We start from the raw sequence: 66,796 nt of genomic DNA, 5'->3' as shown, positions 1-66,796 counted from the left end.
TCTGTGCTATTATGGGGGAATCACATGTTCTTTTCATATTATGAAGGTCATCAAATTACTTCATTACGCTCTATGTGTGATTAACTTTCTTGTAAGAATAGTATATACAATTGCATGCATATGATTACACATTCAGACACAGCATATATACTCCTTTTTCTTTTCCTCTTTTTGTTCATCGAGTTGCTGATCTTTTCACAGGGGCCGGAAGCGGAACCCACTTCGTCAGAGGTTGGACAGCTTTGATTACACTGTCAAACAACATATTATTGGATCCCTTCTATTTACACCCCTCTTACTTCTGTTACCAACCACTTCTGTTTTCTATATATTTTTTAGTATAGTGGGGACAATGATCAACCTCGTCTGTATATCAATTGAAGTCACCATATCAGTAATTCATGCTACACCTTATATCAAGTTTTTTCTTCGGTTGGTGCGTCCAGGAAGATTCCCTTCTGGAATATGGTTTGAAATTTTAGGTTGTCAAAGTACTGGTAATAATTCTCCAAAGGTTGATTTTGCTGATGAACTGACTTCTTCCAAGGAAGAATTGCTGCTAAAGGATTTTAGTGGGCAAAAATCTAGCATTCTGGTTTCAGTTCTCCGAAGTAACTACATGAGCACAGGTAAGGCTTGGAGCTTTAACTCGTGGACTTAGATTGATTCTTCTGTGGGATTTAATTTTTTTTTTTCATGCTGCTAGGTGATGTACCTTCAGTATTAATTAGTATCAAAGCAAACATCTGAGAATGTGTGCCCAATATGCAGACTTTTTGTGCTTGCTTTCAGTTGACTGGGGCCTTTTACGTAGAGACCCTGGAAAGATATTATTATTGCGTAATATATGCGACATTGTTTTTGGAGGCAAAACTGGTAACCATGATTTGCTTAATCATTGCGTGTAGTTGTGGTAATTTTCTAATTAAAAGTGGGTCCCTGCCTTTTTGCGTGACAAGGTGAACCTTACTGAATATGTCTAGATATGCATTTTCTAAACATTGCATGAACACGAAATTTGAAAGCGCTGACTGAAATACAATTTGTAGTATGATTTTTTTAGTCCTTTTCACGGTTATGATAATGACCTTAATTTGCTAACAGTTAGCATTTTGTCTGTTCTTTTCTTTTTGGGCAAACATTGTGTATATGCACTCTAACGGGATGCTTGTTCAGGAAAAGTTATCTGTCCTCACTACAAAAATATTTTTTCGGGGTCTTCTGCGTCATCCATTTCCTTAATAGCACATGGAATCCTCATTGGTCGAAGGTGAGATGTTATTTTGTTGAGTTCTTTGCATTTAGTTACTCTTTACTATTCACATGAATCCTTTATTTTGAATTCCATCCTTGGCAGAGTACCATACAGACGGGGAACTCTTCTTCCTTCACCAATGCCTTGGATGTCCCTGCCCTACAAAGAGTATTGGCGCCTTTGTCATGATTCACTTATTGCATGCTTCAGAGTATAATGGTCTCATCTCGACGTCTGGTTCCACTTAACCAAAACTTGTTTTCTTCATATTAAGAGTGATATTCCCTGCGGCTTCTCATGAAGGATTATTGAGCATTCTTTAAATTGGTTCCTCCCTGATTGGACCAGGGAGGCATTTCAACGCTCAGGCGTGCAGCGGTGGTATATGTGTTCACTATTCAGCAATTGTTTACTTTTCCTGTTACTAAGAAAATGAATTTGCTTTTCAGGCTAAAATGGAATGAATTTTCCTTTCCTACTACTCTACTTTGTGCCCTTGAACTATTGATTTCCTTGCGCCTTTAGTTGAAATTTAGGTTGTCAATTCAATCTATCTTGATGGGATTTTTCCTTCTGTTGAGTGATACAGAGGGGATTTCTGTAGTAGGTAGCGACAAGTTGGCTGCATCAATAGCTGAAGGTTGGGCTTGATTCGATCCTCCAACAATAAATTCTTTTGCTTGAACATATGATGTGAGGTTCTTTTTTCAAGTTTTTATAATTGATTGATTTTATTATGGGGGGGAATTTCTTACTTAAACCGGCAAATTTTCGCATCCATAAACTCCATTCCGTGATGTCAAGATGGGAGATCCCATTTTTTGTCGTAACCCTAAGATTGTATGGGATCTTTTCTTTTCTTTCTTTCTCCCCCCCCCCCAAAAAAAAACACTGACTAATAAAATAATACTATATCACTGTATGCGTGATTCGCGCCGTGCTTTCTGACACTTTACAGGAAGGGTTATTTCTCGTACGGGTCTAATACCCCCTTTTTTTTTTTTAAGAGGGTGTGATACTTCGGTCGTAAATAGGACATTTTTTCTATAGATCAAGAAAAATAACAATATACATTGTAATGAATAAAAGATAAAATAATATATTTATGTTAAAAATTTAATGATATGATTTATGAATAGGATTAAAAAAACCTTCTATTTCTACCCTATATATAATATAAGTACATACTTTTTCAGATTGTTCGTGACTATACTTTTCTAACTAAAGATACATTAATGCCAGATCGTTTGAAGCAATGTTTCTCATAAATGATAATACTAATCTTCACATAAGTAATCCGTATGTATTTGTTGAACTTCAAAAATTTAATGATGAGATATTTTTACTTTGAATTAAAAAAATAATTATTAATTTGAAAAAGGTTATACTATCTCCGGTCCTAATACTGGAGGTAGTATTGTTAAGTGAGTTCAAATGATTCAAATACACTGAAAATAATTTACATTCATATTAAATATAAAGTAAATTATTCAAATGGATTGAATGGTTTACCACGCCAAGTACTTGAGAATTCAAATCATGAATGTATAAAAAATAAAAAAGATTTACAATATACTATTTTTTGTCCTATTTATAAAATCTCATTTGTATCGAGGTCCTATAATCAGAACCGGTAGTATATATACATATATAATAACATTACACCATTTACCCACACATGGCCATGCAGAGTAAAGGAAGCGCTAACATCCAACGTGCCCAATACGGACAAATACTAACTCACGAGAGAACCAACAGAACAAACTGATTGCCTAACCTCCCTCCCTCCCTCCCTCACATGTTGCTAGCGACGACTCACTCCTGTCCAAATTTCATGTCCTTGTCCAAAAATAAATAAATAATTAAATAAAAGACACATACACACATTGATGGAGGTTAAAAAAAAACACACACACACATGTATATGACATTGATGGAAGTTTAAAAAAAAAACACACACACACATATATGTATGACATTGTTGGAACTTGGAAGTTAAGAACAGTGACTCTGGAATCAGTTCACGAGAATGCTATTGACTCAACAGATGAGAGCCTGGGTTGTGTACAAGGACAGGGGGGAGAGAGAGAGAGAGAGAGGCTGAAAAGAGTGTGTGCGGTGTTTGTTCCTTCTTCTATCGCCCTCTTTGCCCTGTTCACTCATGTGAATCCCCATGTGATGAGTTCACCTCTCCTTTTCATGCTACTCTACTCCTTCACTTCACTTCACTTCACATGCCCCCCAATCCCAACATCTTTCCCTTAATTTTAGCCTTCCATGTTTCTTAGGACCATCTTGACCTCCTCATCAACCAATGCCTTCACCTTAAACTTTCCACTTCGCTTCTAATTTTCCTTAGTTTTCGCTTCCTAACGCTTCAGCTCCTGCAGAAACTCATTTTCCCAGTTAATGTAAGCATATTGTTTTGAATCAGGAAACCAAAATCGTCACTCCTACTCCTACACATGGCAGACTTTGTAGTAATATCCAACGAGGGTCGGATTGGTCATTTCAATAGGGGAAGAAGAAAATTATGTGCAGAATGTGACTGCATTATTGGAAAAGACAAAGGCCGGATTTTTGTTATCTGAAACTATAGGCTATACAGTGCCACCTTGCATACCCCTAAAAAAGATAATGCCAGAAATATTATCCCACTTCCTATAAATGCTAGCATTACTACGTATAACCGCAAGCTCTTGAAGACCACACTCGAGCTAATAATAATTTCCTCTGTTTCTGTGTGCGAGCGACACCGTGAGCAATGGCCAGAAAACTAAGCATCGTTATGCTCTTCCTCGTTGCAATGTCGCTCCTTTTCGTGGAGAACCATGTAAGCATACTCGACTTTTATAGCTGCCTCTATGTCTTGGTAACTTCAGGCTCTCCATTATTTGAGCCTCTAGTTGTTCTGCATTGCTCTGTTTTCAATTCACAGTTGGCCTGTTAATAATTTATTTACTACAAATTATGATGAAACGATCAGTTCTGCCAAACAAATTTTAGCCATAGTTCTGCATTTGTCCAGCCGTCTCCGTTTCCCTTAACGTTGGCTCCTTGTTACTTTGTGTTTACTTTTAATTATATATCTACTTTTCATGACTGATAATTATGCTCATGTGGCATACCAAAATGGTGGATTTAGGCTGAGATTGTTGTCGCTGCCACTGAGGCTCCAGCACCTCAGCCCAACAATAGCACAACCAATTTTCCCAAGGTGAGATTTTTCGGCTCAGATTGTTTCTGCATTGCTTTGATTTTCCGAACTTCTTACACACATCATCTGTTCAATGTCTAAGCTCATCTGATATTTGTTTCTTATGAGTTTCAGCACGGCATAACTGAAGGCAGTCTGCAGCCACAGGGTGAGTATTAGAGAATCAGACATCACATATTTTGTCAAAAAATTAGAATTACTTCTCAAAAAGTGAGAGAGAGGGTTTCATATTGAAATTGAGAGGGAATTAATTAGTTGGGTGGATGAATATGCAGAATGTGGACCACGTTGCACAGAGAGATGCTCAAAGACGCAATACAAGAAGCCATGCATGTTCTTCTGTCAAAAGTGCTGTGCAAAATGCTTGTGCGTGCCTCCCGGTACTTATGGCAACAAGCAGGTCTGCCCTTGCTATAATAACTGGAAGACCAAAAGAGGAGGACCCAAGTGCCCCTGAACATCAAGCCCTCTTCTTTCAACCGTCGCTCTCAAGTTTCAGTGCTTTGTTACCATCTACTCTTGCAACGTGTACGCTGTGCTGTCCAAAAGGGAATTGACCCTTGATAGTTTATATGATTATTTTATTTGTCTTCCTCTAGTTTTTGCATCGACAGTAAAAAGTGTCAATTCTGTTGTGTGATGTTCTTAAATAAAAAATGAAATAAAATTGGCATAGAATTTGCAGTCCAATTCATAAAAGAACAAACACGGCACAAGGAAGCCCCACAAGGCCAGTCTTGTTGCAACTCGCTCATATGAGTGCATACACACAATAAGTAATGTTAGCAGCCTACGTAAATGACGTCCTTTCACCTGATGGAGAAAACAATGTTTCTGAAGAGAAAAGGTAAGAGTACTCCTGGCTATCCATTTTTGTGCTTCTAGTTTTAATCTCTATACCTTGTACTCTGCCCTTCACTCACAATTTTCGTTTACATTCTTTGGGTTGATTTCCTGGTGGGCAAGGTACTTTTATCATGCCTTCTCTGTTCCTAACAAGAAATTGGTCTGTGTGTGTGTCTGAGCACACAGCATATATAGACTAATTAAAACGTCCAAGGTCCAATTCACATGTGAGAAAGTAGCTTGAAGATGGACTTCAGTTCTCCCACCACATTCATGAATCCACGAAGGAAGCAAAGTAACCATTTTAGCTTTAGAATGCACCGCACTAATAATGGTCAAGACTTTTATGTCATCTTATTTTCTTTCTCGTATTCCGAACCCACTGTCATTCATATCTTATCTTTCACGAAACATAATTCACAACCATATAGAACATAATTTAACATGCTGTTTTGAATGCGTAGTGTATCAACTAGACACGCCTACCAAAATCACGTTTCGTTGGAAAGGTAGGTTCGCACGATATGCATATATATATATATATATATATATTTTGGAGTTAGTTTTGGTTGGTCGCATTGTGATGCCATCAACGCGCAAGGGTTAATCACCTAATCAATGGAGATTTTATTTTATTTTATTTTCATATATATATATATATATATATATATATATTCCCTTCCTACGCTGCTCTATTATGTGTCAGCCAGGAAGGATCCATCATTAATCAATAGAAGCACGGCCACGGGTCATCATTTCTATTAGGACCCGAAGTCAGAAATCAGGCAAAATAAATAAATTGACCGAAGAAAATTTTCTAGAAAGTCAAAGCTTCCTCTGTTTGGAAAAAAACAAAGAAAAAGAAAAGTTATTTGTATCTGATTCGATTATTTACTCTGTTATGAATGACAAACTTTTGCTAAATTCAAACCCATAGAACAACAATTCGGTCAATAAAACAACAAAAGAACCTTCTAATTTGACGCTTGTGAAGCATGCGCCATTCCACCGAGTAAGCTCTGTTTCTTGAACAGATAATTGGAATTATTCAAGTCCTTCAAGTTCCTGAGAAATCAGGACAAACTTGGGGAAAAAAGTTAAAGAAACAAAGGCGTATCCCTGGAATCTTCGATTCCCTGTCTCGGATGGTATGTTCCCAATCCCAATACTCGTTTTCCCCACTCTTTGGCCGTGCTTCTATTCGATTCTTAAACTTGCTTCAATACATATATAGGCAAATTGATCAAACTGATTTTGCCATAGAGGTTTCTTCATTGAACGCCTGCGTGTTCGCCCACCGCTTCACCGTTTTCACTTGAGCCTTTCAAGTAGTACCATATATATTTCCTTGAGCACTGTGAATTGGTACTGAAACTCTTGTAATCCAATTACATGATCAACCGACAAAGTTATCTTGGTTCGACATTAATGAACATAGGAACTCGTGTAATGGACTAAAGTTTGCTAGAAAGATCTGTGCTTCATCAATAAAGGTGTGAAGACAGGACCCGTGAGCTTCAGTATACCATATTTTGTTCTGATCATTACATCGCGTCGTACGATCCTTAGCCATGGAATATAATAAAAATTTCTTGTCTCGTTAATGGGGAGGGAGAATGATAACAGAGGAAACAGAGGAGAGGAAATATTGAAGAAAGCACGAGAAAGGCACAACAGCATAAGGTTCAGTTCGGAATGAAATCAATGATCAATCATATTTGACCTTTCATGTCATGTAAACTCTTCAACACTGAAATATACATAAAACTCAATCTGCATGAAAAGAAGGAGGATTCTAAAGGCAACAAAAACGCGAAGGGGAAAAGGAAGAAGAACGGGCTTAGTCACTTGACTAATTTACAGAGTCCTGGAAACATGAAAAGATCAATCCTTTGGAAAATCATTAAGAAGCGTCGGAAGCCTCCTCCTCGGCAGCCCTAAAGAGAAAAGAAAGCGGGTCTGTGGAGAGTTTGGATCGCTTTTTATCGGCATGAAACGGAGATTGTGCCTTGTGGGAGCTGACCAAAGCAGAAGAAGCGGAAGGTGGAACATTGACGAAGCTTGTGGGCTGATTCTGAAGATGAAGATCAGAACTAGTTTCTTGTTGTGGGGGCTGCAAGGGAATCACGGCGGGAGCGACGGAAGGCGGACGGCGAGGGTACAAGAGGTCGGTGGGGAAGAAGTTGTACTGTTGAAGGCCAGCCATTAATGGAGGAGGCTCCGTTGAAACAGAGAGAGGAAGACTGGGAAGTCAGAAGAGAAGATCTAACTTTGTGGGCAGATGGGTGGCAGTTACGTTGCATTTGAGGTGTTTGTCATTTATAGGGGGAGAGAGACAGAGGAGCCATCAGACGAAAAAAAGGAGTCACGTGCTTGAGAATCAGGGGAGGCTTTTACTCGATGTTTCCGGTGTACGTTGGTTGGTTTTCTAATTTTCACCGATTCTATTGGCTTCTCGTTGGGGCTGGAATTGGATCCCCAAATTTTATATGTTGAGATCCAAGATTTCAGTTAAAGTGTTGAGTAATGGTTAATTAGTTACCATGGTTTAAGTATTTACTGATCAATAAAAGGAAACGGACTGTTGTAAAACCTGGATTGTTAAATAAAAAGTGATAAAAGAGACCAAAATAAAGCTTATTCAAATCATTATATATACTATAATTATGTACCAACGATACTAACACCTCCGTAACTCCATTAAATCATAATTTCTTAAACAGTTAAGCATAAAAGGTAATAAATGTATGAATTATGAGGGGGAAAAAAAAAGCTATGGTTTAAATTTCAATTATTTATTTATTTTTTAGTAGAAACATGATAAGCGGCAGATGCAACGGCTGCAGTTCCAAAATCATACGATCATACAACTGAGGATGTAATTTTTTTTAAAATAAATGTCGTGCGATATTTAGAAAAATTGATAACAAAAATCTCACAATTTAAAGTAAATTATTCTCACTAAGGAAAGACGAATTAAGGTTTAGAGTGCATCAGCAATGTCCAACGCTGGGAGATAATCACTGAAAAAGGTCTACCTACTTCGAGGAACAGGATCATTGCCAGATTAGTTTTCTATTATCTATTATGAGATGTCTCTAGTGCACACCAAAACAAGAACAAAGTCATGTGTATCCCAACTCCATTATATATTCTTCACTTGAATCAATTCGAATTCAGTTAATGTAAATTAATTTCACTCAACAGTATGTATTATCCGCCTGAAGAACGAATTCTAGTCCAAACACTCGTCCGTAATTGACAAGAAAGAAAGAAAAAAAATCCCTAGTTATATATAATAACTCATTCTTCGTATTCCAGGGCTTCTGAGCCCCGGCTAGTAAGCTCTCTGCCTCTTTTTATCTCCCCCCCCCCCCCGGTATTTTTAAGCGAGCTGACTTTATGAGTTCTGCACTTCTGTGTTCTGCCTAAATTCCCTGCTCTACACAAAAGAAAGTCATGGGAATGGAAATCTTGTTTATTCATTATTGCCACGGAGGTTTTAAACTGATGCGCAGATCTTTGAAAGATCATTCTTTCCTTGTTTTTTTGGGGGGGGGGGGGGGAACTCCTTTTGACTTGATAGGTTGGTGACTATCCATGAATTGGTGGCATAGAGAATTGGAGAGTCACATGGGGTAGGCGGAGGAGGCTGCTGGGACCATGGTTGTTTGCCTCCCCACGTAACTTTTGGATTTGCATTGGGTGCTCATCAGGTGATGAGCACCCAATGCTCATCACCTATCTGGACAGTCTAGATTTATTTTTATTTTTATTTTTATTTTTTAAAAATAATTATTTTAATAGGTATAAGATAAAATATAAAGATAATCTCATAACTATCATTTTTTAAAAATATAATTTTTTTTATTTTAAAATAATTATTTAATAATATTACATCTGGACCGTTCAAATTAAATCTGGACGGTCCAGATTGCTCATCAGGTGATGAACACCCAATGCTCATCACCTGATGAGCACCAAATGGGAACCCTTTTAGCGATTCCAATTGTTTGCTTATATAAACAAGTCTCGTTGACCTATTCTTTTATACTGATAAGTGATCGCTAAATACGCCTCAGCCGACGTAGAATATGAGTGGAACATAACAATGGCGTAAAAACTAACAAGAAATCATGAATGCAGACGACAAATGAGGTCAGGTGGCATGCTTCTCCACGTTCAGCAAGTTGACTAATTGAACAAGTGATCAACTCTGGTCTAAAGCAGTTTTCTTCTAAATAGCGTTATTGATTGAGTCTGCAACAGCGTAACCTGAGTGAGAAAAAAGATGGTTGGCATTAGAAATTTCATTTCGCTACGAGCTTGAGTTTATTATAATTTTGCCTTCCCAGCGGTAAAAAAAATTCATCAAAAAATTTATTGAAAATTTTCCATAAATTTTATTTTACAGTTTCCAGGTCCTCGAAGAAAGATCAAATCAAAGCATCAAATACAGTGCCACAAAATTCTCAAAGTTAACAGTTGATGCACAAAAACAAAAAGGAAAGCTCATTCGTTGTACTTATTTGCCCAATGCTGAAGTCTTTGCTTGTGCTTCTTCAACGTTAATGAAGATAGGAACTTGTGTCGTCGTTTGCTAGAAGAATCTTACTTTCATCAACAAAGGTGAGAAAACCGGGACTCGTAAGCTTCAGTATACTATGTCTTGTTACGAACTTCATTACATCAAGATCTATTGCGTCGTACGATCCGTAACCCCACGAAATAATAAAATTTCTTCTCGTCTTATACTGGAAAGGGAGAAGAATAAAAGGGGAAACAGAGAAGAGGGTACTTTGAAGAAAGTACGAGAAATGCACAATACCATAAGGTTCAGTTCGGTTTAAAATCAGTCATTTATGACCTTTCATGTCATGTAAACTCTTCAACATTCAAATATACATAAAACTCAATCTGCAGTAAAAGATGAAAGAAGGGGGATTCTAAGGCAGGAAAAGTAACAAAGACACAATGGGGGTTAAAAGAAGAAAGAAGAAAACGATCGGTCCCCTGAACAATTTACAGAGTCCTAGAAACATGAAAAGGTCAGTCCCTGGGAAATCACAAAGTGTCGGAACCCTCCTCTTCGGCAACCCAAAAGAGCAAAGAAAGCGGATCTGTGGAGAGTTGCGATAGCTTCTTATCGACTTCAAAGGAAGATTGTGCCTTCTGGGACGCGACCAAAGCAGAAGTGGAAGGTGGAACATTGACGAAGCTCCTGGTCTGATTCTGAAGATGAAGATCAGAACAGGTTTCTTGTTTCGGGGGCTGCAAGGGAAGCACGGCGGGAGCCACAGACGGTGGCGGGCGAGGGTACAAGAGGTCGGTGGGGAAGAAGTTGTACTGTTGAAGGCCAGCCATTGGTAATGGAAGATGTTTTGTTGGAACAGAGAGGGAAGACTGAGAAGTCAGAAGAGAGAATCTAACTTTGATGGTAGTTATGTTGCGTTGTGGTGGTTTGGCTGCATTTATAAGGAGGGAGGGGGAGAGAGACAGAGGAGCAATCAACCAAAAGAAGAGTTTGTGAAAAGGGAAGGGCTTGGGAATCAAGAAAGGCTTTTCTTGGAGAAGGGGTTGGTTACTATGTGCTCTTACTCATTACTCGATGTTTCCTGTGTACGTTGTTGGTTTTCCAAGTTTCACTCATTCTATTGGCTTCGTTGGGTTTGGCTCCTCAATTTTTCTACGTCGAGTTCCCTCATTTCAGTTAATTCCATCATTTTAGTTAAAAGTTTTGATGATTTGAAGTATTTACAAAAATGAATAAAAGAAAAGTGAATAAAAGGAGCCTAGTTCAAAGCTTATTGTTTGTTTTATTAATCGGAGAATTTTTTAATATTATTATTTTAAGAATATAAAGTAAGGAATCATGTGTGAAAGTAATGAATTGCGCATAAAAAATAAAAATAAAAAATTCTCCTTTTTGACTTGTAAGGTTGGCGATTATCTAAGAATTTATGGAGTAGATAATTGGAGAGTCACATGGGGTTGGCGGGAAGGCTGCTGGAGCCATGGTTGTTTGTCTTGTATCCTCTCACAATTTTCCTCATTTCTTGTATATTTTTCCAATTTCCATTACACGGCGTTGTTTATCATTTTCTGCTTAAATAATTTTGGTAATTCCAGTTGTTTGCTTATAACTAACTGTGATCAGCCTATTTCTTATAACTGATAACCTAAACGGCCTCACCCAACGGAGAAAATGACGGAAACATCATAATTGTTCAACAAATTAAAAAAAAAAAAAAGTGATTAAAATAGGGAAGATAAGTTTCTCTAAGACAGCTTTCTTCAAAGGCCTATCTTATAAAATATAAAATAAATATGTAAAAAAAGTTTTGTTTCGATCTATATAACATGTGTATACAAGTAATTTCAAATGTGCTGAGAAATCAATAGCGCCACTGTTTGAGTCTGAAACAGCAAAACCTGAGTGAGGAAGAGATAGTTGGCATCGTAAATTTTATGAATACAATTTGCCTTTCTAGTGGCGGACAAATTTCCATAAGAAAACTACTGAATAATCTCGGGACATGTGGATGTAAGTAGAGCGTAAAACAGACAAGTTTCAAGTTTTCAATCATTTATACTGCGCATGGAAATTTTCCATGATTTGTATTTTACAGTTTAAAGGTCCTGGAAGAACGATCAAAGCATCAAATGCAGTGACACAAAATTCTCAGAGATAACAGTTGATGTACAAGAACAAAAGGTCATTCATTACAGAAGCATATCAACATAGTATAATAATATATACATCACCAACATAGTGTTTTATAATTGAGCCCTGGTTCAATAAGCAGTGGCTAGTTACTTTCTATATACTAGCCGTGTAATGAAATCAAGAAACAGCAGGAATGTGACAATCAAATCCTTCTACTCTAACTGCAGCTGGGTTAAGTCCAGGCTCCATTCTAACACATCCTCCTTTGCGTGGAGACAAAAAATCGGATGATGATGAAGATGAAGACGATAAAAATGCAGAAGCGTTCCTTTCATATACAAACTGGGAATCTCGGATCAAAGGGTTACCAGATCGAACTGGAGGTGAGCCAACTAAATGAGATGATAAGGCTACTTGATTTGTCTGTTCTTCTCCATAACTCTCCTCGAAGATTATGTCTCGAACATCTACTTTATCTTTTGAATCATATGCTTCAACTTGTTGACTCAAATGATATCTAACAAATATCTGAGACAAGATCCTGGCTCGCCGGGGCTTGGGGCAAATGACATGCTCCTTCTCATTAGACATGGTTTCATAGCCTTTCATCTTTTCAAGAGGCGCAAATACGTTCTGCTCAGCTTCATAATACTTCATCTTTGAAGCTAATTAGATTCAGAAGGAGAATGCCCTTGGAGAACATAAAATCCCTCTCTCGTGGTCAGGCAAAATGTAAGAAAAAATACTGCAAGACGAAACCTTGTTCCATTTCATCCACGTAAGTCTTCTGTTCAAATTTTGTGATAGCAACCAATCAAGGAACTAAAAAATTCGAAGTGAAATTTTAAATGCATCGTGTTACATGTAACAGAGTACAGCAAGTGAATGTTCGGAGAGATTGACGGCTGAAAATGTCACTTTAACCACAGAAAACACAATTAGAGTAAAACTAATCACAGAACAAACTACAGCAAACATTTTTAGACGTTTTATCTAGGAGACATAGCTACTAAATTAAATCTCGAACCAACTTGGTTAACTAATAATAGAAGATGACTAGTGGCTATAATCAAAAGGTCCAGATCTTAAAGAAGGATTCAAAGTTTGTTTCTTACATGTCTTTTTTCTCTTTGGAAGAAAATGTTTCGCATTTTCTGCCTAAATTCCATAAACCAAAATTAGCCTAAAATTTCCGATAAGCTAAGCTAAACCGATACCATATAGATAGCACATGCCAGCTAGAATGCAATTAGTTATGCATCCAAAAAATAACACTACGAGACTTAGGATTTCGATCGATATTGACGCTTTTTTTACATTTAATAGCTATAACAAAGTTATCAAAAGGAACCGACTGATCTAGAAGGAAAGCCATCAATATTGTATAAAATGAAACATGAGATGAACCGATTAAGAGTAGTTATAAACCTAACATTTATATAACTAAACAAGTATCGCTAAAAGAACTTGTGGAGCAAAATAAATCAAACATTCAACCGTCAGCATTAAAAGAACGTCATTTCATTTGGTTGTTATTAATACATGTGCTAAGCATACAAGTAAAACCATAGCTTGAACTAATTTCCAGTGTGAAATTCCGTTATCATTTCTCTCAAGTTCCATTAAAGGAGGGGCACAATCACTGCTATCATAACACAAATACTATACCATCATACTGTAGCAAGAGAGGGAATGCTTCAAACAGAGGGGTAAAGGGAAAGCGGCGGTCGAGGAATCATTCTAGTTCCTTAAAATCTTAATCCCCATTGTGTCAGGGGAGCCAATTATGGACATGGAAATAGATTCAAGATACATGTATTGGCAATAAGGATCGGACTCTTTAATCTTGGCGACCTCGTAGATGTGCTTCGGAGAGAGCGTAGAAGCCACCACGTGGCCGGGGCGGTTGCTGCCGGATTTCTGCTTTCTTGAGATACTGATAAATCCTGATTTTAACATATTATTTGATATCCTTTTTGAAGATATTTATCAATTAAAGTGAGATAAATTGTATTAATTGTGAGTATTCTGAATCAATATTGATTGCATGAAATTAGAGATTTAATAAGAGATCTTATCATATTTTTATCTCTTTTTAAATAATTGATTTTGGGTTTTATGATAGTATCTCAATTATCTTTTGCAGGCCTTAAAAATAAGGAAATAAATATCATAGAAAGCTGAAAGGAAGAAGAAGAAAAAAAAGGAAATTGGAGACGCAAACAACTTGGATATCAAAGCATCAGATTATGATATTATTATGGATTCAAAAAGAGGCCGCCCAATCATCCTTGCTCCTTCATATTTGATTCGGATATATCTCCCCTCCTACACGCAAGACCACGCCGCCACCTCCCCCCATTCCTTTCATATATATATACCACCGCAACGCACAATCAAGGGACCCCTCACTCACACCCCTTCACGTCCTTCACACCTGGCACTCACACAACTCTCATACGCCACTTTCATAACCTTTTCATATCCATATACACACGACGCATACACCACCACCGCAACACTTCAATTTCAATCTTCCAAATTCATCTTTCTTCTCCTCCATCTATCCTCTATGGCTACTGAATATTTGGCACGAGTTGTAGCTTGGTTCAAGGCTATGAGAGGCTGAGTTCGCTGTGCTCTTCGGGATTGAATTCAATGACTTGAGTTTGGGAGCTACAAAGGAGAGTTTAATTCTAGTCCTTAGTTTAGACTATTTTGTTGATAATTTCTGGTTTGAAGTTTGTCATATTTGGTTTAAAGCTAAGAGTTGCTAGTTGTAATTCTTGGTTTGGATTGGAATTGCTGAGATTTGGATTGGTATTTATAAGTTTGAGTACTTGGTTTATACATATATTTATGTTTATGCCTTTGTTAAGTCATTGTTAGTGTGATTTTTATGCGAGTTGTATAGAAATTATACTTGAAGTGAATTTAACAAGTAATTAATGTTCTAGTTGAGTATTAATTTAAAAGGAATAACTTATATAAACCAGTCTTAACCACTTGAGTTACTCCCATATCATTAAACAAGCTAGGATAGTCATTGATTCATTCCTCAAGAGCATTCTTGTTATTGATTTCTTACAATTCAAATTTGCATTTTTCATTCTTTCTTAAAAATACCAAAAAAAAGTAGTTTAGATTTATTTCTTACTCTCTTAATTAGTTTTATTAATTGAAAAATCCTTTTTCAACCCATCCTTTCAATTCTTTGTCACTTAGTTAACTAAGGGATTAATAAAAAGCTCCTCAAGAGACTCGACCCGAGTTATGCTTTACTGCATAATTTGGTTTTATTTTTGATTTAACCCAAGACGACTAAAAAGGTTCAAATCACCAAGTCAGGGAGGGAGATTTGACGGTGTATTTGAAGGTGTCATCCTTGAATGCCGTGATTGTCACCGCCACAGGCGTGTCTGGCTTGTATTTCTGCGTTCGCGTGTTGAAGTCCTTGCAAAAGGACATTAGGTTTAAGCCTGTACTGACCCACCGCCGGACCCACAGGTGGGGCAGGTCCTTGCCCTCTGGCCGGCACCATCAGCCTGATGGTGGCCGCCACAGGTCCATCTCCTTCAAGGTCGACATGGGTTTGTTTGGCGCTCTCGTCGAGGCGGGAAGGAGCGGCTGATGGTGAGGTTCAAAGTAGGGGCTTTTGTTCATGGGCCCAGTTCGTTTTACCTTAAACCCATTTCTCAAACAGCCATTGTCTTAGGCCCATTTATGTATATTTCAAAAGACCTAAAATAGTCCCTTCAATTACAATGGTCAAAGGGGACGGGTACTCACGGATCATTTGGGCTTGCGCCATGTGGTCCCCTTTTATGATTTCTTCAGCCTTTTTTTTATGGAACTCTTTCCTCAATCCTTAATATAAAATCATTTATCCAACATATTATCTTTTTTAAAAAAATTGTATTTGATTTGATATTTTCTAATAAAATAAGTAAATTCTCAACTATTAAATAATATCCACTAATTAAAACTTTCATTGAGGATATTTTAATATTTTAAAACATGAATTTTAATTGAATTCCATGGATTTATGTAAATTTAATAATGATTAAGTTTCCATAATAAGAATTAGTGAAAATAATATATATATTGTTTCTCGTAAGAAAAATTCATATTTATTATTATCATAAACAAGCATGAGTTTGATGACCGAGAAAGTCGATGGTGGGGGGGATGACGGGAGAATTAATACTCCTCCGGTCCTTATTATAAGACCCAATTTGACTTTTTATTTGGTCCTAATTATAAGACCCAATCCATTTTGTTTCTTATATTTATGCATTTTTTTCCAAGATAATCCTTCTAATAATGATAGTTTAAGCCAATATACTTAATTAGTAAGGATATTTTAAGAATGACAACACTTATTTATTATAAATAACCAACTTAACTTACTTCCTTAATCTCCTCAAATAAGTCAATTGGGTCTTATAATTAGGACCGGAGGAGTATGATAACAAAGGATTAATTATTGCTATTAGCAGTGGATATCTGGGCTCAACAAAAGAATACACCACTTTCTCAATGCCATCAAATTTTGAACTCTGCAAACCATTCTTTCAAACTAATTTTAAGTATACATTTATCATCATCAGTGCAGCGTACTTAAATATTCTATTCTTGATTATTTAATTTGTTGAAGAATTGAATTAATTTTGTCAAAGAACCATTTAATTGAGAAGCGAACTATGTGATATGTACAACATAAATGACTAGTGGCTTATTGGTGACAATTGAGCTTTTGAGTAATTAAAGGCCCACATTTTCGCCCCTTAAATAAAGTTCATGCGGTGGAAACTAGGGTGGAATGTGAATGGTAACTAAGATTTAAACTTTCTTGTCTCACAAATTCACGATGCCATGGATAATGAATCTGTAGATTAACAAAACCTTATAAAAAAAAAAAAAAAGAGTCATCAAGGAGTAGCTGATTGTGCCGTCTCACATTCATAGGAAAGTAACACAACATTATTATAGCAAAATAATAAAAGAGGGCCTGGGGGTGGGGGGACCGTTCAGAGGACCACACACCAGTGCCTGTATATGCTACTCCTGATTAAATAAATTGATCAAGTCCGAGTATGTATAACTTCTACGAAAATAAAACATCCTAACGTGTAAGCCCACCCTGGTACGTCCTCAGATTTAAATTTTAATTTCACACACACACACACACACACGATATACGTACGTATCAATTAAAAAAAAAACATACAATATGCTGTGGTCCTATATATAGAAGATGCACGAGCTGCTAACAAACAAAATATACAAGGCATGCAACAAATCCGATCCAAGTTCCATTTGAATGATTACAATTTATAATAATTTTTTTTAGGGAAAAAAAAAGAGGGACCAACAATGGACCAGATCATGGTGGTTCAGCAATCTTTTTCAGGCACAATCTGAAGACCGATTGGAGTAATGGTGCATAAAATATCTGAAAAAACGATGGCATCATCCAATGTCAGTATGAGCGAGGAACCTAAAACGAACTTTCCTTCTCTCTATCTATACGCATGATATATAGCTAGCGAAGAACGTGTATGAAGAGCATCAGCTAATCATCCATAACCTGTAATTAGATCAACGATGGAGTCCCAAACAGCTTCTCAGCCTGAGTTTCCTCTGTTCGATTTCTCCAACCCAAAGTTGAAGCCTGGGTCGGACGAGTGGGCTTCAACTTGCAAAGCTCTGCGAGTCGCCCTGGAAGGTCATGGGGCATTCCTCGTGCTCTATAACAAGGTCGATGACTCCATTTATGCCTCATCCCGGCAACTATTTGATCTCTCAACAGAAGCCAAGATGCAACAAACCAGTGACAAGCCTGCTCATGGCTACGTGAACGGAATGTGCAGCTCACCTCTGTTTGAATCTCATGCCGTCGACAATCCCGTGAGCTTACAAGATTGCCAAAAGTTCGCACGCATCTTGTGGCCATCATCAGGAAACGACTTTTTCTGGTATTTTTAATTCCATAATATATAATTTATATACTGCAGAATCGAACTGTAACTGATATATAATTGCTCATGCTATGTATGTATATGAACATATGTGCAGTGAATCTGTGCATGCGTATGCAAAGCAGGTGGTGGAATTAGACCAAATGCTGAAGAGGATGGTGTGCGAGAGCTATGGAATCAACACTCAGAAATGTGAAAGTTTCCTGGAAACTGTCAAATATGTGCTGAGATTTTACAAGTACTTGCCAACCCGAAGAGATGAAGGCGAAAATGGAGTGCTTCCTCACCCGGACACAACCTTGTTCACCATATTGCATCAAGACTGTGAAGGTTTGGAAGTCCAAAACAAGCATGACCAGTGGGTTAGGGTTGACGCCTCGCCCTCCTTGTTTTGCGTTGTTGCCGGCGATGCCTTTTCGGTGACTTTCCCTTAGCTTATTCTTCTTGAAGCTCTAGAAATACATGTTCTCTCGATTCTTGACGTGCCTTAATTTAACTAATTAGTAATTAGTATTGAAGTGCTTTAAAAACAATTAACGTGTTTTTTGCATTTTCATATTGATTGATGGCTTGGGTTAGGTATGGACCAATGACAGGATATGCCCCCGTTACCACCAAGTGATGATAAAGACGAAGACACGTCCCAGGTACAGCATGGGACTTCTCTCATATGCTGGTCAACCTATGAGTCCACCAGAGGAGCTAGTCGATGACCAACATCCACTACGTTACAAATCATTCAATCACTATCAATATCTGTCTGCCATTGCCACAAAAGAAGGCCTGAGATCTGATTATCAGCGTCGACTCAAAGAATTTTGTGGTGTTTGACCCACTAATATATATACGCATGCACGAATAAATAAATGTGTGTCGTCTGTTTCTGTTATATGCATGTGAATAAAATGGTCTTAGTATTGCCCAAAGAATATTAGCTCACGCAGCATATTTTCTTTGGACATAAGAATGAGGGATCCGAGATTTGTGTGTTGAATGTTGGTTTTAATTTGTTTGTGTTGGTTGCTTCCCTTCTATGGCGCAACTCAAGTTATGTATATCTTGTATCCTTTTCGCGAATAAATGTACGTTGGGTGTGTTTGTTGGTGTTTGTGTGACTGATAATAATCTTGGAATACGCACAGAATGCCGAATGGCGAATGCGATACAAATAAGTTTCCGGGGGCATTCAAAACCATAAATTTAGCATTAGCTATTTTATGTTAGTAATTTCTATTTAATATTTTTTATATTGTTTTTTTTTTTACAAATAATAGATATAAAAAATTTCAGTTAAAATAACATAATCGATCGTTTATTATATTATAACAGAGGATTAATACATCCTGTATTTTAAAGAAAGGAATACGAATTGTCAACGAAAGAAAAGTCCATATGATTCAAACCTAAAGTACAGATATAACTCAGTTGTGAGTTTATTTTGTTATAAATTTATACTTATAATTTTTTCAAAAACTTGTATATATTTTTAAATTAGTGTTTTTAATATCTCTTATTCATTTCAAAATAATCAACAATCAACTAACAATTTCTTATAGCAATAAAATTCATTTTTGATAATTTATAAATATTTCTTGAGTCTGGCATGCCCTACACATATTGAGCCATACACATGAGCTCACCTAAACTTTTTATTATTAGCAAATGACCTAATATGAACATATGAAAGCTACCCTACATATTGAAGGTTAATTAGCGGTTCGGAACTTCTCTTTTCTTCTGACCATCTTCTCTTCTCTTCATTTTTTTTAACTATTAGATTAATATTTTAGCAGCTCAGATTTAAATCTTTTTAAAACTATTATTAAATATTAAATTATAAAAATAAATAAATAATAAATTACAAACTATATTAAAATTTAATTCTAATAGTTTGCAAGTGTACTAAATGTTTTTAAAAAAAATTTTGTAAATAGTTTATAAAAAATTAAAATCTAAACCATTAAAATATATTGATCTAACGGTTAAAAAAGAAAAGAGGAAAGACAATGAAAAGAAAAGAGGAGAAGTTCCGAACCAGGTTAATTATAGGTTGAATTTCATTTGTAATCTCATGCAACTGATACTGTGGTTATAATTTTTTTTTTTTAGGAAAAAGAACCTTTTATCATTAAGGAAAAAAGATTGTGTTGATCGAGCATGGCAACCGCAAGTCAAGCAATAATCCGATCCAAGTTTCATTTGAATGATTACACTTTATAAATTGAAAAAAAAAGATACAGAGGCCAAAAATAATGGACCAGATCGCGGTTCAGAAATCTTTTTCAGGCACATGACGAAGACGGATTGGACCAATGATGCATAAAGTATCTGCAAAAATAATGACATCATCCCATGTCGGTAGGAAAATAGCGTGATGGCTTAGCAGATGAACCTAAAACGAATGCTCGTTCTCCCTATATATACGTATGATCGAAAATTAAACTAGCAAAGAAAGAGCATCATTTAATCATCTAATCTGTAATTAGATGAATATGATGGATTCCAGAACAGTTTCTCAGCCTGAGCTCCCTTTGTTCGATTTCTCCAACCCAAAGTTAAAGCCTGGATCAGACGAATGGGCTTCCACTTGCAAAGCTCTGCGAATCGCCCTTGAAGATCACGGGGCATTCCTCGTGCTCTACAACAAGGTTGATGACTCCATTTACGCTTCATCGCGGCAGCTATTTGATCTCTCAACAGAAGCCAAGATGCAACAAACCAGTGACAAGCCTGCTCATGGCTACGTTGGCCGATTACCAAGAGCCCGTCTCTTTGAATCTCACGCCGTAGACAATCCATTGAGCTTACAAGATTGCCAAAAGTTTGCACGCATCTTGTGGCCATCATCAGGAAACGACTTTTTCTGGTATATTTAATTCCGCAATATATATACACTTTAGAATCGGTCTGTAATTGATATATAACTGCTGATGCTATTTATGTATGAACATATGCAGCGAAGCTGTGAATGCGTATGCAAAGGGGCTGGTGGAATTAGACCAAATGCTGAAGAGGATGGTGTGTGAGAGCTATGGAATCAGTACTCAGAAATGTGAGAGTTTCCTGGAATGTATCAACTATGTGCTGAGGTTTTACAAGTACGAGCCAGCCCAAGCAGATGAAGGCGAAAATGGAGTGTTTCCGCACCCAGACACAACCTTGTTCACCATATTGCATCAAGAAACGGAAGGCTTGGAAGTCCAAAACAAGCACGATCAGTGGGTTAGGGTTAACGTCTCACCCTCCTTGTTTTGCGTCGTTGCCGGCGATGCTTTTTCGGTGACTTTCCTAAAACCTACTCTTCTTGATGCTCTAGACATACATTTAAGACAATTAACATAAGAATTTCACATTTTCATATTGATTGATGGGTTGGGTTAGGTATGGAGCAATGACAGGATACGCCCTCGTTACCACCAAGTGATGATAAAGACGAAGACACGTCTCAGGTACAGCATAGGACTTCTCTCATATGCTGGTCAACCCATGAGTCCACCAGAGGAGTTAGTTGATGAACAACATCCACTGCGTTACAAACCATTCGATCACTATCAATATCTGTCGGCCATTGCCACAAAAGAAGGCCTGAGATCTGATTATCAGGGTCGACTCAAAGAATTTTGTGGTGTTTGAGCCACTGATATGTGTGTGTGTGCGCGCGCGCGCCTGAACAAATATGTTTGGCATTTGTTTCTATTATGTGAATAAAGTGGTCTTGTAAGTATTGCCCAAAGAATTTTATTGGCTCAAGTAGCATATTTTCTTTGGACGCAAGAACGAGGGGATCTGAGGTTTGTATGTTGAATGTTGATTTTGCTTGTGTCGGTTGCTTCCCTCTTCGGGGCAATTCAAGTTACGTACATCTTCTGTCCTTTTTCGCGAATAAATGTTGATTTGGGTGTTGAATAGTTAATTACTTCGAAATCTTCACTTAGACTCCAGATATCACCTTTTTTTTTTTTTTCCTTTCTGGACTGAACCAGAATCACTTCTTCCTCAATCCTCATGACTGCCTCTCAATTAAGTGACAAATTAATTCCTAATCTCTCTGGCTTTACTTAGCCTTTGTTAATTAAAAAATTTGTGGAAAAAAATTAGTCGTTCGTCCTAAATATTTTCATTTGATTAATAAACCGTACATTTATCAAGATTATGGTTTTCTCTTAGTTTCGGGTACAATCTGAATTGTACATACGCAAACATCCCAAATTAATAAACCCGCGGCCAGTTCTCAAATTCTAAGTTTAATTCGAACCGGGAAAAAAAAAAAAAACAGTGGCTCGCATCAAATCACAACTAAAATCGTTAAAGAGCATACTAAACTATAACAAGTCAGACAGTAAAAAGTCTTCACACTCTATGAGAGGGTCGTAAACTGTGTTGATCGGTTTGGTGAGAAACGGAGAAAGCCTCGCATCAAATTAAATCATTTCCTGTCCTCGAATTATTCAATCTCGAAACTTAATGTTTCGACGCAATAAAAAAATAAGTGGATTTTTATGGCCAATAAATAAAGTTTGATGAACTGATCAATCAGTACAGGAAAACCAAATAAGGCTACGCATATTTATTCAAAAAACATGATGAAAAATTGAGGAAAAAATTTAAAATCAAATTAAAATTAATAATTTAAACTTAACATTAATCGGAAACTTTAAAGCATTGGATTCAATTTAATGCCACTTGAGCACCAAAAGAGTACGGGCACCTTACTACCTCGGCCGCGCGATGCATTCTCTTCTTCTTCTGTCTAAACGATTCGTACTTAAAAGCTTTTTCCATTCCCCAAAAAAAATATTTAAAAGCTTTTTGAATTTTTAAAATAACTCTGAACATTAAAGCTTTTTTATTCTGTTCTCTTGACTTTAAAAAAATATTATTTTAGCTTTTTTACTTTTAAAATTATTAAAAAAATGATAACATTGAAATATTAAATATTGATAAAATATTATCAAATGTTAACCTATTAAGTTTAATTTTGAAAACAATAATGACTGTTCCAAAAATTTATCATTTAAATCTGATAATCTTAGAATTAAAGGACTAAAAATATATCTTTTAAAATTAAAATACTAAATAGAAATGTTGTATAAGATTAAAGAACTAAATATATACTTTAACAAAAAAAAATTGATGACCCGCCACCCATAATATCATGAATTCAATCTTGTTGATGTGATGAATTTGTTGATAGGCAATTTTTGAATTTGAAAGTATATGCCTTAGTCTTAACAAGTTCTTAAAATTTAACCCACCTAAAGTTTTTTGTTATTAAAAGAAAATAAAAAAATTACACACACACGAACTTGTAAAAGCCCTAAAATAGTCTCCCATCAATAATTGGCACGTACATAATTTTAAATGCGTAGTTGTGATTCGGGTCAAAACAAAAAAAGCGTAGTTGTGGTCCTTACAGATGAAATGTGCTTGCGTCCCTTGTGGTCCGGTTTTATAAGATTTGTTTTTTAAAAAAAATATAACAAACCAATATATGTTGTACGTGGATACTGGATAATGTTAATTAGGATTCGGAATACGTAATCATAGGAGCCATAGTTTAAGCTAGGATTATATCATTGTACTATATTTCACTTTTAATAACGTTGGAGGATAATTGCAGAACATTACAACATCACAAGAGACGAGGCCTCGGGCCGGACCACTCAGAGGACCACACGTATCATCCTGTTTTGGAAGTTTTGCATTAATCAATGTACGTATTTTGTATTAAGAAAATAACCCCTGCGTCCTCGAAGATATATTAATATTTTTCAAATATGCTTGCCACATCATCAAATTAAAATATTAAACGTGACTCCAAAAAATATGAAGACTTGTTTAATTGAAAACGTAGTAACTGTATTTTTTTTTTTTTTGGAATAATCATAAAGATGTTTTAATATCATGGGTATTAAACTCAATGCTTTTGTCGCATTGCCAAATCAGGACCTGCCAGCTTCCATGTGGAGCCCATTAGGACGGGAGGAGTATTAAGAGGTGAGGACCATTATTGATTTCCCCAGGTATATATAACACAGAACACTAGCAGAGCTAATTGTATCAGTTCTAACTTTCATCTGGAGTAATAAGACATCAAAGCAAAGCAAAAACGCATTAATTCATCATCATGGGATCCGACCAAACACGGTGTCAACTCGCAGTCGTAGACTTGACCGATGAAAGCATGAAGTCTAGCTCAGAGGCTTGGGTTTCAGCTTGTGCTGTCGTGCGCCGCGCCCTCGAAGAAGATGGTTGTTTCATTGCACTCTATGACAAAATAAGCCCAGGGCTCTGTGATTCTGTTTTGTCTGCATTGGATGAACTATTTGGTCTCCCTTTGGAAACCAAAAAACAAGTCACCAGCGACAAGCCTTTCCATAGCTACTTTGGAGTCTCATGGCTTCCTCTGTACGAGTCCGTCGCCATCGACAATATTTTGTCCGACGATGGTTGTCAAAAGTTCGCTCGCCTTATGTGGCCGCAGGGAAATGATCGTTTCTGGTATATGCAACGCCCACCCTTATTTTTAACCCCATTATTAGTTTCTGAAACATTATGACTTTCTCGGGTTTGTATAATACATATTTTAAAATTTTTAAACAGTGAAATAATGAAAGAGTATGGAAAGTTGATGGCGGAACTGGACCGTTTGGCGAAGAGAATGGCGTTTGATAGCTACGGGGTGGACAAGAATCGATGCGATTCATTCCTAGAGTCAAACGATTATCTGCTTCGATTTCTCAAGTACAGAAAACCAGAGAAGGATGAGGGTAATTTGGGATTGCATGCTCATTCCGACTTGACTCTCCTATCCTTGTTGCATCAACTCAATTTTGGGGGCTTGGAAATCAAACCCAAGGGTAAGGACTACTGGATTGAGGTTGGTGCCTCCCTCTCCTCCGTCGTCATCATGGCCGGAGACGCATTAAAGGTGAGACGATATAAATATATATATATATATATATAAATCCATATCATCAGTTGCCGTATCTACGAAAATGCATGCTTCAAATTGAAATTCAGCAAGTAATAATTGATGAATGTTGCGTACATGCATGCATGAATTGATGGTTGGTACGTACTTATAGATGTGGAGTAATGGGAGGGTGCACTCGTGTGAACACCGAGTGGTGGTGAAGAATGCAGAGAGAACAAGGTATTCGATGGGATTTTTTTCCTTCAACGGGAAGACGATGGAGGTGCCGGAGGAGCTGGTGGACGAGCAAAATCCCTTGCGTTATAAACCATTTGATAACTATGATTACCTTCGCTTCTGCGACACTTCCAAAATCAAAGATCCTGCTGAGGTGCGACTCGAGACTTATTGCGGTGTTTCCAAGGCAACTTAAACTTCATATGAATCTATCAGTTTCTCTTTTCAGCAAATGGGATGTGTGTGTGTTGGGGGATTTTGCTGATTCAAGCAATGGTCTAGCTTCTGTTTATTTAAATAACGGAGTTTGTAAACCTGGGGAAGAAAGAAACAAAAATAAACTAGGACTCGAGTCAAGATAGCGTCCGTACGTGGACCTGCATGTGAATACACGTCTTCATGTTCTTGAGAGTTTTCTTCTTACTGCTGGAATCTTATCTGTTTGCTTCTGTTTCTATCTCAAGTACTTAAAAAGTTAGAGTGACCCGTGTATTAGCATAGGCAAAATTATTTGTCTTTTCTAATTTTCATTAGACGATTTATAGTCTTCAGAAATCAAAATGGATCCGCAGGCATGATCTAGAGACTTTTGAGATGTCGAGGGGTGAATGTATTATTAGAGTTTTGCACTTTGCAGAGAATATTGCAGATGAATTAATGATTGAATGGGGCGATGGAATTTGATTAGTTCGAAATAATGAAATAATCTATATTGACTCGTGCCACAACGATGACAGTTCGATTAAATGAACGGTTGGATTTCACTAATTGCATTTCGTAAAGTCATGTTCTTGACCTTAGAGGATATCCATATCCGGGATCCCGGGTCCTCCCTTAAGCCTGAGAATGTATGTATTATGGGCCCGTCAGCACAGAGTCTCCCAAAATATATAATAAAGAAAGCTGTTACGAAGTCGCTTTTAAACCAAATGCAAATGCCCAAATGCTGTTAAAAATCATACAACACAACAGCGAGCAAATCATATCAAATCTGAAGAAGGGGCACAAAAAACTTTTGACTCGAAACTTAGCGAAGCCATATCATGGGATCCGAAACAAAGTGTGAGCTTGGCGTGGCAGATTTCAGCGATGAGAACATGAAACCTGGTTCAAAGGAATGGGTTTCTACGTGTCGGGTCGTGCGTCGTGGACCGGAACAGCATGGCTGTTTCATTGTACGCTACGACAAAGTGGGTCAAGAGCTCAGCAACTCAATGATATCTACGATGGATCAGCTGTTTCATCTCCCTTCAGAAACCAAGATGCAAGAGACCAGCCCCAAGATTTTCCATGGCTATTATGGCCAATATTCGTTGCTTCCTCTCTATGAATCTCTGGGCATCGACCATCCTCTTACTATGGAAGGAATCCAAAACTTCGCTCACATCATGTGGCCTCAGGGAAACGATCGTTTCTGGTATTTTTAAACACTCTTTTGTAATATCACTTGTTCTTGTCGCGACTTCATTTATTACGCACTCATCTGAAGTAACGGTTTCGACAGTGAAATAGTGAAAGAGTATGCAAAGGTGGCGGGAGAAGTAGACCGTTTGGTGTACAGAATGGTGTTTGAGAGCTACGGTCTGGACCAGGATCGATGCGATTCTTTCGTGGAATCAAACAACCATCTGCTTCGATGCTTCAAGTACAGAAAACGAGAGATCCATGAGGCAGATTTGGGAATTCATGCTCACACCGACATGAGTCTGTTAACTATTCTGCATCAGCTTAATTTCGATGGCTAGGAAGTGAAACCCAAGGATGCGAAGAACTGGATTAAAATTGAAGCTTCACCTTCCACCTTCGTCGTCCTGGCCGGCGACGCTCTCAAGGTCAGAATTATGAATTATAATTATGCAAATACAAAATTCAATTATATACACGGACTATGTGAATGTAATATTTGACGATGATGAGGCACGTGCGCAGGTGTGGAGTAATGGGAGGGTTCAGGCGTGTGAACACAGAGCGATAATGAAGGCAGAGAAGACGAGGTACTCGATGGGACTGTTTTCATTTGCGGGTAAGACGATGAAGGTGCCGGAGGAGGTGGTGGATGAGCAGTTTCCCTTACGCTATAATAAACCTTTTGACCACTACCAATTTCTTCACTTCTGTAAGACCCACAGAATTGAAGAATCCGACAAAAGAATCACTTCCTATTTCGGGCTGTAATTGGAATCGCATGTACTTCGTTTCTGGATTTACGATTGCGAGTCGTGTATGTAATGGCACCGCAGCTTATTTATGTATTGTTTCACGTATATTTTGTCAACACTATGATGCCATATAATCATTGATCCATAGTTGCATGATATATGAATGATTAATTCACAATACTCGCATCCTACATGCTACTCACATGCATCTACATCTTCATATTGGTTTGTTGATGTTTTAGCTAGCTAGACATAAATCTGGAACTCCCCCCCCCCCCGGCCCAGACGAACCACGGATACTTCCAATTATTTTGTGTCAATTGTGTACATATATTTAAAAGTATTGAAATGTTCTTCCAAGAAAAATGTTTCTTTTTCTATGCATAACTGATACTCTTAGAACCTTTAATACATTATACTTCAAGGCATCTTTTTTTAAAAAAAAAATTGAATTTTTTCAAGATTGCAATGTTAAAGCTCTCATTGTTAGAATGTTTTACTCCTCTTCATATTCTGGATAGTTGCAGACTTATCTTTTGATAGACGCAGCTACGCAACTTAGAAGCTATCCTTTAATTTGTAGTTTGTCTGAATGATAATAGCCAAGGAAAAAAGAGATCAATACTATTCTTAGTAGCAAGCCCTAGGTATATATTGATGGTAATTATAATAAAAGTTTAGTCGTGTATTTAGCAGATCATAAGCATCGTTTTTCAGTAACAGAAGATTTGGGGTAAAAATTGAAGTCAAAGCTTTGCATGCGGGAACAAAATTTGGTAATATTATTGAAGTCATAAGTATACGTAATGACATAGCGATTGGCTCTTGGAAAACTTGATATATCAATGTCAATATGATTCATCTTTGACTCATTCCAATAAATTAAAAGAGTTGATAAATATTAAATAACGTAATTTAACCAAAACCAAGTAGCAGAGAAAGAAAATAAAAATGAAGGCCGTACTTAATCGTCTGGGGACCAATTAGAGAGATCAATCATTGACGTCATTTGACGCAGAAAAGGACACATGCAGAGATTAGGATTTCGATCATGCTGATAACAAGCCAAGGATTGGAAATCAATTGAAACATTTAATAAAACCATCCAGGTCCTATTGCATGGGAATATATATAAATGTACGATTAGGAGTGGTCCTATAAATTAAGGCCCCCAATAGCGCGGGGACCAAATTTGAAGATGCTTAAAATAATGTCGCACAACTGGGACCAGAAAAATGAAAGAAAGTGGCTCTCAATCTTATTCATTTTTATCAATTAATCAATATAATGAAACCAAGTAATCTAATTTTCGCGGGTGTATAATATACTACATATTCGATTTGTAAATACGTTTAAGTACAATTTTGCTTCCTAAGTTTTCAGTGAGTTGCAATTGACATTCTTTAAGTGTTTTAAGGCACAAAGTTCGTTTGAAGTTTTTTGAAATGGCGTAATATATGTCACCCAAATCTAATTGAAAGGGGGAACCTCTAGGAGAATAGAAGGAAAAAGATTCCGCCATCGCTTAATCAAGCGCTACTGCTTCCTTTAATTTTCATTTTTCCGGCTGAGGCATCTTTCTCCCGCCCGTCTTCTATCATCAGCCTCGTGATAAAATAGATAGTCCAGCATAAGCCTAGAGATCAGGGATGATATAACAGCTTTAATGCCTATAAAACTAGAAAGGTCGGCTTGATCCTGTGGTGTGGGGGTTTAGTGGTGTGCCGTCGGATTTATTAGGTGACTTTGCATCATTTTCAAGAACATTGGGAAGATTATTGTGCCTTAAAATATTTAAAAATACTAGTTTCAGCTCGCTAAAATTTTTGATGATAGAATCACACTTTAACTCATGTATATTCTCTGGCTTCTTAGTATCATCTACATTTGATTGGAAACATTTTCTTAATTTCAAATATATGAGTCACTTGAGCTGTACTAATTATTTCTTTCATTTATGCCCTTAGTTTACAAGCAATGTAATTAATATGATGTTCATGAGTGATAGATAATATTACCTCCAATCTTAAATACAAGAGTTAGTTGACGTTTTTAATTATAAAGCCCCAATCCACTTTGTCTTCCAAATTTATAATGTGTTCTCAAAAATATCCGTATTGATTGTAAGATATTTTCACCCAAGTATAGTTTTAATGTATATGATTGAATAAGAATAATTTAAGAAAATCAACACACATTTGTTACAAATAATTAACTTAACTATTTTTTTTAATCTTCACAAATTAATTATTCAGCTCTTATATTAAGGATCGGAGATAATATAATCATTTATCGGAAAGAAAAAATATAACTCATTTATCAAATATCTTTAAGTACATGAGGATGAGGTATAAACTAGCTAACGAGAAATTTACAAGTAAATAAAAAAAATCATAATAAAACTGGACTTCCAATAATTGAAGACTTTTCCATCTTATACAGGGCAATCAAAAGAGATCCGATACGATCGGGATGGAAAAGGAGATTTTGCATGGTGTCGAATGATAAAGACACCGACTCATTACTTGATTATTCCAATGGATGGTGGGAAAAAGAAAATTATGTACAAACAGTGAACATGATAATTTGAAAGTAGTCTACTTCCTGATCTCAATACAAGATGCGAATGACACGACGTGCTCTTTTTTTTTTTTTTAACACGTTGAACTTGCAGCATTGCCATGTTGCCTATATGACAAACGAATAGGTCTTTATCGATGAATTACGGCTTACATTCTCAAATACTCAACAATATACAAGATAGCAGTTTATTGAGATGCATATGACTCTCTTACGGTAAACTGCTTTGAAGAACAAAGAAGCTTACACTAAATAACCACATGAAGGTCATGCCATTACAGCCTATCCATAACTCCCCGTTTCCCAGCATAACAAATTCCATCTAACGCAAACGTAACAGTTAAAATACACGCCAATACAGCATCACTAAGCACCACAAAGAGTCATAGGTCTACAACTACGAACCCTCCTTAGGTTGTCGCGGTTTTCGGCTTCGCCCCAATTTTTCTCCAGGAAACACTGGGCATGATTTGCTTAGTGTCAACACGATCTTTGTACTTAATAGTAAAGTTTAGCAGCGAATCCAGGAGAGAATCTGAAAGAAAGTGTGGCTTCAACCCCAGCTCTATCAGTCTAGTGTGTTTGGCATTGTAGTAATGCTCCTCTGCCTCCACTCTAGGGTTTGGCACGGATACAGCTTGCACATCCAGCTCCAGCTTCTCGCCTGCTTTTGTAACAAGGGCAGCAAGGTCGTTTACTGAAAACTGTTCAACAAATTGGTTGAAGACCCGGAATTCCCCAGGATTTGCAGGGTTTGCAATGGCAAGCTCAACACATTGAACTGTATCTCTTATATCAAGGTAGCCCCTAGTCTGAATTATGTCAAATGCAAAATATCAGCAACAATGCATACATATAATCAAGTTCTCTCATATAAAGATATCAATTATTCAACTTATTCAAGAGAACTCAGTGAATAAAGACATGATAGCAAAGTACATGGCGACATGGCAATGCGTTCCAAAACCAGATAGGTGTCTTCATCATTCAAGCACCCTCGTTATTTGACAAAGAAATCGAACATGACATCAAGGAAGCAAGAGCAAACTCTCTGAAATCTCAATTGAGCTCCAGTTGCCTATGTATTTATTTATTTGGAAAAATATGAGCAGTTGCCTATTTCATATGATCTAAACACATCCTGAAACTGTTGCATCATTTAGTCAACAGTTAATATCTTTTTCTTTGACCAAAAGACTCATACTTATCTAAAATATCATCAGTGGATACACAGTTAAGTTACCTGGCCTCCTTTACCGTATACAGTAAGTGGATGACCAACAGCAGCCTGAACGCAGAACCGATTCAGTGCAGTTCCAAAGACTCCATCGTAATCAAACCTGTTACACAGCTCTTCATGCATTGCAGTTTCATCTGTCCTTACTCCATATACCACTCCCTGATTCAGATCAGTTGCTCGAATCCCCCAGGCTTTGCAGGTGAAGGCAATGTTGTGTGAATCATGAACCTTGCTAAGATGATAAAATGAACTGGCTTGCTTGGGATAGGGCAAAGTGTCCGTCCTGCCATTATGAGTAATTGTGATATAGCCTTCCTCAATATCAATATTTGGAGTCCCATATTCACCCATCGTTCCCAGTTTAACCAGATGGCACTGCTCTCTGAACTCTTTTATAGCAAAGAGCACGTTCAGCGTCCCAATTACATTGTTTTGCTGTGTATACACAGCTCTTGACCGGTCTATCATAGAGTAAGGAGCAGATCGCTGTTCACCAAAATGAACAACAGCATCGGGTTCAAAAGACTTGAAGGCTTCAGATAAGAAGTCAAACTCACAAATGTCGCCAATGTAGAGCTCAATACTTTTTCCAGTGAGAGATTTCCAACAACGAAGGCGATCATGGATTGAGGAGATTGGAGTCAGAGAACCTAGCCCAAGCTGGTGATCAAATAGGCGTCGAACAAGACTATCAACAATAGCAACCTCGTAACCCTTGTTAGATAGGTGGAGAGCAGTTGCCCAACCGCAGTAACCATCACCACCAATGACCATAACACGCTGTGACTTGGATGGGACACCAGAGCTCTGAGGGGAGCCAGAACTAGATTGAGTTGGGGCTTCCTGGTTAGTTGAAATTGCAGTGGCACGTACAACTCTACTTTTTGACTTCTCCTCTCGCAAGAAAAGCCCTTTAAAAGGAGAGCTGGAAGTTTTGAATGGAACAGAGATCGAAAATGCAGCTGAACATTGGTCAAGTGGTTTCAAGTAAGATTTGTTACTAGATGACGTAGTCAAGGAGCCAGAGCATGACAGCAATTGAGCCATCTCATATAATGTTCCTCGGGGTTCTAACTAATGCGGAGATGTACCTGGAAAAGAAAAGCTGAGTTCATCATTTAAGCAATGACTCATAACTTCATTGACCTTTTCCTTTCTTTCTTGTCACAAAAAACCATGCAGTCAATAGGAAAAATAGACGATAAATATTTTACAAGGGTAAGCAAACATACTTATACCCATGGCCGGAAACAAGGACCAACAGGGCACAGGCAACAGGATGCGAGTGAGATACTCCCAGATTTATTAGCGTGCAGGAGGTTCAAAGCACGGTATAGCTATTAAACAAACCAAGACTAAAAATACGAGTAAACATAACCAATTATAAACTCTAGAAGGTCCAAAGTTGCAAATTTCGTCTCTCGTCCTCTTAAAATTTTGGATTCAAAAGTGACCCGTACATAAATTTTAATAAACATAACCGTCCTAAAACATATCAATTCCTCAAGAACAATTTCACCACAATAATTATCGAGGGTTTTGTGCTAGATAAGGCCAGCACAGGCACGCAGACCGAACACGAGGGTTTCTCTAAGTGAAGAATATCAATATGGACATCTAAGTTGCACAGCAAAACTGCTGGAGTATGACATCACTTCGAATATCTTTAAAGTTCCCTGTTCACGTCTCAGAAAATTTAAAGAGACAGTGTCTTCCCACATAAAATCTTCTACACAGGAAGGTTAGAATGATGGAATACAAGAAGTAAACGAAGTTACCTTGAGCCGGAAGTGACTTTTTTCTGACTTCGATTGGCCTCCCGAAAGACACAACCCCGGTTTCAAGTTCGGACGCTTCAGGGATGAAGGAGGAATATTCGTTCCCCCCCCCCCCGGGGCGGGGTGCTAAGCTACCGGGCCTGTGAACTGATTGCGAGTCCAAAGTGAAGCCCATCAAAACAGAAGCCCGGCCTAGTAAAAAGAATTTTACTCATTGATTAAAAAAATTAACAAAAAATACATTACTTCCTATTCTAATTATAAGACTTCGTTTGTAGACCGGAGGTAATATATAGTAGGCATGTGTATGGGAGTTCTGATTTTTTATTTTTTTTACAGATGAACTTGAATTACGTGCGTACATAATCCGTATATACACATATGCCGAAGAGAGATATAAATTGTTAATAATATAATGAGGTCCAAACGGAACAACGAAATCAAACTGACAGACCATGCAAGCTTAATACAAGACAAACGGACAAAAACGGGCCAAACAAAGCCTTAAATGTGAAGTATATGAAGTATTGTGATTTTTTTAAATAATATTATAGGAAATTATTATCTTTATATGATATTAAATTTTATGAGCACATAAAAAATATTTTATTATTTATTAAATTTCCATTTCACGCCATTACAGCAGCCATCGGCTTTCTTTTCAACTTTGGCAAGCCAGAAACTGGGTCTAATCATGTCATGTATGTAGTTATTCATGATGACTCGTTCATGGCGGGCAGATGTTAATAGAAAATACAAGTAAATGGTTTTGTTTGTGTATCGCTAGTAAAATTACGTCTCTGGAAATAGTTATGCTTTTGGGACTTATTAACCAGATCTGACTGACAGTAGCTGATGTTATGTTAAAGAAACTGTGCAGAATTTGGATTCTCAAGGGAAAATTACCAAAGCCAAAGGCAATGCTTCTGCTCGGATTTACTGATACGATGTTTCTGAAATTAAAATACAACACAGCACAAACCCCTAGTACAGAACAACTAACATAGACGCCACAACCCACGTCCAAAACACTACTCGGACGTTGTTCCCAGAATATGCCCCGGAACACAGCACGTTTTTTTAATCCTCCACAAGAAGCCACTCACAAACCACAGAAGTCCTTAATATTGGCACTGTAACTGAACTTGAGTAATTCCAGATGATCAAAAGGCTTGTACTTGGCTGGGTGTTCTTCATCGATCAGCGACGCGGCCACATGCACTATCCCTCTGATGAAGGTAAACAGGCCCAGTGAGTACCTTCTTTCATTCCCCTTCATCACTATCTTATGCCTCGGAGCTTCTATTCTGTCGTTGGTCCAAACCTGCAATTCATACACAAATTTAATATGCTTAGACCAAATTAATTAACAACGAACTAAATGAACTAGCTATTAAGTCACTTTGATGGCATCGCCGGCGAGGACCACGAAGGAAGTGGGAGAAGAGAAGTCAACTTTGATCCATTGGCCATCCCTGGTTTCGACCTCCAAAGCATTGACGTGATTCTGGTGAAGAATGGTGGTGAAGCTCTTGTCGGTATGAGTGACGAAAGCTTGTTTTGGTTGGTCTTCTTCTGAGCCTTTGTGTTCTAACAATCGAAGAAGATAGCTTGCTTGCTTTAGGTATGGCTCATAGCACATTGGCATGTTATAGCTTTCAAATATCATTCTTGCCACCATCCGGTCCAGTTCTTCCACCACTTTCGCAAACTCATACAAACATTTGCTGCATGTGCACATACAAACCCAACGAAATTAACAGGCCCAGTATTAATGAAGTAGTCATGATGAGCAGGGAGGGAATTAATGAAAATTTATAAGGCTATAGGTACCAGAACTGGTCATTTCCGTGAGTCCACATTCGATCAGCAAAACTTTTGATGCCCTCAGGAGATGTGCCCTGATCGACACCGAAGCTTTCGTGAAGAGGGATCTTAGGATTCTGTCCGACGTAACCTTTCAAGGGGATACCCTCGTATTTGTTTCTGAGTTTGGTTTCATCGGGCAGATCGAACAGGTCCTTCATACAACCGAACAATCCATTTCGAAGCTCATCAGAAGCGAATCTGTCGAACTCAGCCACAAAGAAGCCATACTCTTCAAGTGCCTGTCGGACGCTTTCGCTTGTTGATAGCCATGAAGGGGTGCCTGGCTTCAAGTCTTCCTTTGTGAAATCTATCACAGGAACATTCACGAGCTGTCCTCCTCCACCCATTAGTACACACAAGCTATATATAATGCTTTAGCTATAATCTCTCCCGGTTTTCTAGCTTGTTATGAAAAAGCCTCGGGTGATTTGAAGTATATATAGAATGAGTGGAGCTAGGGGTGTTCAAGGCCGGCCCGTCCCGGTCGGCCCGTTCCGGTCCCGGTCTTATTGGGACGGGACGGATCCGTCCCGAAATTTTTCGGGACGGGACAAACCGGGACGGGACGGGACACGGGACGGGGTCGTCCCGTCCCGGACCCGTCCCGGTTCCTTTTTTTAAAAAAAAAAAATTAATTTTTTTAATTTTTTATATAATATCATTTTTTTCATATTTTTTTAAAATTTGAGACTATTGTATGGAACTATGGATATATTTATTTAGAGTTTTTATATTTGTTAATGATTTGATATTATTGATTATTAGAATTTTTAGCAAGTTTTTATTGTGTTAAAAGCTTTTGTTTAGAGTTTTTAATAACTATTATATGTAATATTTTGAGCTTTTGTTTAAGAGTGCCCAAACAAATAAAAAAGATGTTTTTATAAGATTTAAGCTCAAAAAAATATAATTAAAAAAATTAGATTTTTAAAAAAAAATAAAAAAAATTATTTCGGGACGTCCCGGTCCCATCCCGGGACCGGGACAACCCCGGGACGGGCCGGGACACGGGACAGATTTTCTGTCCCGTTACTGTTCATCGGGACGGAACCGGGACGGACCTGTCCCGGTCCCGATCCGTCCCGTGAACACCCCTAAATGGAGCTATAGTGAATGCGTACTTCATTTCTTTAATTTCTCTTAATGAATGGCAGTAAGATGAATGATAGGGATTGCCTGGGTGGAAAGAAATTAAATTACATTGAGAGTCAGTTTAGAATTTAGGTCGGTTCACTTAAGTGATTCAGCGTGTTTAGGAAAAGAAGTATCTCCGGTTTTTTTTTTTTTTAATATTGATTTTAAGGTATTCATTACTGGTGGCGATGACTAATTTCCTTGTAATGTGGACTTTTCAAAAAGATTTTGGTACGGGCCACAAAAATCTTTTCAAAAAGAGTGTCTCTCCAATTTTTATTATAAAATTTTCCTGCATGTTTCCAATATAATATGTTGTGTTTGGAATATTATTATTTCTTGGTAAAAATAGAATATTATTATTTCTGCTACCCCTTACAAACTAAAAAAAATTAATTAATTAACTAAATCCCTCTAACAAATAATTTTTTACTGAGAAATTTTGAGATCTTACAATTAGTGATTGAGTTTAATTAAATTCTTTACCTTAATTTATGTAAATTGTTTAAATGGGGCTCATAAAAATGGGTCCAGAGGCGTACTTTTCAAATTTAAAATATATAACTAGAGAAAATATTAATTAATTTGTCATGCTTCCATAAAAAATTTGAAGTCTTGTTATTGTTTAGAACTCTGATCAATGATTGCCAGATTAATGAACGATGAATAGCTCTGGCAAATATATATATATATATATATATATATATATCTCAACGATGAATTGTATCTTTTTCAAGTAAAAATTTAAATGAGTCTTTTATTATGTGCTCAATTATTATGTAAATGTATTATTAAATTAGGATAAGTTTTTTCCACTAACTATTGGACTACACGGTGTCTTATTTTTTGGCTCCGTACATGATTGTTCCTTTTTCGTTCCATATCTTGTCAGATTTTGTCCGAGTTTTGATTCAAATGCTCCACAAATTCGATTAAAGAATTTTAATACGATGATCAATAATGTTTCTTTCTTATGGTCGATTGCAGCACACTATTCACGCCATAATAATTGATTATTAAAATAAGGAATTTCTGTTCTTTTTTATTTGTCAGCCTATATAGATTACTGATTCGATAATATGTTTAGCGTTATATGCAGTTAAATATATAATATAATATATATATAGCACATTTTTATTTTGGCCATCACATATATATAAATAGCACTACCTCCGGTCTTAATTATAAGACCCAGTTGATTAATTTGAGGATATTAAGGAAAGAAGTTAAGTTAGTTATTTGTAATAAATAGATGTTATCTTTTCTCAAATATCCTTACTAATCAACTATATTGGTTAGAACTACAATTATTAGAAGGACTGCCTTGAAAAAAATACATAAATATGGGATACAAAGTGGATTGAGGTCTTATATTTAGGACCAAAATAAAAGTCAAATAGGATCTTATATTAAGAACCGGAGGTAGTATATGTTTGGAAAACGTATTACGCATTAATTAATTTATTAATGCATTGATGAGATATGGTAAAATTTGATTGATTAAATATAGCTTCTATTGTTAAAAATTCATTCCAGTAATAAATTTTGTAAGAAAATTATCTTAGCTTTAAGTTGCTTAATGATATAAAAATTACATGTTTAGATTAAACAGGTAATCAATTTGTTTACATATATAAAATGTTCTTCTCCCATATATTCAATTTAAGAAAAGGATCAGGACAATGAAAGCAAAAAGAAGAGGATACCTACAATAAATTTTTGAGTTTTCAGGTACAATTATAGTTATAAATTAATGGATAACAAGTTTTTTTTTTTTTGGTTGCAAGGAACAAAAAATTTCATTTTCTGGTCACAGATTTGATTGGATTGTTTTTCATATCCCGGTATTTGGTCCCCTGCTGATTGCTAACAGGCTAGGATCATAGGATTAGGACCACTCTTTCTTCCTTTATAATTTTCGAATAAATCCTTAATTTATTAATCGCTTCATTGTTATCCGTACACCCATTGCGATCTACCACTGCCTCGAACGCACTTTTAGTCCCCCAAAACAACAATGGTCCAACCTTTTTAACCAGCCCATGTATTTGTACGCACACTAATAAAGTTTATATAATTATAATATGTGGTTAATTATATTTTTAAGTTTTTACATTGATATTAAATATAAAATTCAGAGGCTTGTGAAAAAATAAAATTCATAGAAAACCGTATGTTTTGTAAATATAAAATTTATGCTATTTTTAATTTTTTTTAATCCTTCTGTCGAAAAGGCCAAATGGGTTATAGTATTTTGGTCGAATTTTTTTCTAACATCAAATTAATTTTAAAAGACAAAATAAATTGTTAGTTTTAATAAATAAAAATGACAGCAACTTCTTAATGGGCCGGGCTGAAGATTAAATGATGAATAAAAGGCAAAGGCCTGAGCCCGTTAAGTAAAACTGCTGACTTCCCAGAACCTTTTTACGAAAAGCCAGAGTGTTTCTCAAGTTTTGTTTTCTTTCCTTTTTCTTTTTCGGGCCAGGGAATGTGTCTCAAGTTCATGGGCATAAGCTTCATGTATTACCGAAACAGACGAAACGGAGAGCATAACGAAACCCGTGTAAAAAAAAAAAGAAGAAGAAGAAGAGGGAGGGGGAAGCAGAACCATAGTGAGCCGAAATAATTACATTTCCAACCAAAAAGCGAAAACCATCCACTTCAACTTGAAACTATCATGAGGACCCCCCCCCCCAAAAAAAAGGGTTAAGTACTCCTCAATGCATGACAAGAAATTTCAGCACCTGTCGTCCTTCCACCTCATGGTGCAAAATTCTTGTTTGAAATTGCAGATGCACGAAGACTGGGTATTGAAGTTCTGCTGCTATTTGAAGCTGGCATTACACAGACCAAACTAGTAGTATATTTCTAAGCATATGATACATCTAAAGCATTTCCCGGTATTTAAAAACTGTAACTGCAAGGGAGTTTATTACAAAACATCCAACCCCATTCACAAGGGAAAATGAACGCAAAAAAGAAAGAATTTGCTATGTACTAAACTCTACTCTCCTGAATGACAACTTACTTCCCATTCTGTAAAGGTTCCTAACAGGCATATTGAATGGCCTTGGTTATCTCGTAACTTTGGGGCAAGTTGAAACTGTCTAACCATCCTGCACGATTGTGACCAACTAGGTTTTCCCTGTTCATAACCTGTACATTTGGAGGAAATCAACGAATGAGACTTCTAGAAGCATACATATAACATGAAACTATTACTTGATACAATAAGCCTTCATCTATATCCAGCCCATATAGCATGGATGCTGGATTCTTGATGCAACTAGTCTTCGTCTCTGCTGCCCCTTCTGTAAGATGGCCAAGTGGGGTTAACAGTTTAAATTCACCCATATGGTGTTCCTCATCTGATAGATTTCCCTTATCCCATCAATTTTCTTGTATTTACGTGCTTGATAAACACTATGCTCTTAAATTTTCGTTCTCTATCACCACCCATCAGAGAAGGGGAAAAAACATAAGACAATCCATATCCCAGCCTTTCAAAACAAAACAAAACTACATAACAGCCTTGTATCTTGTGAATAAAAATAAAAATAAAAATACTGGGAGAATATGTTACTACCTTCAACTTGCTTAGCTTGAATGCATTTTCCATACAAAGCTATTCTGCAAAATGGCCAGTTTCAGTTTTTGATGGTTGGCATGACGGTTTCAAAAGCTTCCACGAGCAACCCCACTTTTCTTTTCCTAGCCGGGGTTAATTGGGCCACAACCTGTCTCAGTGCATGATCAAGCATCCACTCTTCTGAACCTTTCCTTTCTCCCATGTCCTGGCGCCTTAAATTTACCTTTTCTGCTTCTGGATCAGGCTCAGCCGGCAAATATCGAGGTCCTCGAGGATTGAATTTTCTGACTTTTTCTAATGCCTTGATAAATCTTCTGAGCATGACCACTTTTTTAAGATTGCTCCAACTCCTAGATAATGGTTTGTTTCCCTCCTTCAACTCTGGTTCTCCATCTTGTTCTTGGGTCATTCCATTATCCGATGTCACCCTATCTTCTTTTTGGTACAAGTCTTCACTGTTGACTCCTTCGACTCCATGGAACTGTTTGGAGTTGTCAGAAATATTGCTGTCAGTGACTGACCAACCATCATGTGAATGTTCCTGTGCATCTGGAAGGATCGCATCAATGGCTTCTTCTACAATCTTGATGGCTTCAAGCTGCTCAGGTCCAGCTTCTGAGTCAGTAACAGGATGATCGTATGAAGGTATATGTTGATTTGCCAAAGGTATGCTTCCATCAGAGATGGAAGTATCCATTCCTGTGATTCCACTATTATCATATCCTTGCTCTTTCTCGTCCTCTCCATCCACAAGCGGCTTGAAATCATTAGCTGCTATACCTGATGCCATATGCCTATATACCAAGTACCAAAGCCCTGTGTGGTTCTGTTTTTCTCGTTGGATCATAGTTCCTTCAGCCGGAGGGAATTGTTCAAGGTTCTTAATTTCTGGCTTAGCCTTCGCTATACTTTCTTCACTGCCTGCTACTGGTTCATCTGATTGATCTGGAGAAGCTGGAGAAGCTGAAGGGGCCAAACTAGATCCCAATGCTCTTGCAAATCCTTTTAGAATTAAGCTTTTTGACGTAGAATGAGGTTCCTCTCTTGCATGGATGAGATTCTCAGTTTCAAAATCTCTTCCATGTGACTCTGATTTACCACTTGGAATTTCTGTAGTTGAACCAGATATCATGTCTTGTGAAACTCCGTTGACCATTTCATTAGCTAGGGCCTCCTCAAGAGAGGTGCTTATCTTGTCAGCTAGCATGCCTGAGGACAACGATACTGAATCTTTGGTTTCTGCAAGATAAACATTATCGTTAATAATCGTGTTGTTCTTCTCCTTATCATGATTGCCAGCAAAACTTTGCTTTCCAATCGAATCTCCATCAATGGCTGTGGAGGTGGGGTTGTTCTTGGCCTCTTCAACCATATTAGAGCCTCGCTGTTCTGCCATTGGGTTGTCACTGGCGTCATCAGCATGTTCTTCGAAAGTTTTGTGAGAATGGAATGCTTTGCCGAGCAATAGTTTGGCTGAAAGGTCATATTCCCTCTCTCTGCCTGTTGCTTCCTCGCCAAGATTTAAGGAACCATCAAGGCCTTGAACTGCAGTAACTTGAGTTTCAACTGCTGCAGAGGATGGGGGGCCATTTTCAATGTCCTGAAATGGCAGAACTGTTTCAAATGCTTCTACTAGAAGTGCAACCCGTTGCTTCTGAGCAGGAGCTAGTTTGGAGATAACCTTCTGAAGTGCATGGTCAAGCATCCATTCCTCAACATTTTTTCCCTCCCCTGGCGTCAGGTGCCTGAGATGAACTTTTTCGACTTGTAGGTTGGCATCTGAAGGCAAATGTCTGGGTTTTCCGAAGTTAATTTTTCTTACATTGTCTATCGCCTTTACAAATCTTTTCAGCAGTAGTAATTTTTTCAGTCTGCTCCAGCTCTTTGGTGTTTTTGGCTCAAGTTTATTTCCCGTCTTCAGAGACGCTTTCTCTTCATCATCATCATCGTCAAGTTTCAGCCTTGCTTCTTCTTGAGGAGAATCTCTGGATGTTGAGGTGCTCCCGTCTCTTTCCTTACCTTGACCCTTCTCTACGAGCTCATCCTCTGAAGCCATGCCTTGAGATTTTAAGCGACCCCCAAAAGAGATATTTTCCATTTCTGGGAGAAGAATTTCATCAAACGCTTTCTGCACAAGCTTAACTACATTCTCATTTTCATCATCGGTATCCTGGAAAGTTGAGTTGTTTACTCCATTAGATGAAAGACCATCTTTCCCTTGCGCTTTCTTATCCTCCTGGTCAGATTGAAGCCTGTCTTCTCCGTTTTCTGCATTATTCAATACTGCATGTTTATACATCAAGTGCCACATCTTTATATACTTCCTATCTCCTTCAGGCATTTTGTAAGAAGCATCAGCGGTGGAAGCAGGCTCAGACTCTCTCTGTGGAGACGTCTCCTGCAGCATTCCATACTCTGAATCAATATTTTTGTCTTTGGTCATTATTTCTTCCTCCAATTTATGAATTTTGGAAGCAGAACACATGGCCGCAGGCGTTGAAGCTAACTCCACAACAATAGTTTGATCAGATGCTTTTGAATTATCTAGTGATTGATCTCCTACACTCCTGTACTCATCGGCATTTAAGCTTTCCCCAGATGATTCAGGATCAATCAGCTCCAGGATTGAGTTTCTTTCTTCCTGTTTATCTTCGGAGGCTTCCACTCCATGAACCTCGTGACAAGCTACAACACTATCATCTTTCAAACTGGAATGCTTATCACAAATGTCAGGATATTCAGGCAGCATCAAGTCAGAGTTTGTGATATCAGTCCGATCATCCATGAGCACAGACTGAGTGCTTTCATCACATTTATTGCGTGCAGCCAATATACTGTCCTTGCTTGCTGTCTCAATAAATTTGGAGTCTGGTTTCTCCTTGATTGCAGGAAAGGAAGATAATGCATACCCATTTTCTGCGAGAGAATCGTTGAGATACTGATCAAAAGTTATATGTGGAAATGATGTTTCGCCAAGCAACACCTCAGCATTACATCTGAAATTTATGTTTTCTTTATTATCTCCTCCAGATGAGCCTCCTCCATTGAAAGTGGAAGCTGGTGTGTCGCGACTCTTAACAGGCAGGTCCCTTGCTGGCCTTTTATCATTCTGATGATGAGATTTGCTAGAATCGGCTGTAATATTCACGGGATTTTCACTAGAGGTACTCCGACTCGTCTGATTGCCTTTCTTTATATTACCAGAATGCTTTGATTTTGTAACAGGCCGACTCCCCATATTTGTGTTCTTTTGGGTCTTCAATTGACGTCTTCTCATTGAGACAAAACGTTTCAGTGGAGGCACATTGTCACGGTGACCACCATGAAGAGAACAATAAGTATACGGACAGACCTTCCTTGTTAACAGTACTTCTTGAGATCCATTTCCTTCAAGCGGCAGCTCAATCTTATCTGGAAAATGGGAATCTTTGAGAGTTGAAGAACATGTGGCTTTGTGCAGACTTGAGTCCGATGATCGCGATATCTGAGAGCTTTCATCTTCAAAAACTTTTCTCGACCTGAACATATATCGACTGCTTAACTTGAAACTTAATCTTCTGGTCACAACTACCTGAGAATTCTCACTTGGATGCTTATTACTCTGACTGTCGTTAAAAGTGCCTGCCTTGCCTTGGTTTTTCCCCTGCCTGGATGATCTCAGCCCCTTAACAGATGTGAGCTTGATTGATCTTGACGACTTCAGTTTCCTCTTCAACTCAGTCCCTCCAGATAGCTTTCTGGTCAAACTCCTCCTCAATTTCAAAGTTGGTATTCTAGATAAGTTCTTCCTCGTGAACATTCTTTCGGAACTCTGCCCATAAGATGTAACATTTGATTTTTCAAATCTTGAATGGATATAAATCAAACCATATGTACAAAAAGATCAATAGCAAACAAAATCAGAAAACTTGCCTGGAAGCTTTCCTTTGAATGAGAACTGTTGGTTGCCTTCATATAATTGGGCGATGCATCTGACATTACTACCGAAGAATGTCGTCCTGAACTTTGTGAATCAATATTTTCGTTCCGGGATTTGGGTCCTTTAATGGATGACCTCATGCTTGACAATCGCTGAAGCCGAATTGACCTCAGTCCCTTCAATTTCTTCTTGGGTTCCAATCTACCTCCATCTTGTAGATTGCTAGAAACAGAGGACTCTGTTTCCGGCATACCGTCAGTTTCAGATTTTGCATAACTACTGGAGGTAGATTCAGTTTCGAAAGTCTGATGGATCATTCTCGTGATCTATCACACAGAAAGAATCAAAGTTCAGCGCGAAGGGCTACGATCTCTAATTGGTGACCATTATGAAAGGAATACAGCGAAGAAAGAACTATTTGATGCTTACCTGATGTGGAGATATGCTTCTCCGTAGTCCTTGACAGGAAAAGATTGAAGAGAAGTCTGCGAGACAGAGATTCCAGGATGAAGTTTCGGTACAGTGATGGATGGCTGCCTTGTCAACCTCGGGAACTTGATATTAAAATGTGCTATGACTCGGCTGGCATGTTCACCTGGACTTGAATTCTCTAAGCTGCCTTTCTATCCTCTTCTCCTTCGTTGCCTTTCTTTTCTTTTTATAACTATTAGATCAAAATTCTAATAATCTAGATTTAACATCTTATAAAAATAATATTATTAAAAAAATAAATAAATAAATTTAAACGGTTAAAAACTGATCTGAACGGTTTACAATTGTAATAAAAAAATTACTCTATAATAACAGTATGTAGTTGTGAACTGTTAAGATTAGATTTAACAATTTAAATTTATTTATTTATTTTTTATTATACTATTTATTTTTATAACATGTTATAAAATATTAAATCTGAGTTATTAAAGTTTTGATTCAATAATCATGAAGAGAAAAAAAGAACGGTGGATGGAAAGTACAACGGAGAGAATCCAATTCCATGTTCAGCTTACACTGTCAAAATCAAAAGCATGGGAGATGGGGTGGCTTGAAGGTGTCAGACCGAGAGGGAAAGACTAGTGAGGTGTGTTGTTTTGTGTTGCGTAATTAATGGGCCTTGAGCTGACTCAGACTCGCGTATTATTAAAAAAATCTGAAGACTTAGCATTATTTCATTCCTTTTCTCACACGCTGATGCGCGGAGAAAAAATTTTAGCCGCACAAGCTCATGTCAGTAAAAAGGAACTCTGTTGTTATCTGGGCCAGGAGAGGAGGGGGTTTCCAAGGTATGAGTCGGTGGACGGTGGGACCATGGAAGTAGACCTGGGAAAGCGGGCTGGCGGTGCGGATACGGGTCAGCCCGCCGCGGTGCGGGCCAAATGCAGTACGGGCTGAAGTAGCCCGCACCTTGGCGGGCTGGTATTTTGCCAACTCGAGCCCGTCTAAATTTTTTTTTTTAAAATTTATTATATTAGTATGAGTTAAGCCTAATTTAAAATGTTGAAATTAGGCTCCGAGTTTTAAACTTGAGTAATGGATCCTAATAAAAAAAAAGAGAATTAATTTATAATATTAGAAGAAATTTAAGAAAAACTAACATATATATTTTTTATAAATAATTAATTTAACTAGTTTTCTTATCCAAATTAATTAAGTAAATCTTTTATGTGTGTGTATGTATGACTATATGAAAATCACATATTTATCTAATCTTATGAAGCCGTGCATACTAACGACAAATAGATATAAAAATAAAGATGGACAGTACTCTTCATATAACCATACATATATATGAAGTGCTTAATTAATTATATATATAATGATATGGATGAGGTAATGTCCATATGAAATTTAATGGTCAAAATCATCTAACTATATTATATAATGTATTAAAAATCAGAAAAAGTAAAAAAAAAAAAAAAAAAGCGGGCTGGCGGGTTAGCTCGCGGCGGAGCGGGCCAAAAGCGATGCGGGTTAGAGTAGCCCGCATCGTGGCGGGCTGGGAAAACATCAACCCAAACCCGCCTTTTTTGGTGGGCTGGCGGGCTGGGCCTGTGGGCCCAGCCCGTATTACCGGCTCTACATGGAAGTCTCTTGTCTTGTCATGATGAGGGATGACTTTCGGAGAGCTTAAAAACAAAGACCCATTAGAGAAATATAGAAGAGCGGCTATTAAAAATTTTAGACGGGTGGCAAAATTAAAGCCGGTCAACCCAGCTCTGACCAGCTGGAAAAAATGACCGAAAATGCGCATCCAAGCCCGAAAAGGCAGAAGAAGAACTTGAAAAAACCGAAAAAGGAGATCGAGTAAGAGGAAGAACGAAGGGGGAAGGGAGGAAGAAGAAGGAAAAAGGCATATACTGTGCACGGCCGACGCCGAAGCGTCTGCAGATGTTCTCCTGCTCTGTTTCTCATATCAGATCTGCAATGAACGCGTGAGAAAACTGAAAAGAACTTGGAGCTTGGGCGAGGAGAGAGAGAGAGAGAGGGAAAAGTAGGCTTCGACCAACGGCTGAGAGACTATATGGATGAATGGCCACGATTATTGTGCCATGTATTGTAAAGAGATGGCCCGCCACTTACCCGACACACCCTCCCCAGCAGACACAGCTCGCTCTCGCCCATCCACATTCGCAATGCGTCTCTAGCTTTGTGCGTTTTAGGATTTTCTCCATTTGTGTATGTAATAGTACCGTTAATTTATACAAAACCACATCTTTTGTGATTACGCGGTGAGGCGCTGACAGGTGAGATGTGAGTTGGTTTGTTTAGTCGTAAATGAGGCTCCTACCCCCAACTTTACTCATACATACCCTGCGAGATTGACGTCCGCCAGATTCCCCCCTTATTTTATCACGCTTCCTAAATCCATCCACGCACCTTCTTCTCCTTCCGTCGCAATCCCCACCTGTCTTCTGATAATTGGTTTTGTTGTGTTATAGAGTATCATTCAAGTCATTAATTTAAGTTACCGGCGACATATTAAAGAATCTATTAAATTAATAATTTTTTTAAATTCTACTTAGTTTAAAATTTTCTCTCTGTATTTACAAGTTATTTTCACTTTTACTTTCTTATCCTTTCTTTTTAATGAAAATTAAATAAAGACAAAATTGAAAAATCATCAATTGATCATTAAAGATTTTATATTCAGGGAAAAAAACTCCCTGTGAATAACTTACACACACACACACATATATAGAAATCCAGACGCAAACGCGGTTTAGAAATATGTTCGGTACCTTTTGGGTGGGCTGCATGGTGCGTCTCATATTTGCTTGCATAAGAAAAGCAAATGATTATTTGCCTCACATTTAAGCCAGCTCCATCTCGTATGTTAATTGATAACCCCATAACAGCCTATTATGCCCTCAGTCCCTTCACAATTAAAAATAATGCTCCAAATTGGGTGAATCAAAATACGACGCCACTACCCGATCTTATTTTATGGATTAAAAAAAACACACACACACACACAAAAGCTGGATCTTAATATATGATAGTGGTTGGGCCTTGAGTCGCCAAAATATGGCCCATAAGAAAATCAAACCGAAGACCCCAGAAATATTAATGCATTAATGAGTTAGCAATACCCACTCATAATTTGCATTAATTTGGATAAAAAAAAATATCCACGTATTGATAGCCTAAAAACTCAGGATGCAAACTCATAATTCCGCTGAATCATTGCGAGGACTGCCTCACCGTCGACATTAACGTTTATTGCTTAAATATCAATGTTTGCAATGATCTTAAAACTCGAACTGTTTTGACTAAAAAACAATATGACTTCCTTATTATAAATATCACATTTTAATTAAATATTGAGAAAATAGCAAAAAAATACCACTAAAATAGAAAAATTACACACAGGAACCGGTTTATAAAAATTGTTGTTAAAACCCATATTAATATTATCATGGGTCCTTATTTGAACTTTTTCCTTTCAGTGGTTTTTTTGGCAATTTTTCTTCAAATATTTAATAAAACATATAACCAAACAATGTGTTTGGTTCCGGCCAAAAAATAAAAATCAACGTGTCTGGGGCGGAGAGCGAATCGCAACAGAATACACTTTCCTAGAAGAAGAGTATGGCCCACCATAAAATCTAGTTAAGGTATTTAAGGTCGGCCCGTTCCAGTCTCGGTCTTATTGGGACGGGACTGACTCGTCCTAAAATTTTTCAGGACGGGACATGGGACGGGGTCGCCCCATCCCAGTTCTTTTTTTAAAATTTTTATCCTATTTATATAATATTATTTTTTTATTTTTTTAAAGATTTGAGACTATTGTATGGAACTATAAATATATTTATTTAGAATTTTTATATTTATTAATGATTTGAGATTATTGAATATTAGAATTTTTAGCAAGTTTTTATTGTGTTAAAAGTTTTTGTTTAGAGTTTTTAATGACTATTATATATAATATTTTGGGCTTTTATTTAAGAGTGCCCAAACAAATAAAAAAAGAAAAAAAAGATGTTTTTATAAGGCTTAAACCCAAAAAAATATAATTTAAAAAATCATATTTTATTAAAAAAATTTATAAAAAAAACTTCATGATGTCTCGGTCCCGTTCCGACCGGAACCGGGACTACCCCGGGACGGGTTGGGACACGAGACAGATTTTCTGTCCTGTTACTATTCATCAGGACGGAACTGAGACAGGCCTGTCCCGGTTTCTATCCGTCCCATGAACAATACTAAATCTAGTAAAAGTTGCATCGACCGAACGTCATGACAGAAGCATCGCATTGCATTGGGCAGGCCAGGTAGCTAGTGAGCGCGCGCAGGGAGGGAATTAAGCCGAAGCCGCTGCCAGGATTTCATCATCCCTCCTCCCCATCACCCAAGGCTATAGCTTTTCCAAGCGCCCTATGATAGAAATAAAATAATGTTTTAAATATCAATTTTCCTCGTATTTTTATATTGTTTCTGGCTAATCATATCACCAGTATATGGGCACCCATTTATCAGATCGAATCTATAAAAGTACCTGCCAGATTGTCCCATATCTTTTTATCTGTTTTCGGATCCCAACGTCCACCATGTCCCTTTCGTTTACGTTTCCCTCTCAAATTTGCGTGTTGCTTTGTGTGGCCTTCCCCGTATTGGCTTTCCTTGGCCGCAACTTCCTTCATTCCTTCTATTTCCTTCCTTGCTTTGGTTTTCTGGATCGAGACGGTGTCTGTTGCTTCCTTTCCATATAGAAGTTAGAAAACCTGGATCTTTGATTCGCGTGAGAGCCTCCTGCTTGAAAACCCCGAATGTGATGTGATTCCTGGGGATCCATTTAAAGAGTTTTGGGCATCCAATCGGGCTGTTTTGAATTCTTGTTCTTTCTTTTACTGATCTTGTCAGAAAATCATCTTCTTATTGAAGCCCGCGCTAGAAGCTCGTAAGGGGAATTCGTTGCCCTAATACATTGATTGTTCCAATTTAGTTAATCCATTTATTTTGTCGATATTTTTCTCTGACTTTTGGGTCTTGTGTTATATCATTTATTGATTATTGATTCATCTCTACTTTATCGCAAGACATACTATTCCCATCGCTAAACTCCTGTAGATTATTTGATCCCTTGGTTTCTCACATTTGAAACTTTTCGTTTGTGAGGCCAGCATTATTTCCACCTCTTATTTCGCTAAGGAAATGGATGTGAGCAATGAGGCTAGTGTTGACCCCTTTTCAATTGGGCCATCGAGCATTATTGGTCGAACAATTGCTTTCAAAGTTCTTTTCTACAAGTCCCTGTCACATTTGAGACATCAAATATTCAGTGTATTGTTCAATATCATAAATAGGTTTAGGGGATTTTTGGCACCCATTATAACATGGTTGCATCCAAGAAATCCACAGGGGATATTATTAATGGTAACAATGATTGCTTTTGTCTTGAGACGATATACAAATGTGAAGTCAACGGCTGAAATGACATATCGGCGGAAATTTTGGAGAAATATGATGAGAACTGCATTGACCTACGAGGAGTGGGCTCATGCAGCTAAGATGCTTGATAAAGAGACTCCAAAGATGAATGAATCGGAATTTTACGACGTAGAGTTAGTGAGGAGTAAGCTGCAAGAGCTCCGCCACCGTCGGCATGAGGGATCTCTTAGAGACATAATGTTTTGTATGCGTGCTGATCTTGTGAGAAATCTAGGTAATATGTGTAACCCTGAGCTTCACAAAGATAGGCTTCAGGTGCCCAAATTAATCAAGGAGTATATTGATGAGGTATCGACTCAGCTAAGAATGGTCTGCGACTCTGATTCAGAGGAGCTCTCATTGGAAGAAAAGCTCGCTTTCATGCATGAAACTAGACACGCATTTGGGAGGACTGCTGTGCTGTTGAGTGGAGGAGCCTCTCTTGGAGCTTTTCATATTGGTGTGGTTAAAACACTGGTAGAGCATAAACTCTTGCCTAGGATAATTGCTGGTTCTAGTGTAGGCTCCATTATGTGTTCCATTGTCGCTACTCGGTCTTGGCCTGAACTTCAAAGCTTTTTTGAGCATTCTTGGCACTCATTACAGTTTTTTGATCAAATGGGTGGGATTTTTACAGTTGTGAAGAGGATCATGACACGAGGCGCTGTTCATGAGATCAGACAACTGCAAATGATGTTAAGGCACCTGACAAGCAACCTTACATTTCAAGAAGCTTATGACATGACAGGTCGAATTCTTGGGATAACAGTTTGCTCCCCAAGAAGACACGAACCACCTAGATGTCTTAACTACTTGACTTCACCCAATGTTGTTATATGGAGTGCGGTCACTGCTTCTTGTGCTTTTCCTGGCCTTTTTGAGGCTCAAGAACTAATGGCTAAGGATAGAAGTGGAGAGATCATTCCTTACCATCCTCCATTTAACTTGGGCCCTGAGGAAGGATCCACACCCATACGCCGCTGGAGGGATGGGAGCCTGGAGATTGATCTACCTATGATGCAGCTAAAAGAGCTGTTTAATGTTAACCATTTTATTGTCAGTCAAGCCAATCCCCATATTTCACCATTGTTAAGATTGAAAGATTTTGTGAGAGCTTACGGAGGCAATTTTGCTGCCAAGGTATGTAATCACGGACTTGGACCTTTAAACAATAACAATACGCTATACAAAAATATGCTTTTGTTTCATTATATGAAACTCCACTTTTAAAACCTCTTTTCCGCCCCAAAAATAAAACTAATGTCTGAGATACATCGATTTGTCGGAGGAAAGTATGAGTTGATGTGATGTTAGCTAAATGAAAGGGTCGAAAATTTTGTGCCTTTGCTTTCGGTTAGCTGGTGCTTTGTTACGATCTATTATATCAGAAGTGTTTCCTTGATGCTTGACAAATTACCATAGAGTTGGATCAAATGTGTTCATCTAGTCATCTGTTGTAGAATTTTAGCCTTGTTGTTGTGCTTTAATTATTGATATGTGCTTAGGCGTGCTCTGTATTATCGAGCACTATGGAGTTGTTTTCTGTTGTACAAAACCCTTGTAAAATTTCATTGCATCTCCAACTCCAATTGTTTTTCCAATCTCCACTGGAAAATCATACCTGGAAATTTTGGATGACTTGAAAGGGGAAGTTGCCACCTTGTTTTCACGCATGAGCAAGCTTCATTCATATTTTATAATGCTAAATCCTTGACGTGGAATTTACATCTTATTTATTGGATCTGCAATTCACCTTTGACAATAATGTCCCTATCATGAAATGATAATGTTCATTGTGTTTTTTTTCAATCCTGTAGCTAGCTCATCTCGCTGAGATGGAGGTGAAACATAGATGTAATCAGGTACTTGAACTTGGCTTTCCATTAGGCGGACTTGCGAAGCTATTCGCTCAAGACTGGGAGGGTGATGTAACTGTTGTTATGCCCGCAACTATTGCTCAGGTTTGTGCTGATTTGATATTGTTTGAAGAGGGAAAAAACTTATCACCCACAAAAAAAAAAAAGAAGAGGCAACAAAAAAATAAAAAACTAGTTTCAATTAGAAAATAGTCTGAAGCAAAACTTGTGGCTATCATGGAGGCTTTAGCTACTAAATAATCAGAATTATATGCCGTGATCAATTTTCTGTTTTACATTTGGCTAAAAATATAGGAATCTACTTTTGTGCCATTTACTAAGGAAGACTATTGGACTAGTGACTGATTAGCATGTGTTGTCTTTTTTTCTTTATGTCTGACACTAGTACTCAAAAATTATACAAAACCCTTCTTATACGGAGCTTCAAAAGGCAGCCAACCAAGGGAGAAGGTGCACCTGGGAGAAGCTTTCGGCCATAAAAGCAAATTGTGGCATTGAGCTTGCTTTTGATGAATGTGTTGCTATTCTCAATCATATGAGAAGACTCCAGAGAAGTTCTGAAAGAGCAGCTGCTTCTTCTACTGGTCTGGCCAGTTCTGTCAAATTCAATGCTTCCAGAAGAATCCCCTCATGGAATTGCATTGCACGAGAGAATTCAGCAAGTTCCTTTGAGGATGACCTAACTGATGTTGGTCCCTCTTTGAATCAAGGCGCTGCAGGTAAAAATTGGAAAACCCACCATCCCATACATGATGGAAGTGTTAGTGAATCTGAGAGTGTCAATTTGAATTCTTGGACACGATCTGGTGGCCCCTTGATGAGAACCACTTCAGCAAATATGTTCATTGACTTTGTCCGGAACTTAGATGTCAACGCTGACATAAAGAAAGCCATGTTACTTTATCCGAACTCTCAAGCTTTTCATCATAATCACAGTCCAAGGGTGAGCGCTCCCGATAGGAACGCTGAGGGCATCGAAATTGATCGGGAAATTGACCATAGGTTAGTCATGAATGGATCTAGCATAATGGTAACCGAAGGTGATCTTTTGCAGCCAGAAAGAATCCAAAATGGGATTGTGTTTAATGTTGTCAAGAAAGAAGACTTGACAACTTTGAATAGGAACCATGATTTTGAAAATTACAACAACAATGAAGTTGCTGAATGTTTACAAATTGACTGTCCAGGAAATGAGACGGAAGCTGCTAGCGCAACTTCTGATTGCGGAGATGATGATTCCACTGCTACGAAGTCCCCGAGGGAAACCCCCGAATTTAATTACAGGGACCATTCTAATGCTGATGTTGGTAAGGATCAGATGATTGCTGACAATTGATTTTGGCGGTCATATTTTTTTCCAGTGACTTTTATTTTTTGTCCCTATATTGCTTTCCAGATTGTAAATAACACGGATGGTATTCCTGCCGAGGGATCTCTATTTTTCCTTTCCTTCGGAAGGTAGCCCATCATTTGGAATACTCAGGAATGTACAGAATTACGAGGTTGCTGTACATATAATTTCAACGCATGACAGCGGTGAAATTTGTGACTGCCACCTTTGTTATGGAGTCATTCGTCCAGTTTCTGGCTCTAGCCTCTACATATTGTGGTATTCTCAACAATTCATGTTACTCGTCCAAATCATGAGGGGTTGCTGCCAAGTGCCAGGTGGCAACAGTTTATGTTGAAGGAAAAAGCTTGTCGAACATAAGCTCTTCTTGTTTCATGGATATGTTAGTCGTGCCGGGGGGGAAGAGGGATTAGGACTTACGAGGGTAGCACCCACCTTGGCAGAGAGCGACAAAGTAAGTAGAAGATGATGCTAAAGGGCTTGTCATGAGCATGCGAAAATCATGGATGTGGAGGCCCAGAAAACAGGGAAAGCTTCCCTAGTGGAGGCGTAGGATGCGCGTGGTAAGAGCGTGGCATGTTTTATTCAATGCCCTGTTTTTCTCTGTCCCACATTTTTTCCCCGTGTGCTCCTTTTGCTGTGCCCGCACTCCATCCTTATCCTTCATCTCTATCCCCACAGACCAACTGCACTAAACATGTCGCTTGAATGGTCCGGCTTCTTCCTCCTCTTCTTCTGATTATTGATATTAAAATATGCTAAAAATGTAATCGAAAATAGTTTATGCACTTTCTTATTCATTGTATTACTCCTCCGGTCCTAATTATAAGACCCAATTGACTTATTTGAAGAGATTAAGGAAGTAAGTTAAGTTGGTTATTTATAATAAATAAGTATTGTCATTTCTAAAATATCCTTGCTAATTAAGTATATTGGCTAAAACTATCATTATTAGAAGGATTATCTTGGAAAAAAATGCATAAATATAAGAGACAAAATGGATTGGGGTCTTATAATTAGGACCAAATAAAAAGTCAAATGGGGTCTTATAATAAGGACCGGAGGAGTATTATTATTATTATTATTTCAGATAATTGGGTAAGCAATCCTGTATGTATTAAAATGAAAGTACTGTAGTGTTAATATGGAGGGTGCGGCGTAGTTCGAGATGTAAATCCGTTAACTGGTTTTGAATAACGGAACGGGAGCCGGCACTGAAGGATGAGAAAATAATGGAAATGCAAAAGGGCGGCATGTGAATTCTGAATTCCAATCAAGCTAGCATTTGCTTATTATTTTAAGAATATAGTATGAACCGATATCATTTAACAATCAACACTGCAATCTTAAACACGTGGCAAAATCTACATGCGACGCGTGGCAAACTTAACGGGAATTATTGTCAGAAGGGCAGCGGGACGGTATGGATCATCTGACTTGAACAACTAACAACCCTTGGAAGCATTTGAATAATGCTTCCGGTAATTTCACAAACCAATTACTTTTTGTCCAACAAATTACAGAAGGTGGAAGATAATCTTTGTGCTCGTCTCAATTGATTAAACATTTAATAATCTCAATAATTCCCAATTCCCGGGCTGACCAAGAGCAGTGTTTGGACTTCGATCGATGCAGAACTTTTTTTTCCCCCTGGTACGGCGCCACGTTTTCATTTCAGTTTGTTACTGCTATTTTTAGCCGTAAATATTTCTTTCCGTTAAAAGATCTTCATTTTCATTTAAAAAAAGAGGGGTCCGTTTCGTCTGGTTGAGTTGTGATTTGTGACAGCGGCATTACCCCCTTGCTTTCCGTAATTAGTTAGAGGTATAAAAACGACTTTTCATTCGCACGCATAATAAATAATCGCCAATGAAGAAAATGAGACAATGAATGTTCACACACTTGGAACTTAATTAAAAAAAAGAAAGAAAGAATAAAGATGGTTGGGAAAATGTTGAATTAAAAAATTAATGCCGTTAGTCTCCAACGTGATTTGTAGGGTTAAGGGCATGGGAAGCATGAGAGTGTTGTTGAAGATAAATAGTGGCCCTTTATACGCTGAAGACACGAGGAAACTTCGAGGAAGGTTCCTATGGGCCTGATGCTTACTGCACTCCCTCCATTTAACCCCCTTCCACCTTCCTCCCTTTTTCTTGAATTCCTCAACCGCCCTTTCTTCTCTTCCTCTTCCTCTTCCTCTTCAGCATCTTTCATACGTCCACATGAAGCTCACCATTATGAACCCCAAACGTCTTTTCCGGTCCAAGAAGGAGCGTTCCTCCGTGTCCAGATCCGGGCCTCCGTCCTTCGGCTCCGGAACCTCCTCCTCTTCCTCTGACGGATCGACCATCCTCAGGGCTACCAGCGGCGTGGCCGGCTCATCAACCCCCACCAGCGTCTTACCTGATTGGCCCGATTTCCACTGGGATACGGTCCATGCGTTCAAGCTTATAGACCGAGACAACGATGGGTTTGTCTCCAGGGAAGACTTGGAATCGCTGCTTACCCGGCTTGGAATCGAGCCGCCTAGCCAGGAGGAGGTGACGATGATGCTTAGGGAGGTGGATCACGACGGCAGGGGGTGCATCAGCGTGGAGGCACTGATGAGCCGGGTCGGTTCGGCATGCGAGCCGGGCTGCGATTCGGAGGAGTTGAGAGAGGCCTTTGAAGTTTTCGACTCGGATCACGACGGGAAAATCTCGGCGGAGGAGCTTATGCGAGTTTTCAAGGCCATAGGAGAGGAGCGGTGCTCGTTGGATGACTGCCGGCGCATGATAGAAGGGGTTGATCGGAACGGGGACGGTTTTGTGTGCTTCCAGGACTTCTCCCGGATGATGGAGCTGCAGAGATGATCATCTTCAGACGATGATGTAGCTCGCAAATAATGTTATTTCTTCAGTTTTTTTTCCTCCCTCTCACTTTTTATATCACATATATGTTTATTTCGGATTTGGGTGTATAATGTTTAAAGCTTGAGATTAAAGCCACGCAAACGCGATCCAAAAAACTCAATTATTGAGTGTTCCAACTATGAATCAGCGATTCTATTGATGTTGCTACTGCCGCTTAAGTTTGAAAGATAAGAAATTCCAATCCAGTTGCAGTCTCTTGAACTCGCGAGAGTGTGTATATATTTATTGTTAATCGAACCTTGAATACGGATATTAGACTAACTTGTTAACTTGCTATCTGCGGGCCTCTGGCCTGGCTTTGTTATTGATTAATCTGGTCATCATCTCTGATATTTGTTTCATTCTCTGAAACAAGCATATAACTTAGTTTTATAGATTTCTTTTAAAATCCATATAAAATCAACTGTTATAAACGGGGAATAGGTTATAAGCTCCCTGTATGGAGTCCAAAGTAGATAAAATCTGAATTTGGAGAGGAGGGTCAGAAATTTAAGCAGCAAGTAGAATGGCACAAGTGGGTTGAGTGATGGGATGGTAGAAGAGAGCAACTGTTTTGTCCTTATGATTAGATTAGGAAGATACAAGTAGAAGATGAGGATGAGAGACCAATCTATATTCTGGTTTGAGAGTGAACGATGGTGAAACTTTTTTGGCCGCGTTCTGAGCATGCCGTGCAAGGAGACGAAAGCGATGAGAATTTTATGATCATGTGCAAGCAGCAGCCAACGGTATGTTCATGTATGAATAAATATATGTATTGATTCATTATCCATGATGATAGGTAATGAGATGGCCAAACCTCATTTTGCACCTTTCACCCACAGGAATTGAGTATTGTTGCATATCAATACACTGTCTTCTCTTTGAGATGTAGCATCTGGTTTTGCTCAAATTTACTAGTCACTGATTCCACAGTTGCTGACTTGCTGCTCAAACCCAATGTTTATCTAATTAGATTGAAAACTAATTTGTAAGGGCTTATAATTTGAAGTTGTCAAGTTGGAAATCCATGAAAAATTTGGCATGACAGCGATTTTTTTTTTTAAATCTTCTCTGATATTGTTGTGTCTTCTATTCCTTATTGCTTGTCACCATCCAATTATTATTACTCAGTCCGTTTCAACATCCACTATCTGTTCCGAAAATTCTGGAAACACCCTCCATGATTTGCACCAAACATCATCATCATCTTCTTCTTCCTGTTTCCTCTATTAAAAGAAAGTTTGCTATTAATGTACTTCTACATTATTTTGAAATATAAGTAAGTTAAATAACTGCCATCTCTTCTCTGGGTGAACTGGAAACAAATAATAAAGCGCAGGAGAAAGTAGTAGAATGAAATGGAAACGTAACAGGGGTGTACTTAATTATAAGCTTCATGCAATGCAAATGAATGTGAGAAAAAGAAAGAAGAACTAAATGAGCTTTATAGTTCTAGTGATTGAATAATACAGTGATATTGCTACCCGAAAAAAAAAAAAAAGCGGCAACATTCCAATGGCTATATAGCAGTACTATCATGGCATGGCGCCAAAATGCTCTAATAATTAATAGGACCACGTTCTGCGTCGCTATCATTCATATTAACTCCATGTGTAGTTCCAGATGACTGTATCTAAATAAATATCGTTGTTTTTCTTGTGATTTGTGGTGCATATATACGTGTGTGTGTGTGTTCAGAAAGAGATCACACTAAAGGGAATGCGTTTCTTTGATAAGAAGCTTATTAATTAAATATGGTCAGATACTTAACCCAGTATATCAGAAAATATACTACTTTCAGTTCTTAATACAAGAACTAGTTTGGCATTCAGTTTTGTCTTAAAACCCCAATTTACTCTGTCTCTAATACTTATCTATTTTGTCTTCAAATAATTCTTATAGTTATTTGTATATGTTAAGGAATTACTATCAATAGATAATTCAAACATACATAATTTATAAGAATACTTTAGTAAAGACAACATTTATTTACTATAAATAGTTAACTTAATTAATTTTTTTAATATCTTTAAATTGGTCAATTATATTTTATATTAAGCACCGGAGGAAACATTGTATAAAACGAGCATGTAGTTAGCGGTAACCTCGCATACATTCTGTGTTCACGTTTTTTTTTTTTGGAAAAAACCTTATTATTATATCTTCTTATATAGTTAGTCACTCGTAGATTAAAAAAATTCATTTCTTAAAACTTGTGCTGTCTTTCGTACAAATCGCTTTAGAAAATTCATGAATGACTACAATTTTTTTTCCACAATTTCCATTCAAATTATTCACCGGACGGGACAGGATCGAGACCGGCCCGTCCTAGTGAACAAGAACGGAACAGGGTTTTTGTCTCGTATCCCGTCCCGTCAGGACCGGGACGTTCTGCTTCCCCCTTTTTAAAAAAATACAATAATTTTTTATATAAATTTTTTTATGTTATAATGCTTATTTTTATTGGGCTTCTAAAGATAAAAATATTATAAGAAAATATTATGTAGAAAGCTCAATTATATAATATAAAAAAGTATAAAAACAATACTATAAAAAAATACTGTAAAAGAAACACTATATGATGACTTCATGAATTATTTTATTGAAGAAGAAGATTTTGTTGAGATAATACTACAACTTAAGACCTAAAAATCATTATAAAAATAATAATTATTATTAATAAGTAAATTGAATAATATAATAATTATTAATAAATAATTTTAAAAAAACCCAGGATGGGATGGGACAGGATGGGACAGGATGGGACCACCCTGTCCTGTGTCCTATTCTGTCCCGATTATTGTCCTGTCCCATCCTGTTTTTATTTTGTCCTGAAATTTTTTTTTGTCCTGTCACGTTCCGAACTCACTAATATCGGGACATGACAAATTGAATACCCCTAATTCATATATAATAAAGATGGAGGAAAAAAGTTAATGCATTAACGAAATAAATACTAAATTTTATGTAAAGACCATTTTTGTAAAAGACAGTTACTTTTTAAAGGACTTCTTTTGCAATGAGTTGATTAAAAATATCTTAAATATTGATTGGACCACGGCCACTGGGGAATTGGGGGGCGTTTGGAACAATGGAAGGACGAATTTGTTTGTTTTTGAAAGAAACAAAACATGAGCTGGCTTTTTATATACATAAATTGCTTGAGCGTTAATTTGGCGTCTTCGGAAAGGAATGGAATGGGCTGTCTGGGTAACGAGAATCTGAATCGACGAATTCATCCACCCGAGCTGTTCTTCCTTTTTTCTTTTTTTTAATCTGAAAAAGTTACACAGTACTAATGGATTGGATCCAGAAATAGTGAGTGAATAACGGCAAACTCAAGAGACTGGAATGAATGATTGTTTCACTCCCCAGGGCCTACCGTATCTTCAAATCAGTGCTTCATCCTCACCATCAAAACCGGCCTACAATCCTTATCACATCAATGTCATAGTGTGTAATTTTCTTCTCAATCTTCACAAAACATGTTAAGTTTTATAATAAAGACACAGAAGTTATATAATTTTGAAATTATTTCCCTAATTTTGTTGTGAAGGGAAAAAAATGAGCACCCGGGGTCAATTTTCGCATTACTTAAACCGCGTCATTTCTTGTCGGCGGCTCGGCGCCAAAATAACGAACGAGAATCTTTCATGATTACCGAGTACCGACACAGAAAACAGGGGTAAACAAAATTTATGGAGAAATATTATAAAAGAGGGAGATATACTAGCTTGATGGGGTTGCCCACCTGCATCTCACGTGCCAACTGTCAACTGATGGCGATTTTCGCAAATTGGCGATTTAAGGAAAGTACCAAAAGAAAGGCAGAATGATAAACAATGGCAGCGATCTTGTGAGTGGGAACTTGAAGGCCGAAGCAGAGCTGTTGAGCAAGCTTTTATAGTTTCTTCGCTCTTCTTTCTTTTTTTTTCCTCCCTTCGTTTCAGAAGCTCGAGATCTCATCTCTGCCGCAGCATTCCGGGTGCCACTGATATTGGTGTTTCTCGATCACATTGAAAGAAACCCAGGAGAGGCACCGAGCTTGCTGGAGGAAAGAAGGATACAATAATGGATAGATTTGCGCTGGGTTTGGCGTTTGATTCCAAATCTGGGCAGTTAATCATGGTGGCTTTGCTGCTGATGATTGCTTCCTTTTATGCGGGATATCTTTTCGGCCAAAATGGCTCCGTCTATGTTTCTCAGCCTCAGTCCACTTCTTCGTCTACTCCTCCTCCCTCTCCTGGTAATTTCTTGACTTAAACTGGAGTTTCCATGTCTCACTCAAGTTCAAACTTTTATAATTTTTTTTTTTCCGGCTATTTGTCTTACTTTTATGCTTTGGGACTACGCTGTAGTTCACAAAATTTTTGCTATCATTTTTCTAAAGTTGTCGTATTTATTAGGACTCTTAGCTAATTATTAGTCAAATAGAGCCATTAGGCATTAATTTATCTAATTGGACTTTAGCTTAGTCTTATTCTAATTGGACTGCATCTTAGTCTTGTTCCGGCCACTCCCTGTCCATACGAAAACTGTTTCTGTCCTATCTTGGGCGAGCTCAGAGTATTGCTGACTGATATGAATTGAATTTGAAGCCTTTTTTTTGAAGACCTTAGCATGCAGAACAGTTCAGTTTTAAGTTATCGGCCATCAAGTGCTTATATAATCTTTTTTCTATAGAAGTATAATTGAAGTGGGACTGTATACCAGCCACCCATCTCAATGAATATTTTGTATTTGTGGAGATGAATAGAAGTGACTGCTCACGCTGATTTCACTACTGTTAAGTTTTAAGTATTGCATACATCTCAACTAGTAAACCTTACGGAGTACCTTGATGGTTGTTTTTGTCTTAAATTTTGCTATTTTGGAGTACAACTTGCTTTGCAGTTGGCATTAAAAATGTTTTGCGATCTTGCAGGCATTTCTAGATTTAACAACAAGGTTGCTCTGACTTACCGCCAAACACCCCTGCAGATGCCAAAGACTGGGATGGATGTATGTCCATTGACGTTTAATGAGTATATTCCTTGCCATGATCCTTCATATGTGGCAACGTTGTTCCCAAAACTTGATCTGTCTAGAAGAGAAGAATTGGAGAGGCACTGTCCTCCACTTGAAAAGCGCTTATTCTGCTTGATTCCACCACCAAAGGATTATAAGATGCCAATTAGATGGCCTATCAGCAGGGATTATGTTTGGCGAAGTAACATAAATCATACACATCTTGCGGAAGTCAAAGGAGGGCAAAATTGGGTGCATGAGAAGGACCAGCTTTGGTGGTTTCCAGGCGGTGGTACCCATTTCAAGCATGGGGCCCCTGAATACATTCAAAGGTAGAAGTGATCAAAATCACCCCCTTTCCACTTTTCCCCGGCAATAGTTTCGTGTTTTGATTGTGGATGTAATTCCTAGATTAGGGATTGCTTCCAGGGCTTAAGGTGCTTTTACACAAGTGACTTGTCAGAAACTATTATCTTATTCTAAATTCATGAGATAGATATAGTGCACTGTCATGACAGCAAAGGCAGTGGCGCTCTTTCCAACCTCCCCTCCACGCTCCAAAAAGAAAACAGTGTACTGTTTCCATGTTTGAAATAACTAATTGCCTCATTCTAAACTGCATTGACCATCTAATGGCATTCTATGTGCATAAACGTATTGAGTATATTCCCAAACTACCCCTTCCTTATTATTTATCTAGTTACCCTTACTATTCCTATTTCCACATATCAGTTATAAAACATGCTTTTACCTGCTCTGTTTTCTTCAAGTTTTCTCTCTTCAAATGTTACTTTAATAATCTACCATAATAGTTTGTAATTTATTGGTTTCACAAATGCAGATTAGGATACATGACAACAAACGAGACCGGTGACCTGCGTTCTGCAGGGGTAGTTCAAGTTCTTGATGTTGGTTGTGGTGTGGCCAGTTTTGCAGCTTATCTTCTTCCCTTGGATATACAAACAATGTCCTTTGCACCCAAGGATGGTCATGAGAATCAAATTCAATTTGCATTAGAGCGAGGTATTGGTGCAATGATTGCTGCCTTGGCCACAAAACAACTGCCGTATCCTTCTAGCTCGTTTGAAATGGTCCACTGTTCACGTTGTCGTGTAGACTGGCATCAGAATGGTAACACACATTCTTTGACATACTTGCATCTTGCATTGAATCATACTTTGGCATGGGAAGATGCTTTCTTGTTGATTCATTGTTTCATTTAGCATTTGAATGTCATCTGCATCCATTGGTTGGCATACTTGATATTTGGCAGTCAGACTATGTATCTATTCATATTTTGCTTAAACGTTGTTGTTTTTGGATTTTCCAATAGTAGATTTGTACAAGTTGTTCTTGAGGTTTATGATGTTAAACTAACATTTTACTCTTTGCCATGTTAGTCTCTGTGCAAAGTGCCATTTCTTTCATAGTTACTTAGATGAAGAAGAATAATCCCTTTTTAAGGCTTTTGAAAAAGCTATGCATGCAATAATTCATCTTTGAGAATATTTCGAGTTGAAGGAAGTGAAAAAAAAAATCTAAAATGATGTATTTATATGTGGTGAGTAACAGTTAAAATGGGATTCTGTTCCATTAAGTTATCAATTTAACACGTGTAATGCAAATTGTTGAGCTCAGAGATGCAATTCTCTTCAGATTTATCTAAATTGTTACTATAATAGAATAACCTCATGATATCTTTCTTGTCAAAAGGCTGGTAATATAAAGAGTCTTGGGGTTTAAGGCCAGCCTAACTGGACGCATTCTTGGTTCTGCTATTAATTGAATCTGGGTAGTTGTAGTGCAATGCATACTTTTCAAAGGCTGTTATAGACAGTGGTTGGGTTGTCCTAGCTTCATAGGAAGAACTTGTTTTAATGTTAATTGTTTGTTTAATTCTACAGATGGGATTTTGCTGAAAGAGATGAATCGTCTTCTTCGTTCTGGTGGATATTTTGTCTATTCGGCTCCACCTGCTTATCGAAAAGATAAAGATTTTCCTGCTATTTGGGATAAATTAGTGAATCTGACAACAGCAATGTGTTGGAAACTCATTTCTCGGAAAGTTCAGACAGCAATATGGATTAAAGAAAATAGTCAGTCATGCCTCCTTCACAACGCAAGACAAAATCTTATAAATGTCTGTGATGTAATTGATGATTCTAAGCCTTCATGGAATATCCCTTTGAGAAATTGTGTAGATGTTCAAAATTCCGAGACAGATTCTTACAAGCTTCCTCCAAGACCTGAGCGTCTTTCAGTGTTTTCTGACAGTCTGAGCAAGTTAGGTCTGCCCATTCTCTTTTATATGAGTGCAAGAAGCTCAATTCTTTTCGTTATTATTTCTTTTTACGTTATTAAATTATGCTTTTCCATATGGACACATGCACTACAAAGATATACACATGAAGAATCTTGGTTTCAAAACGTTGAGGTTTAATGATGGTTACTGCTTTTAAGACTGACTCGCAAATTAATCAAAGGCTTAATCTGCAGGAGTAGTATTACAAGTTCTTTGGATCTTTTGTCCACATAGAATTTCTTAAATCTAAAAGAAATTTGTGTCCAAGTACCTTATCCGAATTGTATTCATTTTTATGTTTTCATAGGATTATGGTTGATATCTTTTATTAATTTAGAAAGGAATTCTGTTCTTCTGTATGCATCTAATGGAGATATGTGGGTTTGCCACTTGTTAATCAAAAGGATAGTGGTGAACTATTCTAAGAAAATCTTAAAATGTTGTTGGTAAACAGGTGAATTTTTAAAAGTGCCCTTCAATATGATGAGTTGACCCTGGAACCTCTTAACAACAGGTATAAACCGGGATGAATTTACATCAGACACCCAGTTTTGGCAAGATCAGATTCATCATTATTGGAGACTGATGAATATCAGGGAGACAGAAATACGCAACGTGATGGATATGAATGCCTTTTGTGGTGGATTTGCTGTGGCATTAAATAACTTCCCTGTTTGGGTAATGAATGTAGTTCCAGCTAGCATGAAGAACACCTTGACTGGAATTTATGACCGAGGACTGATCGGAACTTTTCATGATTGGTAAGATTTAAATACTGATGGTGTAAAGATCTTTTGTAATATTGGTATTTATATCTATTATTAGTTAGCAGCAAGCAAATAATACATATATCCTTTAATCAGGTGTGAAGCATTCTCAAGTTATCCTCGGTCATATGATTTGCTGCACGCCAACTATCTCTTCTCGCATTACAATTTCCAGGGGGAAGGATGCTTACTTGCGGATATCATGCTAGAAATGGATCGTCTATTGCGGCCACTGGTAATCACTTTTCTTAAGGGTTATCTTTTCTTTTTTTCTTTCTTTTTTTTAACGGAAAAATTTTAGGCAGGGGTCAGGTTTAGCCAGGGGCAAAGCGCCTATCCTAGCATACGCAGTATTTCATGTTTCACTAGGGGATGGGATGCTTCCCCAAACACCACAACAGTCTGAGGGTTTGAATGTTTAATGTCATATTGTTAGTTAAAGAAAGTCTTTTTGTAGCTTGGAGGAATCAAAATGTTAGAAACTTAGAATAGGATAGGCTTTTATATTGTGATTTCTCCACGTGTGATAACAACAGAAGTCAAAGTGCATTGGGGTCTGGCCTTTAACTAAACTAACAGATAAACTTAAAATCAAAGTTGAGGAGGTAAAAATGGTTATACACAGAAAACTTCTTAATATTGCGTTCAAATTACTACATTCTTAATTGTTTAATGTCATATTGTTAGTTAAAGAAACTGTTTCTGTAGCTTGGAGGAATCAAAATGTTAGAATAGGATAGGCTTTTATATTGTGATTTCTCCAAATGTGTGATAACGACAGGAAGTCAAAGTCATACCAATCCATGTTTTCATCCCTTTCCCAGGATAAACTTTTCAAGCATACTAATACTAGAATGCGTAAAGTGAAGTCAAACCGACCAAAATTTAGGGCTGTGTGGTTACGAAGTCAATAGGCCCTAATTCAACTGGAGTTATGAACCGATGAAATTGTTAGAACATGCAGATGCATGGAATTTGCAGTCACGGACTTAGGAAACTTGATTCCGAGCGCTTTTCTTTTGATGCTCCTTGTTTAGTGTTTCACTCGATTGCGGGGATCAATTTATTAGGATAGATGTGAAATTAGGTCTATGGTTGCCCAGAACCTTGCGAAACTTACAAGGTTAAACAAAAGCAGCACAAGTCACCTGGATCCTGAGCTCGGTTGACGTGGATTTAATTCGTTTTGCAAAACTGCCTTGTGGTATAAAATTGTTTTTAATGCTTTATCCATGCATACTTGTGTGTCTTGCTGTGCCTACTAACTTATGAATCCATAACATAAATTTGCAGGGATTTGTTATCATTAGGGATGAGGAGCATATTTTGTCCAGAATCAAAGACCTTGCCCCGCACTTTATGTGGGATGTGGAGTCACATTTGCTGGAAAACAAAGAAAAGAAGATGGAAACCGTGTTATTTTGTAGAAAAAAGTTCTGGGCAATCGTTTAATGTGGTATGATCTTATACAATTTTTCAAAGAAGAAGACGAAAGAAAGAAAAAATAAACACGGCTAATTTGTAATCTTTAAGTTCGCTGGCATCTGCTTTGTTCATTGGTGATCATATTCTATGAATATGTAGAGGGCAATCAACATGCACGCGACTTTCCACCAATTTCCAAGTGCGATGCGCTTACAAACGAGGAACAGATTATTTGACTTCCTTTTGCCTGTCACCGTTGCGTTCTACTATTTTTGCCTTTATTGTGCTTCTTGGCCCCTCACCGGTTTTTTTTTTTTTTAAATTCCTGAGTGTCTCATTACAGTTGACTTGCATACATAAATGCGCGCGCGCATATTTGATGCTAAACATCTTTTCACAGTACAATTTGGAAAGATAATAACTTCAGAGTTCATTGAGAAAATTATACTCATTTTTTTTTCATGTTTAAAGTCTTAAAATGAAAGAACAAAAAAAATGTCGCAGAGTCTAGTTTTTTTTATATATTTATACCTTGTGAATGATGAATACTTTATTTACATTTTTTAATGAAATATGCGTATCATAATATTAACAAATCGAATACATAAATGAATTCACTCATTAGATAATCTCCTTTCTTCCTCCGCCACCCAAACCTCCTACAAAAATATGGTGCTTAATTGGTTTGCATATTTTAAAATCTTGTGATGCCTTTGCGTATTATGATAATATGCAATGAAAACGGCCTTGTTCCCTTAGGGGTCATCCCGTTGTCTTGTCATTTCTTCGGACTTCAAGAAAGGCCCAACGTGGCTGATGGCTCAGATAATTGGGCTGAATCGCTTGCACAACGACAACTGACAGGTCGAATTTGATCATCTTTTCGCTTTGGTTGCCATTTATTGAGAATGTATACAGTGACAAGGATCTCTCACGCCCTCTATTCTTCTCTACTTTCTAAGGCTGTCAGTTGAAAGTGATATGATCAAAGATTTCGGCAAAGAGACAAACACGAGTTTGATTTTATTTTTTCATGTTTTTATTTTTTTTGCCTTACGACATAATTTAGGTTATTTACTTATGTGTTTTGGGTGCATGCATCAAAACTTGATGTACTTTGCCTCTTTTCTGTGACTGAAGGAGATGACAATGAACAATCACCGGTCATTTTATTATATTTTTTATAAGGCAATAGACTAATATGAAACGGAGAATCATTCATATCATCTCTCATGTACGGGCAGACTTTTTCATTCTTTCTTTGAATTTGTAATAGCATGGAGGGAAAAGAGGGGAGTATCAAATGAAGAGCAAGAGGACTGTGGCTAATGGTTTATACGGCGGAAAGCTTGGCTATGGTGACATCCATGTCATTAGTTTGAGGGAGCCTAAAAGATTGTCATCTGTTTTGGACGCACTTTATGAGTGGAAAATCCTTTCCACGCCAACTTGTTTCACGCTAATACCAAAAGCAAACATACATTTGTATTCCCATATGTTGATTAAATCAAATTCATACCTTGCCCAACAAATGAAGCTCATCAAGTCTAATCGGACTTCTTTTAAGATGTGTAAAAAAGCGTTGTGCTTTGTAAAAAATTCAAACAGAAAAGGAAAAAAAAAAAAAGAAGAAGAAGAAAACATACATAATTGCAAAGGGAAAATTCACAGTGCCGAAATTATGCTTTTGGGGTAGGGTCATTAGTTGGGTTTTGTCAGGTCAAGAGATAAGCCACATCATTAAATTCGTTACGAACACAGCCAGCCGAGTTGACGTGACACAACTCCGCTGGTACGACGATCGCATCGATTAAAAGCTTATCCTTCTTATTTTCCCGTCAGGTATACACCTTTGATT

General features: G+C 37.6%; 14 protein-coding genes and 2 pseudogenes across 18 annotated transcripts in view; 9 read left to right on the top strand and 7 right to left on the bottom strand.

Annotated features, from left to right (window-relative positions):
* The window catches only part of LOC114720037 (N-acetylglucosaminyl-phosphatidylinositol biosynthetic protein gpi1), a 6,097-nt gene extending 4,460 nt beyond the window's left edge, over positions 1–1,637 (top strand). For both annotated transcript variants that reach the window (XM_028905630.1, XM_028905631.1), the window contains 3 exons: positions 202–629; positions 1,177–1,270; positions 1,358–1,637. In XM_028905630.1, coding sequence (XP_028761463.1) covers positions 202–629; positions 1,177–1,270; positions 1,358–1,472 — 637 coding nt within the window. In that variant the 3' untranslated portion in view covers positions 1,473–1,637. The remainder of the gene's footprint in view (positions 1–201; positions 630–1,176; positions 1,271–1,357) is intronic.
* Positions 1,638–3,782: 2,145 nt separating this feature from the next.
* On the top strand, positions 3,783–4,978 carry LOC114720038 (protein GAST1-like). Its single transcript, XM_028905632.1, has 4 exons — positions 3,783–4,088; positions 4,401–4,472; positions 4,587–4,620; positions 4,748–4,978. Exons 1-4 carry the CDS (start codon positions 4,020–4,022, stop codon positions 4,927–4,929), a joined length of 357 nt encoding a protein of 118 aa, XP_028761465.1. The 5' UTR covers positions 3,783–4,019; the 3' UTR covers positions 4,930–4,978.
* A 1,683-nt stretch (positions 4,979–6,661) lies between these two features.
* On the bottom strand, positions 6,662–7,602 carry LOC114719987 (uncharacterized). The gene has a single exon (XM_028905566.1). The coding sequence runs from the start codon at positions 7,522–7,524 to the stop codon at positions 7,222–7,224; it is 303 nt and encodes a 100-aa protein (XP_028761399.1). The 5' UTR covers positions 7,525–7,602; the 3' UTR covers positions 6,662–7,221.
* A 2,536-nt stretch (positions 7,603–10,138) lies between these two features.
* Positions 10,139–10,744, bottom strand: LOC114719988 (uncharacterized). The gene has a single exon (XM_028905567.1). The coding sequence runs from the start codon at positions 10,680–10,682 to the stop codon at positions 10,383–10,385; it is 300 nt and encodes a 99-aa protein (XP_028761400.1). The 5' UTR covers positions 10,683–10,744; the 3' UTR covers positions 10,139–10,382.
* Positions 10,745–12,162: 1,418 nt separating this feature from the next.
* Positions 12,163–12,642, bottom strand: LOC114720014 (uncharacterized). Its single transcript, XM_028905597.1, has one exon. It carries the CDS (start codon positions 12,640–12,642, stop codon positions 12,163–12,165), a length of 480 nt encoding a protein of 159 aa, XP_028761430.1.
* Positions 12,643–13,506: 864 nt separating this feature from the next.
* LOC114720013 (54S ribosomal protein L19, mitochondrial-like) lies at positions 13,507–15,796 on the bottom strand (annotated as a pseudogene).
* Positions 15,797–17,592: 1,796 nt separating this feature from the next.
* LOC114720012 (probable 2-oxoglutarate-dependent dioxygenase AOP1) lies at positions 17,593–18,797 on the top strand. The gene is made up of 3 exons (XM_028905596.1): positions 17,593–17,963; positions 18,064–18,385; positions 18,546–18,797. The coding sequence occupies exons 1-3, from the start codon at positions 17,593–17,595 to the stop codon at positions 18,795–18,797; spliced, it is 945 nt and encodes a 314-aa protein (XP_028761429.1).
* Positions 18,798–20,461: 1,664 nt separating this feature from the next.
* LOC114720011 (2-oxoglutarate-dependent dioxygenase AOP2-like) lies at positions 20,462–21,599 on the top strand. Its single transcript, XM_028905595.1, has 3 exons — positions 20,462–20,832; positions 20,924–21,245; positions 21,348–21,599. The coding sequence occupies exons 1-3, from the start codon at positions 20,462–20,464 to the stop codon at positions 21,597–21,599; spliced, it is 945 nt and encodes a 314-aa protein (XP_028761428.1).
* A 2,783-nt stretch (positions 21,600–24,382) lies between these two features.
* On the top strand, positions 24,383–25,357 carry LOC114719990 (2-oxoglutarate-dependent dioxygenase AOP3-like). Its single transcript, XM_028905571.1, has 3 exons — positions 24,383–24,467; positions 24,570–24,897; positions 25,055–25,357. The coding sequence occupies exons 1-3, from the start codon at positions 24,439–24,441 to the stop codon at positions 25,313–25,315; spliced, it is 618 nt and encodes a 205-aa protein (XP_028761404.1). The 5' UTR covers positions 24,383–24,438; the 3' UTR covers positions 25,316–25,357.
* A 1,001-nt stretch (positions 25,358–26,358) lies between these two features.
* Positions 26,359–27,294, top strand: LOC114720010 (probable 2-oxoglutarate-dependent dioxygenase AOP1; annotated as a pseudogene).
* A 2,677-nt stretch (positions 27,295–29,971) lies between these two features.
* Positions 29,972–32,949, bottom strand: LOC114720068 (UDP-sulfoquinovose synthase, chloroplastic-like). The gene is made up of 3 exons (XM_028905674.1): positions 32,877–32,949; positions 31,102–32,189; positions 29,972–30,670 (listed from the first exon to the last, which is right to left on the bottom strand). Exons 2-3 carry the CDS (start codon positions 32,143–32,145, stop codon positions 30,269–30,271), a joined length of 1,446 nt encoding a protein of 481 aa, XP_028761507.1. The 5' UTR covers positions 32,146–32,189; positions 32,877–32,949; the 3' UTR covers positions 29,972–30,268.
* Positions 32,950–33,778: 829 nt separating this feature from the next.
* Positions 33,779–35,123, bottom strand: LOC114719993 (probable 2-oxoglutarate-dependent dioxygenase AOP1). Its single transcript, XM_028905577.1, has 3 exons — positions 34,710–35,123; positions 34,279–34,603; positions 33,779–34,200 (listed from the first exon to the last, which is right to left on the bottom strand). Exons 1-3 carry the CDS (start codon positions 35,090–35,092, stop codon positions 33,979–33,981), a joined length of 930 nt encoding a protein of 309 aa, XP_028761410.1. The 5' UTR covers positions 35,093–35,123; the 3' UTR covers positions 33,779–33,978.
* Positions 35,124–38,743: 3,620 nt separating this feature from the next.
* On the bottom strand, positions 38,744–43,985 carry LOC114720022 (calmodulin binding protein PICBP). The gene is made up of 4 exons (XM_028905608.1): positions 43,820–43,985; positions 43,384–43,716; positions 39,469–43,282; positions 38,744–39,038 (listed from the first exon to the last, which is right to left on the bottom strand). Exons 2-3 carry the CDS (start codon positions 43,705–43,707, stop codon positions 39,530–39,532), a joined length of 4,077 nt encoding a protein of 1,358 aa, XP_028761441.1. The 5' UTR covers positions 43,708–43,716; positions 43,820–43,985; the 3' UTR covers positions 38,744–39,038; positions 39,469–39,529.
* A 4,514-nt stretch (positions 43,986–48,499) lies between these two features.
* Positions 48,500–53,344, top strand: LOC114720023 (triacylglycerol lipase SDP1-like). 3 transcript variants are annotated; one of them, XM_028905610.1, is made up of 4 exons: positions 48,500–50,455; positions 51,133–51,276; positions 51,578–52,499; positions 52,589–53,344. In XM_028905610.1, the coding sequence occupies exons 1-4, from the start codon at positions 49,040–49,042 to the stop codon at positions 52,597–52,599; spliced, it is 2,493 nt and encodes an 830-aa protein (XP_028761443.1). In that variant the 5' UTR covers positions 48,500–49,039; the 3' UTR covers positions 52,600–53,344. The 3 variants fall into 3 exon arrangements, with proteins under 3 accessions (XP_028761443.1, XP_028761444.1, XP_028761442.1); XM_028905611.1 differs by lacking the exon at positions 52,589–53,344 and having other exon boundaries at positions 51,578–52,194; positions 52,380–52,465; XM_028905609.1 differs by having other exon boundaries at positions 51,578–53,344.
* A 1,326-nt stretch (positions 53,345–54,670) lies between these two features.
* Positions 54,671–55,712, top strand: LOC114719996 (probable calcium-binding protein CML36). The gene has a single exon (XM_028905579.1). The coding sequence runs from the start codon at positions 54,766–54,768 to the stop codon at positions 55,393–55,395; it is 630 nt and encodes a 209-aa protein (XP_028761412.1). The 5' UTR covers positions 54,671–54,765; the 3' UTR covers positions 55,396–55,712.
* Positions 55,713–59,147: 3,435 nt separating this feature from the next.
* LOC114720056 (probable methyltransferase PMT7) lies at positions 59,148–65,251 on the top strand. Of its 2 annotated transcripts, none has more exons than XM_028905654.1 (7): positions 59,148–59,683; positions 60,362–60,776; positions 61,286–61,575; positions 62,349–62,732; positions 63,258–63,507; positions 63,610–63,748; positions 64,807–65,251. In XM_028905654.1, the coding sequence occupies exons 1-7, from the start codon at positions 59,509–59,511 to the stop codon at positions 64,963–64,965; spliced, it is 1,812 nt and encodes a 603-aa protein (XP_028761487.1). In that variant the 5' UTR covers positions 59,148–59,508; the 3' UTR covers positions 64,966–65,251. The 2 variants fall into 2 exon arrangements, with proteins under 2 accessions (XP_028761487.1, XP_028761488.1); XM_028905655.1 differs by having other exon boundaries at positions 59,151–59,683; positions 63,261–63,507.
* Positions 65,252–66,796: the final 1,545 nt, after the last annotated feature.

This window comes from Neltuma alba, unplaced genomic scaffold (genome assembly GCF_004799145.2).
Source record: "Neltuma alba isolate B1F8T4 unplaced genomic scaffold, ASM479914v2 tig00011962_pilon, whole genome shotgun sequence".
Taxonomy (NCBI): domain Eukaryota; kingdom Viridiplantae; phylum Streptophyta; class Magnoliopsida; order Fabales; family Fabaceae; genus Neltuma; species Neltuma alba.
The sequence above is the reverse complement of the archived record's forward strand: the minus strand, read 5'-3'. Positions and strand labels throughout refer to the sequence as shown.

Bases quoted from the DNA above. Each gene is read 5' to 3' on its own strand.
- LOC114720038 (XM_028905632.1), top strand. From the start codon at position 4,020: ATGGCCAGAAAACTAAGCATCGTTATGCTCTTCCTCGTTGCAATGTCG. The intron at 4,089-4,400 runs GTAAGCATACTC...TGGTGGATTTAG, and splicing joins TCCTTTTCGTGGAGAACCAT to GCTGAGATTGTTGTCGCTGC. The intron at 4,473-4,586 runs GTGAGATTTTTC...TATGAGTTTCAG, and splicing joins GCACAACCAATTTTCCCAAG to CACGGCATAACTGAAGGCAG.
- LOC114719987 (XM_028905566.1), bottom strand. From the start codon at position 7,524: ATGGCTGGCCTTCAACAGTACAACTTCTTCCCCACCGACCTCTTGTAC.
- LOC114719988 (XM_028905567.1), bottom strand. From the start codon at position 10,682: ATGGCTGGCCTTCAACAGTACAACTTCTTCCCCACCGACCTCTTGTAC.
- LOC114720014 (XM_028905597.1), bottom strand. From the start codon at position 12,642: ATGAAGTATTATGAAGCTGAGCAGAACGTATTTGCGCCTCTTGAAAAG.
- LOC114720012 (XM_028905596.1), top strand. From the start codon at position 17,593: ATGGAGTCCCAAACAGCTTCTCAGCCTGAGTTTCCTCTGTTCGATTTC. The intron at 17,964-18,063 runs GTATTTTTAATT...ACATATGTGCAG, and splicing joins TCAGGAAACGACTTTTTCTG to TGAATCTGTGCATGCGTATG. The intron at 18,386-18,545 runs GTGACTTTCCCT...GGCTTGGGTTAG, and splicing joins TTGCCGGCGATGCCTTTTCG to GTATGGACCAATGACAGGAT.
- LOC114720011 (XM_028905595.1), top strand. From the start codon at position 20,462: ATGGATTCCAGAACAGTTTCTCAGCCTGAGCTCCCTTTGTTCGATTTC. The intron at 20,833-20,923 runs GTATATTTAATT...GAACATATGCAG, and splicing joins TCAGGAAACGACTTTTTCTG to CGAAGCTGTGAATGCGTATG. The intron at 21,246-21,347 runs GTGACTTTCCTA...GGGTTGGGTTAG, and splicing joins TTGCCGGCGATGCTTTTTCG to GTATGGAGCAATGACAGGAT.
- LOC114719990 (XM_028905571.1), top strand. From the start codon at position 24,439: ATGTGGCCGCAGGGAAATGATCGTTTCTG. The intron at 24,468-24,569 runs GTATATGCAACG...ATTTTTAAACAG, and splicing joins CAGGGAAATGATCGTTTCTG to TGAAATAATGAAAGAGTATG. The intron at 24,898-25,054 runs GTGAGACGATAT...ACGTACTTATAG, and splicing joins TGGCCGGAGACGCATTAAAG to ATGTGGAGTAATGGGAGGGT.
- LOC114720068 (XM_028905674.1), bottom strand. From the start codon at position 32,145: ATGGCTCAATTGCTGTCATGCTCTGGCTCCTTGACTACGTCATCTAGT. The intron at 30,671-31,101 runs GTAACTTAACTG...GACATAATTCAG, and splicing joins TATACGGTAAAGGAGGCCAG to ACTAGGGGCTACCTTGATAT.
- LOC114719993 (XM_028905577.1), bottom strand. From the start codon at position 35,092: ATGGGTGGAGGAGGACAGCTCGTGAATGTTCCTGTGATAGATTTCACA. The intron at 34,604-34,709 runs GTACCTATAGCC...GTGCACATGCAG, and splicing joins CACGGAAATGACCAGTTCTG to CAAATGTTTGTATGAGTTTG. The intron at 34,201-34,278 runs GTGACTTAATAG...TATGAATTGCAG, and splicing joins TCGCCGGCGATGCCATCAAA to GTTTGGACCAACGACAGAAT.
- LOC114720022 (XM_028905608.1), bottom strand. From the start codon at position 43,707: ATGATCCATCAGACTTTCGAAACTGAATCTACCTCCAGTAGTTATGCA. The intron at 43,283-43,383 runs GCAAGTTTTCTG...TCTTATGGGCAG, and splicing joins ATTCAAAGGAAAGCTTCCAG to AGTTCCGAAAGAATGTTCAC.
- LOC114720023 (XM_028905609.1), top strand. From the start codon at position 49,040: ATGGATGTGAGCAATGAGGCTAGTGTTGACCCCTTTTCAATTGGGCCA. The intron at 50,456-51,132 runs GTATGTAATCAC...TCAATCCTGTAG, and splicing joins GAGGCAATTTTGCTGCCAAG to CTAGCTCATCTCGCTGAGAT. The intron at 51,277-51,577 runs GTTTGTGCTGAT...GTCTGACACTAG, and splicing joins TGCCCGCAACTATTGCTCAG to TACTCAAAAATTATACAAAA.
- LOC114719996 (XM_028905579.1), top strand. From the start codon at position 54,766: ATGAAGCTCACCATTATGAACCCCAAACGTCTTTTCCGGTCCAAGAAG.
- LOC114720056 (XM_028905654.1), top strand. From the start codon at position 59,509: ATGGATAGATTTGCGCTGGGTTTGGCGTTTGATTCCAAATCTGGGCAG. The intron at 62,733-63,257 runs GTCTGCCCATTC...ACCTCTTAACAA, and splicing joins TGACAGTCTGAGCAAGTTAG to CAGGTATAAACCGGGATGAA. The intron at 63,508-63,609 runs GTAAGATTTAAA...TCCTTTAATCAG, and splicing joins ATCGGAACTTTTCATGATTG to GTGTGAAGCATTCTCAAGTT.